The following is a 72089-nucleotide window of genomic DNA, read 5'->3' as shown; positions in this document are numbered from 1 at the left end:
AGGCCCAGTTTACACTAGTGCATTTTCATTTTAAAACACCGTTTAATGAAAACGATACTTTTGCTTTGTTTCAGAAATGATCTCCGTCCGCACTGCACGACCGAATACGCATGTCAGATGACCATTCATGCACACTGGGCATGCGCATACAAGTGTAAACAGGAAGTTGGCTGCCAGTCACCGGCAGGCACAAAAAACCGGTGGCCCATGTAGGGTTTACGCCGCTTGAAATGAGATTTGTTGGCGATTGCTCTAATCATAGCTTGCCTCTTGCGCATATAGACAGCTGCAGTATTATAAAATACAGAATTGAACTGCACAATGGCGGCTAAGAATGACAACAAAGCCAGCAAAGATTGCGTTTCAGTCTCCAGGTTGTCGTGTATACGACCAAGGTAGCGTAATGGTCATATGGTAGAGGCTTGATGAATCAGGGAAGGATACGTAATGATCCAGAAGACCCAGTCAGTGGGCGAATGTGGGCAGCCACGCCTTCATTTTCAAAAGTCTTTGTTTTGGTCTGTTTACATTGAAACATGAGCCTGGAGTTTTCAAACTAAAATGGGGTCTCCGGCGTTTCCAAAAGTCTCCGTTTTCGAGGATCAAAAAAACTGGAGTAGTGTAGATGATAGGCATAACCGTAGCAAAAGTTATGCACTTTAAAATGAAAACACACTAGTGTAAACAGGGCCTAAGCCACTGTGCCCCCCGAGCCTCATTCAATAAATGTTTAATAAATGTATACTTACAGAAAACTTCACCATTTCAGTGTTAATCTACCATTTGAATTATAGCCAGAATTACTGTCAGAGCTGCTGTTATAGAAAATTAACAACATCAACAATTATCAGCATCTTCTGACTCAAGAAGACAACAGTAGTATGGTATAAGGAGGTTTTTTCATCAGTGTTTTTATAATTGTCATATCATATGTATAGTAATATCTGTTTTACGCCACACACTAACCAAAGCACAAATAACCATGTGACATAGTATATTATGACATTAAATCTTATGACAGCAATCATGAGTAATGGTAACATAACATGTCATGTCTTATGACAGCACAGGACATCAGACATCAAAGTGTTACCATTTCTCAATTATTAAAGTTTATTATTTAATTATAAACTTTTATAAAAATTATAAACTTTTAATTATAAAATTTATTGATATTTATTCCTTGGTTAGATTCTCAACTTTTGTAGAACTTAAAATAAGGACATTTAAAGGAACATGTTTAAATGTTGTCCTGGGATTAGCACAGGACAGTCTTTATACTTACAGCAGCAATTCTTCAATAGGACAAATTTACCATATCCAGGTGAGATTATCTACTGAAGCAAGGGCATCAACTGTCAATATTATTATCAAAATTAAAAACAGGTGATTGTGTTTAATTGCTTTTACACTTTTTGCCATTTTCCTTCCAAAAATTCTAATCTAAAATCTATCTATCTATCTATCTATCTATCTATCTGTCTGTCTGTCTGTCTGTCTGTCTATCTATCTCAACTCCTTCACAGAATTTTCTGCTTATGGATAGTAAGGACATAGCTTTTTTTTTTTTTTTGGCATGTGCTTTTGTTTTTTATTTCTGTTCTAGTCCTGTCTCCACCCCTGTCCTCCACCCCTGTCCACTGGTTTGGTACCCAGTTGTGTTCATCTGTTTTATGTTAGATCTTGATAAGCTTGTATTTGTCTGCTGATTCTTTGTTTTATTGTGAAGTCTTATCATGCTTTTTTATCATGTCATAAAGTCCAAGCCTAGTTTTCTGTGTTTTCTGTGTTCAGACCCTTGGCTGTCATACAGTTTATGATTATGGATATTCCTAAGATGAAACCTGTCTGTCTGCATAGTGGCCAGTGCTATGATGTCATTTGCAGGATTGCCCTTAAACACACACGGAGCACCCACTCATGTGCCTTTAGCACAAGTTACAGTTGCAGTGAGTAATGATGAAGTCTGCTAGACTACTGTCTGTTGTTGTGCTTTATTTGCAATTCAGATTGAGCCAAATGGTGTTATCACACCCGCTTCTGGGTTTTTCCTTTTTTTTGTTACATTAAGCAAGCTCATCTGGAAGTAAACTTCATTGGAACCAAATGCAGGTAGGAACTGACAGCTGGGAGATCTGGAGGAAAATCCAGACCATATGACTGGTCAGTTTACTGCAGGCAAAAGGTTTTGTTTTGTGCTGTCCCCGTGAATGTAAAGCCATTTCATTAATCACTAGCTGTGTTTCCATCCAAGGGTTTAAAAAATAAAAAGTTTTAGCATGATGGAATTTTTTTTCCATCAAACTTTAGCAGATAAATTGTCAATATCTGAAATGTTACAAAAAACATGGAGAAGCAGGAAAAAATAAAACATGTATGCATAAATTTGCAGTCTTTGTTCTACATATCTGTCTGAAGATGTGAATATGCAGTGTCATGCACAGTTCCAGGTGTGCTAACACAAATATCTTGAATTTAACACTTGTCATCAATGAATTATTGATGGGCATCCTTTACAGTTGATATAATTTAGTAGCCTTTAGCTGGAGGAAGAACAGGAATATGCTTGCCATGTAGTATGCCATACATGTGTGGTACAAGGTGTGCCAAAGAATTATGGTAAACGATTTAGCTTGCCTATGCAATGTTTGGTAACGTCATATGTCTGCACATCATTCTCTCTGTAATAGCCTTACATACTGCATAAACACAATGGTGGACGGTTGTTTTACTGACACCAAATGTTTCTCATGGTCTCTTGGGTGGGAACTGGAGGACAGTGGTCAAACAGTTGGTCCTATGAATGTGTATAGTACTTCAAAAGTTGGTCTTCTCATTCGAAAATGTTGAAGCCAGACATGTTCAGAGAAATTATTATGGACAATGTGGGTTATTTTTCTATTTTTCCATAATTATGTGATGACACATACACGACTCTGCCATTTAAGATCAATTACGTGTCTGTCCTTTGTTCTGTTTTTGGGTCAAGATGTTTCTGTCCAAGATTATGTTTCTGTTTTTGTGTTTTGTCTTATGTTTTTCTGTTATGTTTTTCTCTTATTAGCCTTGGGTATGTCCTTTGCACGTACACAGTAGTATAAAAACCGGCTGTGTCCAACTTATGCTTAGAGTATAGAGTGCCCAGGTGGTCTTTGTGGCACACAGCCAAGTTATTATCAGTTCCAAAGACGTGCTGGCTATATACCAAGGATATGATAAAAGAGTTTTGTTAAGAACTTCTTTCTATCATGCAGGATTCAATGTGAGTAGTATGTGAGTTAAGACACTGAACTGTTCATCCTGTTTTTACGTTACTTTATCTTAAAGGTACAAAATAAATCTGTGTACCAGAAAAGCATGATGAGACTGCAGGCAAATTTGCTAATCAGCAGTTAGCATCTATTAAACCATCATTCAACTACATTTGAATACCTTTTACTAGAGTACACATTACTCAGCATTAAACTTGTGTGAGGGAAATTACTCATTTTAAGTTTGTTCTTGTTCATGTTCATCTGAGGATAACGCATAAGAAGGCCATGTCATGTCACTGAGATCAGTACAGAATGTTTATCTGCTTACAGAGACACAAACATATTCTTCTGTTCAAGGATCGTCTGTCCAAGACCCTGAAACAAAGCCTGTTTGAACTGCCTCAAACTGCTTCTTATCGGTACACAGAATTATGTAATTCTCTGCATTTCATATATATAGTAGTGGTTTAGTACAAGGGTTTCAGAGTGCTCTCGTTATTCTATCCTGCTTTATTCTATCCTGTATTAACCATCTTTCTGTAATAAACCTTTTTACCTTGAGAGGACGAGTCTGCGAGTGTTGTCTAATTATCTAATTATATATATATATATATATATATATATATATATATATATATATATATATTATTATTATTATTATTATTATTATTATTATTATTATTATCTGCTTGCAGTTTCCAAGGACAAAAACGACAACATTTCATCTTTAAAAGGGACATTGTGTGAAGTAGAAACATTTCGGCAAATAACCTACTTCACACAATGTCCCTGTTACCCCAAATATAGTCAATCTTTTGAGACATGTTTGGTGTCTAAAGTTTGGTCTTCTTTTATCTTGGAACTGTGAGGGAAATTATTAATTTTTTCTTTGTAATAGTTTTGTTCTTGTTCTGTTCATGTTCATCAGAGGATAACGTCAAAGATGGTCATGTCATGTCATTTAGATTAGTACAGAATGTTTATCTGCTTACAGAGACACAAACAGGTTTTGCTGTTAAGGGTTCGACCCTGAAACAAAGCCTGTTTGAACTGTTTCAAACTGCTCCTTATCGGTACATAGAAGTGTATCGGGCTCTGCGCTTCATATATATAGTAGATGTTCAGCTCAAGGGCCTCAGAGCGCTCTCATTATTTTATCCTGCTTTCTTCTATCCTGTATTCATCCTTCTGTAATAAACCTTTTCACCTCAGAGGACGAGTCTGCGAGTGTTGTCTAATTTCTACGACAGAGCTACAAGGCTGATGTAGCTAACAAATAATAAAAATTACATGCATCTTCATCTGCAATCTTCATATAATTGCAATGGTAAATTTCATAGTCTCATTTTTAAATAAAGTCTAATTTTGTAAAATAGACAGGATTGTTTGGCATTACATATTTAAGCTAATAAAAAAGTAAAGAACAAACAGTTGTATTTTTAAATGTATTTTTTATTAAATGTATTTCTTGAGCTAAACCTTAAAAGCACACGATTTCAAATGTACAGTACTGTGTGAGGAATTGCTAGACTGTTCTTAATAGGCTTCAGTAGTTCTCATTCATCTCATTGTTTTGTAATCTGAAATCACCACCATTCCTGTAGTTAACTGCTATGCTAATCAGATCCAGATGGTGGGTTTTGTTGCTGTTGCGCTGCCTCACCTCACCCCACTCTTCTTACAGTAATATAAAACAACAGTTTTGCATTTGCATGCAGTTGTGTTTCTTTTTACGGTGTTGTGGTTTTGAAAATGTAAACAAACCACATGGTGTACATATTTTCACAGTGAGACAATCTCAGTGTAGAAGATCGGGTTCATTTCGCCTAAGTACGAGTCAGTCAGATGGCAGGGGTGTGGCTTATTAAGTCCTGTTTATGTAGGTTATAAAATTACTGTGCGGGTTGCATGGAAGTGCGTCATTCTGATCATCATCTTTTCCGCCGCTGCATTTCCGGCGTGGTGTGCGAGTGCCTGGATGATTTTTGGATGATTTTGTCTACTATTTTCTACATGTGCTACAGAAACGGGCTGGTTTGTTTAACCAGCCATGGCTTATCATTGGACCGTCCGACACTATCACCTGGCTGGGCTGGAACTCCGGCTTGCTGCATGGTAGTTTCCATCTTATGTTTATCAGATGGTATTGATGCAGTGTGCAGACATGTTTGCTTAGCAGTCGCCATCACGGCTCATGCTATGTTTGATTTGTTTGTACTTGGTTTCTTTTTTTCTTGTGTTGTCTTTATTATTGTTTTTTTTTTTTTTTTTTTTTAATATTTTCTTTTCCGCTGTATTTTAGGTGCAATTCCTTTTAGGAGGAATATTTTGGAGAATTTTATGTTAGTGGTTTATACTGTTTGTATTTTTTTTTTTTTTCAGAATTGGGCAACCGGAGTCAGGGAGCTCAGCGCTTTCTCCTTTCCCTCTGGTGGTGATATCCTTCACTGACTGCCGTGCTCGATTTTGGGGTGCTGTGTGTCAGCTGTATGTTCACAGGTGGTTGCAGTGTCCTTTGAGTAGGAGATTAAAGGTGACCCTTGTCCTGGGTGATCGTGAGTGCTGACTTAATTCTGGTGTGGTGTTGTATGTGGGGTTTTTTTTGTGCCTTTTTGTTTTCATTGTCTTCTGTGTGTAGCGAGAACTGGAGATGCTGACAGTTTTTATCTGGCTTCTTAAATAAAAATGCTTTGTACTCTACTCATGTCTCATACCTATTTCTAACTGTAAGGCCCCATTAGCAGGCCCCCGGGGTGGCATAGTCAACATATTGAGGTGTGGGGTTCCTTATTTTTTTTGTTATTTTTCTGGTCCTCTTTGTTTATAGCCTCATGCTGCTACATCTGACATAGTCGGCTGGATCTCAGTTGCTGTTAAAGTTTGAGACAATGGTGAGAAATATTTTTTGTATATTGTTTGTAGTTTGTTTTTTTCGTTCTTTTTTTTTCTTTATAGCAGAGCGGTGGTGACTGTTCAGCAGAGGTGTTGTTTTTCTTCCTGGTAAGCATACTTTGCAATGTTTAAACTATGGAGGAGGAATTGCAAGAAATTAGGGATTTAGCGGCCCAATTAAGGGCAGATAATGAGCGACTACGGCTAGAGTGGGTGCCAATTGGGTTGCTCAATCCTGGCACAGCCTCTCTTAGTGTGGCGTCACTGGTTATACCCCAGTTGGTTGGTACGAGTGTCGGGGTGGCAGAGCGATTTGTGTTTATACCAAGCGACAGGTGCTGTCCTAAATTTCATGGTAGGGCCTGTATCTGTATTAACGAGTGGGTTGAAGAGCCCAGGTGTGTATGCGTGTGCATAATATGTCTCTTGCTGATCAAGCCTTCTTCTTATTTGATCATCTAGAAGGAGAGGCCTGTAATGAGATAAATATCAGCCAGAGGTTGAAAAGAGCGATCTAGATAAGATTGTTTGAGCGCTGCGTGAGTTGTGTATATGATCTGAGTCGTATGTTGCATTGCAAGAAGCGTTTTTCTCTCTGTGCTCGCTGGTTTTCTACATTAGCGCTGGTCAGCGGGTATAACCAAGTCCCTGTCTCTGAAGTTGACTGGCCTAAGACCGCTTTTTGTGCGACGTTTGGACTATTTGAATGGACTTGGATGCCTTTCGGTCTATATAACGTCCCAATTATGTTCGAACATTTGATGGAATGGCTTTTTGGAGACCAGAGGCATCAATCTGTTTTATTATGTCTTGATGATATTATTGTGTTTTCCTCATCTGTGCAGCAACATCTGCAGAGATTGCAGGTGGTGTTGGGTTGCTTGAGAGCCGAGGGCCTTAAAGCTAGAGAAATGTGTGTTTTTTAGGGAAGAGGTAAGGAACCTGGGGCATGTTATCTCCGCACAGGGGGTAGCAACAGACCCCAGTAAGATGGAGGCAGTGGCTCAGTGGCCTCGCCCTACAACGGTGTCTGAATTGCGGACCTTTTTGGGTTTTGTCAGCTATTATAGGTGCTTTGTGGAAGGGTTCACCAAGTTGGCTGCCCTGCTACACAAAGTAGTGGCTGAATTAACTGGATATAGGACCAGTAAGTGTCATCAGGAGTTGACTACTGTTCAGTCGGAACAGTGTGAAGAAGCCTTCCAAGCACTCAAACACAAACTCAACACTGTACCCATTCTGGCATATGCAGATTTTGTGCGCCCCTTTATTTTTTAGGTTGATCTACACAGGATTAGGGGCAGTGCTTTCACAAGAGGTTGATGGACCTGTTTACGCTAGTCATAGCCTTAGGCCGGCTGAGCGCAACTCCGCCACTTATAGTTCTATGCGGCTTGAATTTTTTGCCCTTAAGTGGGCCATGACCGAAAAGTTTTGGGAGTATCTGCTAGGCCATAAGTGTTTTGTCCGGACTGACAACAACCCACTCAGTCATTTGGCCACCGCAAAGCTTGGGGCTACCAGGCAAAGGTGGGCTGCTGAATTAGCTGTGTTTGATTTTGAAATTCAGTATAGGTCGGGTAGATGCAATCGAAATGCAGGTGCGTTTTGTGGCAGAGTTCCGCTGGGCAAGAGAAAGGGGATAGCTGGGCGATAGGTGTGGTAGTACCAGAACTGCTGAATCGAATTGTGGCCGTAGAACCAGTGGTTGCAACTGCATTGAGTGCTATGCAAGCTTTGCTGAGTCACTCTGTGCCTGATGTAGCTGCGTTGCAGGAGGCGGACCCAGTTATTGGGGAAGTCTTGAGATTTTGGCAGCAGAGTCAACATCCAGCAGCGATAGAGTGACAAAGTTTGCCCAAGTTAGCCACGATGCTTCTTTGGCAATGGAACCAGTTGATGTCTGGTTTTGCAGCCGGATGTATTGACACAGCTACACCAACAACATGGACACCAAGGTGTTGAGAGCACCTTAGAGTTGGCGCAGCAGCAGTGCTACTGGCCGGGTATGTCGGCCAATGTTGCTCGTTGGGTTCAATAGTGTGAGCGCTGTCAGCTGGTCAAGGATGCTGCTCCTGTTGCCCAAAGTTATGGGCCATTTGTTGGCTTCATGGCCAAACGAGATCGTAGCTATTGATTTTACCATATTAGAGCCTTCTCTCTCCGGTCAGGAGAACGTATTGGTGATGACTGATGTGTTTAGTAAGTTCATTGTAGCGGTGCTGACCTGAGATCAATGGGCGGGGACTGTGACCCAAGTCTTGGTAGATGAGTGGTTTTTTTAAGTGTGGTGTTCCAGGGTGGATCCATTCCGATCAGGGCCGAAATTTTTAGTCCACCCTGATCCAGCAGCTGTGTGGTCTCTACCAAGTGGCTAAGTCTCGCAGCACCCTATATCACCCAGCCTGTGACAGTTCTTTGTTTCCAGTTTACTCCTGTGTTTTGACCCATGTATGTGTTACTGTTTATGATTATGGATATACCTGAGATTACTCTGTCTGCCTGTAACTTTTCCCCTGCTATGTTTCATAACACTGATTCCTGGATTTCTGTAGAAAATAAAGGACCTAATCCATTTTACATGCATCCTGCCTCTTCCAACTGCACAAGTACAAACTTTGTTATAGATTTTTATTTTATGACTTCTACATTATAAAGTCAGTACAAAAACATTTTAGATTCCCAAACATTAGTTTTCCAGCACAAAATTAAATGTCAGTAAAGAAAGCATATTATGTAATACACCACATTTCAGACAAAAAACAATGAAGGCTGCTGGGTTTATCTGCAAAAATAAGAAGCGAGTGAGAAAGTCCAAATCTCCAGAAGAACTGTGACTGGTTCTACAAGATGCTCAATAAAACTTACAGCTGATTTCCTTATAAAACTGCACTAATTGTACCTGAGACTACTAATAATTTTTTTAAGCAAATGGCTGACACACCAAATATTGACTTTGTTTCATTTATGTCTGTTTACTGCTCTTTATAGTTGTTTTTTTGTTGCTGTTTTTTTAGTGTAGAAACATTTAATTTCATTAAGTTTGAAGGCATCTTTGCTCTACAGCATTTCTTTGCATGTGCCTATTAAGACTTTTTGTCATGTATCAGGAAACTCTGGACTCCAGTTCCCATCAGCCACTGCACTACATGTCACATGACCACCTGCACCTGATTCACGTTTCTGTTAATGAGCACTCTTGATAGCCACTGTCTGCACTGTTTCTCTGTCTTTTGTTGTCTTAGACAACCATGTTCCATGTTTCCGTGTTTTGTTTCATGCCACAGTATTTTGCCTAGTTGTCTTAGTGTCTATGTTTTGTTGTTTGTTTATATAATAAATGTTATATATCTGCGATTGCTTCCGAACCCATCCTTGATTCATGACAGAACGAAAGACCTTCAATCGGAAGCAGCAGTTCGCCAGGATGGACGGCTGGGGCGTCAGGATGCCACCGATGTTAGTGGAGTACTTTGCCACGCTGCGCCAAGAGGTGGAGGAGTACCAAGCTGTGCTACGAAAGCAGCAGGTTGCCAGGAATTACCTGGCCTTCAACTCACCTCCCATGTTCATGAAGGACTACGCCATGCCACGCCAACAGGGGGGGGGGGGGGGAGTCTGTGGTCGGGGCTAATACCATCTCCCACCCTCCCTCCCCTATTATGGATCTCGTTCAGCCTGCTCGCTCTGCTAAGGACGCCGCTCCACTTTCCTGTTCCGCCGAGGACGTCGCTCCGCCGTCCTGCTCGGCTGAGGTCATCTTTCTGCCATCCTGCTTTGCGGAGGACGTCGCTCTGCCTCCATGTTCCGCTGAAGACATCGTTCCTCTTCTTTGCTGCACGCCATATGTCACTCCCCCTTCCTGCTCCACGGAGGACATCGTTCCCCCCTCATGCTCCTCAGAGAGCATCATTCCTCCCTTTTGCCTCGCGGAGAACCTCGCTCCTCTCCCTGGCCTCGCGGAGAACTTTGCTCCCCTCTCCTGTCCTGCGGAGGAAGTTGTCCCGCTGTCCTGCCATGCAGACTTCTCTCTGAGCTCCAGGCCCGCTGGGGGCATTGCACCTTTTTTTGCTCCGCTGAGGAGGCCGCTCAGTCTCCTGGTTCTTCTGGGGACATTTTGCCCAGGGGGCCTGTACCGCCAGATGGAGAGGGTGCATGTTTGGGCGCTCCGGGAGTAGTGCCCTTGGGGGTGGTTCTGTCATGTATCAGGAAACTCTGGACTCCAGTTCCCATCAGCCACTGTCACATGACCACCTGCACCTGATTCACGTTTCTGTTAATGAGCACTCTTGTGTGTGTATATATAGCCATTGTCTGCACTGTTTCTCTGTCTTTCGTTGTCTTAGACTACCATGTTCCGTGTTTCCATGTTTTGTTTCATGCCACAGTATTTTGCCTAGTTGTCTTAGTGTCTATATTTTGTTGTTTGTTTATATTATAAATGTTATATATCTGCGATTGCTTTCGAACCCATCCTTGATTCGTGACACTTTTGCACAGTACTAATATTCTGTACCGGGTCGGGCTCTCTCTCTCTCTCTCTCTCTCTCTCTCTCTCTCTCTCTCTCTCTCTCTCTCTCTCTTTATTCCAGGAAGATGGATTATTAACACCTTCTATGTGTATAACACTACGGGCCATGAGTGTGGTTTCTCTCAATTTTTTTTTTTTTTTTTTTCTTTTTTTTTTTTTTACTACAGGACTGTGTGTGTTTTACTCTTCCTCCATAGCAGCACAGGAAAGTGTGTCATTTGACTCTGAATGACCCCATGTTTTTCAGGATGGCACCTTCAACCCCAAACATATCAAACATATACAGCCACTCCTTTAATTTCCTGCTTCATTATTTTATTGCCCTACTGTTCCACAGAAAACAACCTCATAAACCTACCTCACACATAAGATATTGCTGGAGTGCATGAACACAATCTTTAAATTGCAATGGTTACATGTTAAGGCCTGACTGAAATACTCCACAAGTATACCCGTATCATTAACAGAAATCATATGGATATACCACCAATACTGTTTTGGTAGAAAGATTCTGTAGAAAAACCCACTGTGAAGCAATAAGAGGCTGCTAATCACTCATTTAGTGAATACTCATATGTGTATGCTAACGTTGCAGTTTTTACTCGTATACACAATACAATGTTTACATGGTCATCTGCTGTCTGTTCACAGTTGCCGTCACCGCCAGCCCTCCCAGCATTGCCTCTCTTGTAGGGTCAAAAATCATTCACTGCAACACACACAGCATAGAAATCGATCACAGTTATTATCACACAGGTGTAAACACTTCATTATTACCTGCTCATTCTCTGCAATCCCCCAAATATCACCAGGGTGTCATAATGGTATGGAAACCTGATAGTTGAGAATACTGATACACTGAAGGGAGTATCAGTCTTCCACCTACAGAGAGAATCAACAAACCCATGGGTTAAGGATCAATAGAGACTTTTATTGCATCCAGTTTGGTTGGAGTAAGACCAGCAGTGTTTCTGGTCTGACATAGACAAGGTGTAACCCAGCCATGCAATTATAGAATTATTCTGGAAATTATTTGATTTGACATGTAGGGCAATTATTATGATTACTTTATTATTATTTTTTCTTATTGTATTTTGTTTTATTTGTATTTTTTGTTATTATGGTCTTGACGCTGTTGATTGAGATTTGAGCCAATAGGAAGGCAAGGGGGAGCGGAAGTCCCACCTCCGTGTAATATTTCTTTTGGCAGATGCCTGCTTTTTATTTCTTTTTTCAATTGAGCCACGTAGCTGTTGCAACGTTGGAGAACTATATATTTCTTATATATATCAAACTGAAACTTTGCATTGAAGCTTCCCAGTATATACTGCTGCATAATCTTTTTATTTTGTGTAGCAAGAACGGATTTTGGTGAGTTATCTATTTTGAGTTTTTTTTTTAGAACTTGTAATGTAGTAAGTTCAGCTAGCTAGCATAGTTTCTGCATAGCATTGCTGTTGCAGATAATTGATATGTTTACCTGTCCTAGAAATATTGATAGCACAGAAATTACTTTTGTATTGTATGTACCTTAATTCATATTTGAAGAGAGACATGTTTTGTAAAGGAAGACACGATCCAGTCAAAGTGGCTGGCTGCCTCGTGACATTTTAGTTAATTGAATCTTGGAATGGCGGCGCTCATGTGCTAAGAAAGAACACAAAGAGATATGCGCCATTTTATTTTCCTACTTTATTGTGAAGGATGTTTGCAACACATTATACTAAGAATTGTATGGTATTTTATGTTGTTCAAGGTAATGCAATTAATACCCATTGCAGTTCTTTATACTTTGTGGTTATTACTCAGATTATGGGTAAATGTATTTGTGAAATTGAAATGGTTACTATACAGTTGTACAACATTTAGAAATATAGTCTTTAAAACATGATTAGGCTTAATGATTAAGAATCTATTTTTTGGGAATAATCCTATGTTGATGTTGTTTTTAGTTCTTTAAGAAGAACAGTGTAATGACCAGTATAGTGTTGAGATTAATAGAATGTAAGCAATGTCCTTTTTCTTTTAATAAGTGAACAAGCCAGGTTTTTTGTGTGGATGAACAGTCTACTGCAGAGGATTGACACCAGACAGAAGAAACACCAGCAGAGTTCATGGATCCCCTATTCCTTGAATCACTTTATCAAGATTTCCCCAATCAGGGAATGGCGACCCACCCAAACAATTGCATGTATAAGATTTGAACATCTCCCTCAGGATACCCGCCTATGCGACAGGACTGATACAACTTGTGGGTAGGATTTTAACAGAAAGAACCCTTTTGTAAGAAAACCAGAAAACTGTAAATCCATTTATTTCATTTAATTCATTTCCATTTTATTGTGACTCTGTATTTTACTTTAATTAATATTTCATAAGTAAAGCTGGCAACTTAACTGTACTTACTTTGTCCACTGGTTTCAATCCATTTAGTTAGTTATCAATACACCTCCCTCCGAATCTAGTACTGGTCCTATAATATATATATGTGGTTAACTGGTATCATGCCTGTTACAAATGCAAGCTATATGAATTCTATGGCCATTAACTTATTGTTCACGATTGTCACAGCTCAGTCAGATCAGAACTCAATTTCCCAAGATGCAACACTCACTTCTCATGCACGCATGCGCTCACCATCCCTGGAGTTCTGATCAGACACACCTGGCACCAATCACACACACACACTCTCACCGCTAGTACTTAGGGATGTCATTCACCTAGAGTCAATGCGAATTATACGTTCAGTCAACTCGTTTCTCTGCGTTACCAAGCCTATCTAGTTAGTTAGTCTTCTCGTTATCCTCAACCCTTGTTTCCAGTTTCGACTACGCTCTCTGCCTGACCCCGTTTGTGTTGTTCGTCCGATCGCTTGACCATTGCCTGTCTTACGACTACGTTTCTTGAACTTCCCGATACCATGCTCTACACCTGCCGCCCGCTTCTGCTTCTGTGCCGATTCGAGGTTCGTGACCGAATACTTCGCCTTCCAATGGAAGCAGCGGGAGATCCCCGTTGGCCACAAGCCATCAAGGAACATGGCCAGATGATTAGAGACCATGATCACCGTTTCGCAAGCCTGACTGACCAGGTAGCTCAGCTAAACCAAACCGCGCAGTTTTCTACGGCACCGACGCTTACCTCCCACTCCAGCGCCAGAGAAGTATGATGGAGATCCGGCACGCTGCCGAGGTTTTTTACTCCAGTGCTCCCTGTTTTTTTCAACGTACCCAGACATGACGGAGAATCGGAAAATAATCCACTTCATGGAACTCTTAAATAGGAGAGCCTTGACAAGGCGGACAACGTTCTGATCCCCAGCGTTTACCACGACCTCATTGGAGTATTCAGTAAAAAGAAGGCTAGTGGACTACCTCCTCATCGAGATTACGACTGCTCAATCGATTTGCTTCCAGGCACTACACCACCGCAAGGGAGAGTCTATCCGTTGACAGTAACTGAACAAAATGCCATGGAGGAATACATTCAGGAAGCATTGCACCAAGGTTATATACGACCATCTACTTCTCCAGCATCAGCGGGATTTTTCTTCATAGAGAAGAAGGGAGGAGGTTTACGACCATGCATCGATTATCGAGGACTAAACCGGTGTTGCGTCAAGTACCGTTACCCACTACCTCTATTACCAGCTGCTCTGGAACAACTACGCACTGCCACCATCTTCACGAAACTGGACTTACGCAGTGCATACAACTTGGTCCGGATTCGAAAAGGAGATGAATGGAAGACTGGGTTCAGCACAACTTCAGGTCACTATGAGTATCAGGTCATGCCGTATGGGCTTTCTAACGCTCCTTCGGTCTTCCAATGTCTAATTAACGACATGTTACGTGACATGCTGGGACGCCATGTGATCACCTACATAGATGACATTCTAATATATTCTAACTCTCGGGAGGAACATGTTCACCACGTCCGCCAAGTTCTACAACGACTGCTCCATCATCAGTTATATGTTAAAGCTGAGAAATGCGAATTTCATAGAACCACCATTGCGTTTCTGGGATACATCATCAGCCCCGAAGGGATCTCCATGGACCAAGAAAAGATCCAGGCAGTAGTAAACTGGCCCACACCCACGATGATCAAGGAACTACAGAGGTTTCTGGGGTTTGCAAACTTCTACAGAAGGTTTATTAGGAATTTCAGTGCCATCGCCAACCCCCTAACGTCCCTGCTAAAGGTGAAACCCAAACGTCTGTCATGGAATCCAACCGCCCAAACCGCCTTCGACAAGCTCAAGAAAGCCTTCACTACTGCACCCATCATCAAACATCCGGACCCATCTAGACCGTTTATAGTGGAGGTGGATGCGTCAGAGACCGGGGTAGGAGCCATTTTATCCCAGCGGTACGGATAGAGGCCAAAGTTCCATCCAGTGGCATTCTTCTCACGAAAGCTTTCCCCCTCTGAGAGAAACTACGATGTGGGAAATCGTGAACTCTTGGCAGTTAAGTTAGCGCTGGAGGAGTGGAGACGCTGGTTAGAGGGGGCTACACATCCCTTTGTCATCTTCACAGACCATAAGAACCTGGAGTATCTTCGCACTGCAAAGAGACTCACACCCCGCCATGCCCGATGGGCCCTGTTCTTCACCAGGTTTCACTTCACGTTATCATACAGACCAGGGTCCAAGAACAAAAAGCTGATGCCCTGTCTCGTTCCGACCACACAGAACGTGTCAACGAGCACGAGGAGTATATCATCCATCCTTCATGTATCATCAATGCGCTAGAGTGGGATCTGGACCAGGAACTAGAGGAGATTTCCCAGTCGCAAGTACCTGTAAAATGTCCCCCGAACAAACTATTTGAACCTGAAGAGTACCGTCAAGAGCTCATCATCTGGGCGCACACGGTACTCGGTACAGGGCATCCAGGGGCACAGCGCACACACCATCTCCTAAAAGAGAAGTACTGGTGGTCCAATATGGAGGGAGATATACACAAGGTGGTGGCATCCTGTTCATCTTGCGCACAGAATAAGGTACCTCGGACCCTCCCAGCTGGGAGGCTCAAGCCCTTACCCATACCCGAACGCCCATGGTCACACATATCAGTTGACTTCGTAACGGATTTACCAAGATCCCAAGGAAATACCACAGTTCTAGTCACAGTGGACCGGTTTTCCAAGTCCGTATGTTTTATTCCATTACCCGCTCTCCCCACCGCCTTCGTGACAGCCGAACTTCTATTCCAGCATGTTTTTAGATATTTCGGCATTACGGAGGAGATTATCTGTGACAGGGGCCCGCAGTTTACTTCCAGAGTGTGGCCCAGCTTCATGACTAAGATGGGAGTAACAGTGAATCTCACCTCCGGATATCACCCACAAGCCAACGGACAAGTTGAACGAATCAATCAGGAATTAGGGCAATACCTCCGTACTGTCTGTGCCAATAACCCCGAGGATTGGAGCAAGTTTCTGCCATGGGCCGAGTACGCCCAAAATTCACTACGTCATTCGGCTACCAATTTCATTCCTTTCCAGTGCGTACTAGGTTACCAACCTCCACTGTTCCCATGGAACGCAACTCCCACCGCAGCTCCTGCCATTGACCAATGGTTTGAACGTAGTGAGCGTGTCTGGGCTGACACCCACCGACGCCTGAAAGAGACCACAGACACATACAAACGCAAAGCAGATCGCCACCGCAACGAACACCCTAATTACCAACCAGGCGATAGGGTGTGGTTGTCCACCAAGGACTTAAGACAACCTCATAGCTGTAAAAAACTAACGCCAAGATACACTGGACCATTCAAGATCCTCAAGCGAATCAATGAAGTCACTTACCGTCTGGAACTGCCACGACACAGCCGCATCTCCCCCTCATTCCATGTATCACGTCTCAAACCTGTTGTCAACAGTCCATTAGCTACAGAAGTACCATCTGAAACTCCTCCGACCCCTCTGGAAATTGATGGGCAACCGGCTTACCGCGTCAAGAAAATCATCAAATCTAGACACAGGAGAGGCAAGCTGGAGTACTTGGTCGAGTGGGAGGGTTATGGACCTGAGGATCAATGCTGGGTTCCCAAGCAGGACATACTGGATCCACAGCTTACTAGAGACTTTCACGCAACTTATTCTGATCTCCCAGGTCCACGACCCCGGGGGAGGCCAAGAAAGAACTCGGCTCCCGGAGTGAGCCCTTTGGGGGGGGTTCTGTCACAGCTCAGTCAGATCAGAACTCAATTTCCCAAGATGCAAAACTCACTTCTCATGCACACATGCGCTCACCATCCCCGGAGTTCTGATCAGACACACCTGGCACCAATCACACACACACACTCTCACCGCTAGTACTTAGGGATGTCATTCACCTAGAGTCAATGCGAAGTATACGTTCAGTCAACTCGTTTCTCTGTGTTACCAAGCCTATCTAGTTAGTTAGTCTTCTCATTATCCTCGACCCTTGTTTCCGGTTTCGACTACGCTCTCTGCCTGACCCCGTTTGTGTTGTTCGTCCGATCGCTTGACCATTGCCTGTCTTACGACTACGTTTCTTGAACTTCCCGATACCATGCTCTACACCTGCCACCCACTTCTGCTTCCGTGCCAATTCGAGGTTCGTGACAACAATTCTATAACAGCCCCAGTGTGATGGACTTGTCAATCAGTTTAACCAGAGTATCAAAAAATATCACATGGTTTATTCACAAGATTTCTAGTTACTGGCAAAAGTGAATATAGCCCTTCTTATTTGCAGTACGAGAGGCCCCGCATGCCTTCTTAGGGGTTTTCCCCATTCAAATTTCTGTATGGGCAGGAGGCCCACGACATGTTAGATGTCATCATACTGAGAGGCAGAACCTTCAAAGTTGACAAATTAAATTCAATACTTGAAAGGAAAATTCCACACACTGGCTTTCTTAAAGCTACAAAATGATGGATTTTGGACTCACTGTGATGTAAAACTGTGCTCATTCTATAGGATCATAAACAGTGTTACATGAACAGGTCAACACTCAGCTCTTAGAAGGAGAGACCAAGGGGTTAATGTGTCTTTGAACACTGGCTGGAGCCATCCTGCTGGTGGCCAGGTAGTCTTTATCTCTCTATTCCCCTCCTTGCTCCCTGGAAACTGGGGTTGCTACCCCTGAAACATGCATGCTGTTCCCATTCCCTACCGGTCATTTTCTTTCCTCTTTCTCACCCATACAACCCCTACCCCTGCTCTCATTGGTCTCATGTTTCTAAGAATTGCCTAGCCCTTTGGGTTTTTATTTTTCTTTCGCTCCATTGTTTGTACTAAAACAGAAAACCTTCATGTTTCAGACCACTTCACTGACACCTCCATATTGCATCATCAGCAGTGAGAAGGCAGTGTTGAAATACAACAAGGTGGGTTATTTACTTTATCCTTATCATTAGCATTTTTTGTTGCCAAATGTCTTTGTACAAGAAACTAAAAGTACACATTGCCCAATCAAAGTTTTTTGTGTGTGTGTGTTTTAATGAAAGAGTTACAACTTTTCTGTTTACCATTACTGGTATTCAGAGGAAACACAGCACTGAATCCAGTAGAGCATTACAGACTTGAAATACACACCAATGTATTAATCAGAATAGTGGTGTTTGTTCCTTCAGTGTGTCTCTCCATCTCTACCTTTTTCTTTTTCATTTTCCATTTCTGTCAGACCTTTCTCTCTCTGTCTTTCCTTTCATCTGAACATCACTCGTTTGAGAGAAATGGAGAAATGGAGTTTTAAAAAAGCAGTAAAGAAACAAGTATGGAATTGAGGAAAATCCAGTCCAAAGAAGAAGAAGCATTAAATAAAAAAATTAAACAAATTAAAAAGAAACAAAAATGTTTAGAATTTTGAGAAAAAATGTCAAACAACGCTGAAAATGGAAAAAAAAAAAAAACAGCGAAAGAAATGAAAAGACAAAATGTCATGGAAAAAAGACTGGAATAAAAAAAGGGTTAAATAAAGAAGGAAAGAAAGAATTAGAGAGAAGGAGCATATGTAGTATTAGGAAACAAGGATGTAGATTCAGCAGATTGATAGATGGATAGTGTTGGTTAAAAGCTAATTCTGGTAAGCTAGCAGGTCAGAGAGAGAGTAATGGAGAGACAGAGAGACTGGGAAATAAAAATGGGCAAAGAAGTGGATGAGTGTACAGTGATTGATAGGAGGAAAGTACTAGGTGCTGTAGCTAAACAGGGAGCAATAGTGGTGGTGCAAAGATAAGATGGAGTGATACGAAAAGGAGAAGTAGACCATATAAATGGTGCCTGATGGAGACAGAGGACCGAGAGCAGATGAAGATAAGCAAGGGAAGAGAGAGGATCAGTACTCCTTTATTGCTATTGCTAATAAATTACAGCTTCTAGACATGTTCCAAGCCTTCCAATATTTTTTTACTAGAGCAAATAAATACCATCAGTAGTCTACTATGAATATATCCCAAACCACACATGCTATTTATTTTAGAGTTATCATAATTCCATCCATCCATCCATCCATCTTCTGCCGCTTACTCCTTCTTCAGGGTTGCGGCGGTTATCATAATTCCATTTTGAATAAAAGAGATGAACATAATCTCAATGTAAATAATGAAGATTTCAGTCCTATATAGGCATAACTCCAATCAGAGATGACTGAATATTACACTGATGATAATCTGAGGTTAGCAGTTATTACCATAGCAATGATGGTATGAAAGTGCAAACAAGCAACTAAAATAGTGAAGAAACCAAAACAGGAGATGAAGGTCTAAACATGCCGAACATGAGCAAGACTATGGTTTACTAACACACAAACACAACAACAGCAACAACAACAAAAGCTTGGCACAAAGGTACCAAAAAAAGGAACTTACAGTATATACTAGTGTCTAGTATTACACTAGTATAATCAGGGTGAAAAGTGACATGGTGGTGGGAAACGTGACATGCTGGGGTTCATGGGTAATGTAGTTCAGTGCCGATTTCAGTGTAACCGTGACACATGTACATGGCACCACTGATTTGCTATCAGCGTGATACTAAATTTGATATGTAGTGATGCCCACAAAACTTCATAAAAGAGCATGTTTTTTTAATTATTATTATTATTCAAAATGAATGATCAGAGTAAAGCAGACATGGAAATTATTTTGACTCACTTCTATGCCAATAGAATATTTATTATTATTATTATTATCATTATTATTATTATTATTGTTGTTGTTGTTGTTGTTATTATTATGGTTATTATTATTATCATTAACAACAACAACAACAATAATAATAATAATAATAATAATAATAATAATAATGGGTTTATGTTCGCTTTATTATTATTATTTTTTTATTCTTTAATTAATGCCTATAATATAAAATGACTATTTTTCACAGAATTCTCTTGATGGTTTTCTTAGTTCCTAATTCTTCTATAAGTCACTCTGGATAAATGCTGTAAACAATAAAAATAAGCTATTTAAACTTGACAGAATATTCCGAAAAAGTTGGGACAGTATGGAAAGTGCTAATAAAAACAAAGAGGAGTGATTTGTAAACGTACTTTGACTTGTATTTAAACAAAAAATGTATAAAGGTATTTGATGTTCTACCTGATCAACTGCATAGTTTTTCAAAGATAAACGTTTATTTTGAAATTGATGTATGTGACATGTTCCAAAAAAGTTGGGACAGGGACAATTTAGGACTAATAGCATTGTGACAAGTTGAAATAAGAAGGTGATGTGAAACAGGTGAGGCAATTGTCTAATCATAGTATATAAGGAGCCTCCAGAAAAGGCCTAGTCCTTCAAGAGTAAGGACTGATCGAGGCTCGCCAATCTGCCAACAAATGTGTCAGTGAATAATCCAACACTTTGAGAACCGCGTTCCCCAAAGACAAATTGGTAGGATTTGGGGCATTTCACCTTCTAAATTGCACAACATAATTAAAAGATTCAAGGAATCCGGTCAAATCTCGGTGCATTAAGGGTAAAGGCCGAAAACCACTTCTGAATGTGAGTGATCGCTGATTCCTCAGACATCACTGTCTTAAAAACCGTCATGAGTCAGTAAAGGATATCCTGACATGGGCTCAGGAATACTTTACTAAACCTTTGTCTATCAACACCATTCGCCGCTGCATCCACAGAAGCAAGTTAAGGCTTTACTATAATAATAATGAGTCTTTATTGGTTACCTATACATTATAGCACAGTGAAATTCTTTTCTTGGCATACCCCAGCATGTTAGGAAGGTGGGGTCAGAGCACAGGGTCAGCCATGCAAAGCCATGCAGAAGCAGAAGCCATACATCAACACTGTCCAGAAGCACCACCGACTTCTCTGGACTCAGTCTCAACTGAGATGGACAGTAGCACAGTGGAATCATATTTTTTGGTCCGAGTCAACATTTTAAATAGTTTTTGGACAAAACAGCCGTCGTGTTCTCCCGGCCAAAGAGGAAAAGGACCATCCAAGCTGTTATCAGCGACAGGTCCAAAAGCCAGCATCTGTCATGGTATGGGGGTGTCTATAGGGGGTATGGGGGTGTGTCAGTGCCCATGGCATGAGTAACATGCACATCTGTGAGGGCATCATTAATGCAGAAAGATATGTACACATTTTGGAGCAACATATGCTGCCATCCAGAGCAGGACAATGCCAAACCACATTCTGCATCACTTCAGGATGTGCAGTTATTAAATGAAAGTAATAAACTTCACAATGGTAACAGTAACTATGCTTAGTGCTGAGTCACACCACTCCATCATTGGCTGAACAGCACACCCCCATGTGTTTTGTTCCCTATTTGATTAATTCTAATTTGAAGTTGAGTTCAGGGATTTTCCTTCCTCTTATTCATTGTCATTTTGTACAATAGAGAGAGAGAGAGAGAGAGAGAGAGAGAGAGAGCAATTCTTCAGAGGATGAAAATATAAAAACAGTGCATGCAATTGTGTCAAATCCACTAATTGCACTCAGCATCTGTTCCTAAAAGACATTGTGCTCATTTTTGAGATCATTAGCTTTCATCATGCTGAGTGCGAATGAATGAAACTGTATTACCCATTCTCCCACTCTTCTTTGTTACCACAGCAGCAAGGTGTGATTTAATAACCCCCCCACCCCCCAGCCAGTCAACCCCCTGCACATGAACCTGATCCATCTCTCTGGAGATAGTTTTCTGCATGTTAATTGTTTAAGTGTCAAAATTTGTAAAGTCGCAAAGTTTTCTGTAAACACCAAGCAAAAATAAGTGCAACCTCCATCCCATAATTTACTCTCCTTTTATCTATTATCGTTTCCTCACATTAAAAACACTGGCTTCTGATCAAAACCTTTCTTCTATCATGAGAACACAATGGTGACAGGCCCTTGAATGTGTGCGTGGACACACATACACACACATACACACACACAGTATCACATAGTACAAACATAAGCACCACTAAAATGAAGAAAAATGCAGAATAATTATCAAAAAACATCCATCTATGTGCATCTCAATCTATAGAAACATCTGGTGCACCCCAATTGCGAGAGAGAGAGAGAGAGAGAGAGAGAGAAAGAGAGTGAATCAGACCCTGAATGAAGTGCTATTAGTTCTCGATAGCCTTGGTGAGTGTGGGTTTCAAAAAAAGATCTCCCATTAATGTAAACTGAAGTTTGAGATGGCAAAATTAAAGGTGTTTAAGAACTATACCACAAACCTACACAAAGAAATGCAAAGGTCTGTAGAGAAAGTGCCTTCATGTCCATTCTCAGAAATGGAGGTACCAACCTGTACATTTTATTCAATTCCATCCATCCATCCATTTTCTATATCGCTTATCCTACAGGGTCATGGGGAACCTGGAGTATATCCAGGTCCAGTATCCAGTAAATCTATCCAGTAAATCTGTAATGGAATGTTCAGGGTGTGATGGGCCAGGTGTCCATCATAATTATGCCATATATTGTACATAATGTAGGTGGAGGTCTGGCTTTTTAGGTGTGCATCAATGTTTCAAATCTCATGATGCATTAATACAGTGGAAGGAACACAGCAGCTGCATGATGAGTGAGACCTTTGGGAGACTGAAAAAAAGGCATGTACCTGTATTCTGGATCAAGGGTCTGATGGTGTGCAGTGGAAGACCAGCAAGGAACAAGTTGCACAGATGACAAGGGACTGAACAAGGATCTGAGGGACCTCTTTGGAGAGATATGGATGGATCTTCCTGACATCATAAAAACATGTATAGAATAAAACCTTGGAAAACTAAAAAGAAAGTATAAGTACAGTAGATGAGCTGCCTAGACAAGTATTGAGCATCAAGTCCAGCTGACTTCCTGTGATGACCAGGTGATTGGAATAACCAGCTATGACTTTCTGGTTCTTCTGCTAAAAGAACTAAACTACAATACCAGGTTTTAGCTCATGTTCTCTTTGCTGAGAAACATTAGGCTGGATACTGTAATTGGACCATCGCCTCAGACTGCAGGCAGCTGGTCAGTGGTGTATGTGGTCGGACTGTGACCCTCAAAAAACCTGACAAGAGAAATTGAATATGGAATACAAGCACTGAGGTCTTACAGGCTAACTAAACAACCAGCATGCTTGACAGATTTCACTGCAGAGCGGCCAGGATATGGATGGAATTTGGAGTGGAGAAACATAATGTGGGACAGACAAGCAGCTGTCTGTTGAATGAAACAATGTTAATGAGAGGACTGTTATTCTAACTGAAGTGAAATTGTAAGCACTAAAGATTAAGCTTGTTAGCAAAATGGTATAGTTTATACCATATGTGCCATTTTTACAAGCCATTAATTTCAATAGTTACAGGACATAGCCACAGGAAGTGGCCAGTTGATATGGTAACGAATAAAATATCACAGCTGAAAAATGCTTAGCTAGCTAGTAGAGACCACATGCTAAGTAGCATATACTATAGGTACTGTCTTGACACACTATTTACTGCAGTCTTCACTGCGGTTTGGTGTTTCTACAGAAAATAATCAGTTGTTATAATAGCCAGGAAAACAATGTGGCTACTATATTGTTAGCTAGCTAGCTAACACCAGTTTTAGTACTTTTTATATGCAGCAGTATAGATGACATTTCGACATTTTGTGTAGTTGCTGTGGTTTGGGACGTAGCCCATGAGTTTTGAAAAAAAAAATCCTGCACATTTGGAGAGAAATCTGACCTAGTTTAACTTCCTGTCTCTTTAGTGTCTGTTCTTCCCCACACAGTGCTGCTGGAGCACAGCTTAATTTCATCAGACACAATAAAAGAACACACACACACACACACACACACACACACACACACACACATACACATGCATCACCAGGGATGTTTTGGCGGCTGGGGCAGATTAAATCAGATTATTTGCACTGCTTTCTCACACCTGGTCCAGTTCAGAGGAGCTAACATTTACACACAGCTGAGAGAAAGGCTGCAGAGCAAAGTGTGTGTGTGTCTGTGTGTGTTAAAATGTGTTAATGTGTAGGATGCCGTCAGTATATGTTGGTGGAGGAGTGTGTGTGTGTGTGTGTGTGTTTCACTGTCACTAGTATAATTTTCAGCCAAATCCTCAAAGCACTCTTTGCTTACTCAAAGGACTCTTCAGAAATGTGAGTCAACTCCCAGTGTTCACCTAAAAGAGTCGACTCATTCGCGAATGACACATCACTTGTAAGCGTAGATGTTTGTGGTTGTGTGCTGGTGTGTGTGTTCCTGTTGAAATGGCTCATCTCTGGTGCAGAATTACGTATGTTAAATCGTGTGTTTATGTACTAGTTCTGGTAATGTGTGCGTATGCTCAAACTGTGTGTTGTGTTGTCTGGTAGAGAAAAGTGTGTTTGTTATGTATTTGTTATTTATTGTCTGGTGCGTGTATTGCAGGAGTGTCTGTGCGGCTCCTCATTGATGTTAGTGTTTACGTGTAATGATAAGATGTGTAGTGCTGTGGCTCAGACGTTGTAATCTACACACAATTACACACTGCGACACAGGAACACACTCCAGACCCGGTGTGACAGGAAGGCCTGTGGAGTATCACTGTTGTTTCAGTGACATCACTGTCTGTGGAAGTGTTTTTATTGGATTTGGGACCTGATTGAATATAGTTTTATTTACAGCAAATGTGGAAAACATGGAAATGGAAATTGTGGTGAACGTTTGAAGGTTTGAGCACTATTGCTAGGCAACTGGGAAATACAAATAAAGTCCCATATTCCGAGTTGGCGACTTACGTTGGTGAATTAAATTCAGAAGTTGTGTGATTAATTTGGTTTAGGTTTACATGGTATTAAGTTGATTTTCTCGGTGCGCCATTCAGATTATGCAAATAACCTTTGTGTAGTTTGTGCCACCAAGGTTGCAAGATTTTTTCTCAATTTTACTTGAACACTAGCACTAACCTGTAAAACTGGGGAAAAAAATTAATCAGGGATAGAAAATGAAATTTGCTCTTGGGTGTAATAAAATGTAACATAAAACTAAGAGATATTTTTTTTATTAAGAAAAGATTAAAAGTCCAATAATTTGCTGCTTGAATAGTTCTAATTTTGTTCATCACTGCAAATTTGATTTAATTTGAACCTATGGCTTATACACTCATTAATCGCTTAAAAAATAGCACTTGATGCAGCACAACCTATTATTTTGCATTGCATTTTATTTTTTAATATTGTGCTCACAGTGAATTGTGCACCAAAGTAATGAACTTCATAGGATACTAAATCATCATGAAATCATAATTGTGTGTGCAGGATGTTAGTTATTTTATCATGCTTTTAGTTTGCTCTTTTATTGTGCACTGAAGTTGTTCTGTTATCTTGTGGTGGGCCAAAACCTTACTAAGACACTTTATGCTTAGCGTTCTGTATGTCTTTGCAAATTATATCTGTATTTCAATGCCTTTATTAACCATTATGGCCTGTGCTTTGGTTCAGTCTCGTGTGGTCCTTTTTAAAACCATCGAGCTACTTCTGTCATTTGTATTAGTGTGCATGTGAGAGAGAGATTAAGAGAGTTGAACAGTGAAGTGTTCTGGCGGTAATGAAGTCGCAGCAGGTACTGATCAATATGCAAAATGCTCTCATTTGACTGGTTTCGAAACGATGATTGTAATTGGATGTTATCCCGAATAAATTTACATCCCATAATAAACCATGAGGAAGCTTACAAGCTCAACTTTACTAGCTTAAAATTCTCATCATGAAGTTATGTTTAGTTGTTGTTATTTTTTCTCCTGTAGAAATCAGCATCATCATTCCACCATAGACGTGTTCCAAATGACACAACATAGATCCCATGAACACCTCTAACGCAAACACCTCATGATTGATAATACATTGCTGGTATTCTGTATTGTGTTGGCACTAACAGACATGACTACAAAATGTAGAACTCGTAAAATAGCGGCATATGTAGTAAATACTATACATACACAGTCCTGATACTCATAATAAACGGTGTGTGTGTGTGTGTGTGTGTGTGTGTGTTTTCTCTGCATGCCTCAGCATGATACTCATAAACTCAGTGGGTACAATTGCAGTTTTTTAGTCTCTAGCATTTACTCAGGATAAACACCTGCTTCTGCACACACACACACACACACACACACACACACAGTCAGTGGTTAAGGTTGTGATGAATAATCTGTGGAATAACCACAAAGTCTTGGCCTGTGTCCCAAACTGCATAATACCACGAGTTCCACCTATGGCATATAAACATAGTTTTTTATTTTTATTTAAAATTCAAGTACAATTTTTGCACCACAATGACGCTTTCACTGGTTACTATGGCAACTGGCATGGCCTGCAGCTACATTCAAAACCAACATACAGTACTGCTGTATTAAATAATGTGATACTGTAGATTACCAAATAAGACAAGCTATTTTGACAAAGTGATATTGTATGGAGGTTTTGGACATGGAGAGAATATAACACACACAAGCTACATCATGATAATTAAGCATTAAAATTCAACTCGTTTTAAAAAAAAAAAAACGACTGTTGGCATCTTCAGACTACATTCATCACTCTTCAAAGTACACACTTTTTCGATTAGCTTTGCTCTAGGCTTTTATTACTGAATTGCTCTTTAACTGAATAACTGAAAACAAAAGTATTTGAGTTTAACGGGTTAAATGATGTTCCTTTCTGAATTATGCAAGTGCACAGTACATGATTTTATGCCATTTTTTTCATCTCACACCAACCGGGGACTAATCACTGAGCGTGCTCATCCTGTAATAGCAGTTTGTTAGGTGTGAGCTGCTCTGTGAGGAAATTGCACTAGTCATTCCCACAGACAGCCAAAAGTACGTTCAAGTACGTTGGAAACTATCAGGAATAATGTTCATTCATGTCAATTATGGCTGTTCCGCTGGGAAAGATCCTCCATGTGGTAATTCTGATTCAGAATTGTAGAAGATTTCTGAGTCTGATTCTGATTCTTCAACTAAACTGCTGTGGCTTTCATTTAAACTGTGAACGTGTACATGCTGTAAAATGGTCAAATAGTTTAGTTTATTGTATAATATGGTATTTATTTATTTATTATATGATGTTGAATTGTAATTGACAAGGGAGACATGGTGGCTTAGTGGTTAGCACATTTGTCCTGCATCACTGGGGTTGGGGGTTTGATAAGGTATGGAAAATGGATGGATGGATGGATGTAATTGACAAATTGTTCCACCTATTTCAGTTTGTTTAAAGCAACAGCATGTATAATGTTGTAATTCTACTCTCTCTGGTTCATCTCGATCTCTCTGTTCTATGTCTATGTCTGATGGCCTTTTCAACATCCCTGTCAACTTTTGAGAATTTTGGTAGCCCAACTCTAATGCTCTGCTTCATCACTTATGAAACCTACATACTGGACTCTCTTGTTCCCCTGTTCCACTTGCTTGCCTCATCACCATGTAGTCAGATTTCTTGTGCGCATGATGTGATGATGTTTGACGTGTCTCGGATGGCTTATGACGAATATGTATAAAACTACAATCAAATCTGCCCTGACAGCTCTGACGTAAGTCTGACTGTGAATTACTATTACCAGATTATGCAGATGACTCACATCAGCTCAGGAACACCATTTTAAAGAGGGTTTTTTTTTTTTTTACTCAATAATGTTTTCTTATTTTTAGCTCAAAATAAAATGGTATACGCACTGTAGCGAACATGAAACATAAATATATGTTAAGGCCATACATGTGCACATTCACATCGGAGATTTTCTACCAAATGACTTAAGTGCAAGAGCAAATATATGGCATGCAGTGAATACAGGCAATGACAAAAGGAAAAAAAAAGAAATTCTCAGGGAAGTGGGCAGGGGGGTGGCAGGGGATGGGCGGGGCGAGGTCCTGATTATTCCAAAGGCTACTCTGTATTCTATTCAAAAGCCTTTCTGGTGTGATATTGGAGCAGTATACATATTTTTTTCTTTTTTCACAGAACAGATTATCATTGCTGTCCTTGTCTTTCCAATTATTCTCTTAGACCACTACAATATCCTGCTCACTGGCTCATTTCTCCCTAAATCTTGCCCGGTGCATCTTTACAGAGAAGAAGACTTTTCTGCCTCTTGGAGGTAGGAACTCACAATCAGTCTGAAACCTAGACAATTGCAAAGCCAGATTGAGCTATATATGCATGTTAAGACTTCGCTGATACTGGCCTCAGAATTAAATTGGACCCACACTGCTGTTACCTTCTCGGTACTGAGCTCGTGAAGAAGTCACACAGATACAGAGGTCAGTGAAAGCTTCTTAGTTTAATGCTGATATAACCGAGTGTATATACAGAAAAGGAGGAAGAGTCTGATCATTGCTTTGACCTAACTAGGAATAGAGAGCTTACTGTGTCAGAACAGGGACAGTGACAGGGACTTCTGTGTAAGAAGATGAGAAGATGTACAGGTTATCAGAGAGAGAGAGAGAGAGAGAGAGAGAGAGAGAGAGCATGCCTACGTGATGTGGAATTTATCATTGCAGCACAAAATAAAATCTCTGTCCAAAAAATGAAAAAGTTCTACTGTTTTTTTCACCTGTCGTTGCAATGGTGACAAGAATGATTATTTGACAGAGATTGTAGGACCCAGCCCTTTGTCCGAGAGCCCTCCTGGTGAAGGATCATGTAAGGAAGGGGTCACAAAGGGCCACGCCACCAACTCCATTTCCCATCCTGCACTGCGGCCTACAAACATGGCCACCTTCATTTTGATCACGCACACCTGCATTCCATTCACAGCACAATCACAGCCACGGTACCGAAGGACGTTCATACCACTCACTCACTGCAAAGTATACGCACCATTCCTTGTGTTTGTGACGATACCAAGCCTGTTTATCTCTCTGCCCGTGTTTTTACGTTATTGACCTCTTTCTGATTAGTGTTTTCTGAGATTGTCCTGCCTTTGATATCCTGTTTGTTGATCGCCCGACCTTTTGCCTGCTTATTGATTCTGATTTTTGCCTACATTTTATATTTGCCTGCCTGGATCTTAATAAAAATCTCTACCAGCATTTGCATCTTTCTGCCCATTTCGCTCATGTGACAGCCGATGTGGCTGCACGTTTTAATTCCAGCCTTTCAGGAGGCACACGTGATAATTGACTGGAGACCACGATGAACTGATTAAACAAGTGAAACCAAATCTGCTTGTTTGGAATGAAATCCTACAGCCATACTGGCCCTTTGTTGATACAACTGAAGACCCCTGATGTAAAGTATGAATAGAGCAGTGATTCTGGGATTTTGAAAGTCAAGTAGTGTGCCCTAGGCATTTGTAATGTTTTAAACAAAAAACTTTGTCTGCTGATTAGGTATATGCCGTGTGAGAGGTCACAGAGTGCAGTGTGTGCATGTATTTGTGTTTTTGGCCCATAGAGTGCTGTAATAGTATGTATTTGTGCAGTAATAACATCCTCATATTGTGTGGAGTGAACCACGCCTAGGGCACACTACATGACTTTCAAAACACACACACAACGCATTTTACACTTGGCCAACGGTGAAAAGTGGATTATTTATAAAGACAATATGCAAAGATTCCTTCTTCTGAACATTTCTGAGCACTAAATTAAATATTAATTTAAAATTAATAAAAAATTGTCATTACCAGTCAGGTCTAGTCCAAATTATTATTTATGAGTTTAATTATTATAATTGTTTGTCAGTCATTTCAAATAAACTGCTCAATAATAAATTTAAATTTTAATTGATCAATATTGTTTTACTCATTCCAACTGTTGCTTTTAAGCAAAATAAATAAATAAATATTACTCTGCTGTTATTTTTTACTGGTCATTTCCAGTCTCATTTCTCTTGTCTCATTCTGGCCCAATAGAATTTTCCATATCATTTGATTATTATATGTTTCCTGATGTTCGTTTTTAATCTGAATAATATTCTGAAAATAAACAGGTATAGGTAGGTATAATGTATTTTTTTATTATGTGTACCATTTAAAAAGTATGTTAGAAAATCTTAGAAAATATTTTTTTAAACATTATCAGCTTAACATACACAACCCAACATCTTTACTGGACTGTATATAGAAAACAATATTATCCAGAACATTTGTTGTTTGCTTTTCCCTATCTGTAGAATTATTTATTACTTGATTGTGGCTCTGTGTGACATTAGCTTTTTTTAAAAAAATAAACCAATTCCCCTAGTTTTTTGTCTCTCCCTCTTCATCTCTCTCTCTCTCTCTCTCTCTCTCTCTCTCTCTCTCTCTCGCTCTGTCTGAGTGTGTGAGGAAGTTGATGGTGATTCTGTGTAAATATTATTCAGCACGCTCGCTGCAGTTCAGACTTTTCCTTTTCATAAATAAACTAAGTGTTAAAATGGGTGGAAAGTTCAGCGTTGTTTCATTGTTGCGCCCAGGAGTACGGGAAATATCACACTCCCCAACTACACACACACACACATATATACATCAGCAAGTGTGTGTTTACTGTGTATTTAGTCACCCTACTCCTACTAAACAATGTGAAAAATAGCAAGGACTTTTTAATTAAAACAAAAAAACATGTTATTCTCATATTCCTAAATCTTTTTCTGGAATTGTTTTAGAAAGATTATTGTACTGCAGAGAATGTTTTTGCGCTGCCTCCTAATTTACCAGACACTTAGAGGTATGCTGTTGTAGGAAAATAAACACATTTACTTTTTTATTATTATTTAATTTATAGTTAAGTAATCATTAGAAAGGGCTGATACTTGAAGACTCCTTCCAAAATGCTAAATAAACATCTCCTCACAAAAGACTTCCATATCAACAGTTACACTCGTTTTTTCAATCGGTTCATGTGGAGCTTCCGTCATACAAGTCCCTGTGTTGTTACTATGGAAACGATAATGTATTAATATAACGCACTGTAGCTAGAAACATTGTTTGAGCTGCTGTGATAGAAAATCAAACATTCAACAACACTTTGGTATAAAGCCATGTTAGAAACACCATTTAAAATTTTAGTGTTCTCCAATGTGACAGTATTTTTCCAATTCAAATCTGTCATGTTCATGTCTACGGTCCATGAATTTCTTCCTCTTACATTAAAAATGGTTTGTTTTCGCTTTCTAGGGTCCACCCTTTTCACTGTGTTAGTTTGTCAGGGTGGTGTCTGTAAAACTTTCACATCCAGTTGTCTATAAATGAACACAGCACACATAACACAGAGCTAGCAGGTTTCTTTTCCTGTCGTGCATGTTTGTATAGAGATATGATCACATTATTTTATCATGCATATGGTATATTACAAAAAAAACTACAAACATGGTCTTGTGGCACATGCTAATAAAAAGTACAATGCTTTAAACCATATAATTGTAGCTACTATTATACTTGCCAATTTACTCAGCCTGCATGGCCATGCTGTTTGGTTTTTCTTTAGTTAGACTCCTGGTGAAGTTTGTTTCTCATGCCTAGAAACTTCCCATCATTCCATGATTACTGGAAATGTTTAAAATGCTGGTGTGATTTTAACCACGGGTTTAAATTGAGACACATTTGATACACTCAAGTTTTGTTTTGTTTTTTTTTGTTTTGTTTTTTTAAATGAACCAGACTCAACAGAAGGGTGAGAAGCAATGTGCAAAGTATTTATTAAAACACAATCCAAAATCTAGAACAAACAAAGGTCATGCACAGTAAAGCACCGATCTTCAAACCAGAGGGCAATCCAAAGAGCAGTCAAGCTGGGAGTAATTTAATTAGCACGTAGACTGAGTTAGAAATGGCAGTGTCCCAGTTAGGAGCTCCTCCAGTTAACAGTGAAATCTTGTTAATGTCTTGATGGTGAACAGAGGGAGAGCTAGTGAAATAGATAGACCATCGCATGAGGAAACTTTGCATTTACCCGGTGAGCCATCATATTAATCAGGTAGCACTACTCGGGGCTTTGATGCATTGACTTAGCAGGTTAGCTTTTTGTACTATGGAATCTAGCATGATGGCCTTGAAACCCAACCGTAAACTTCTGCTGGTGAGGATCCATGTGCAAAGTATTTATCAAAATTCTAAATCCAAACAAGCAAAGGTTAATTGAAACTTAATAATACACCAGTCTTCAAGCAATAGGGGTATCCAAAGTGTGGTGAAACTGGGAATTGCAAATAATCTTGCACAACAAAGAACATACACTACAGAAGGTATTGGCAAGACTTTTTAATGACTATTGGAAAACCATGTGCTTATATAGACCAGAACAGGAAGTAAACAGGTAAAGCCTAGTTCACACTACATGATTTTAAGCCTGATTTGCAAGTCGCCGAGCTCGCCAACAAAAACCCTTTGATCGGAGGCATCGGTGTCACCAGACAGATATTTGCATTGCTAAATATCTGGAGCTGTTGGGCAACTCCACATCCTGTGGTGTGAAAAGTGTCATCACTGGCAGTGATCGCAGCGATAAGCTACAGCCAATGAGAGAGCAAGGCATGGGGTGAGGTCATCGTGAGGAAGGGAAACCTGCAAAACCTATTGCAGAAGCATAAAGGGGAGAAACTGTACAACTTTTTAACATTCAAAGAAGACGGCAATGATTCTCTTTGTAGCACACACAATCCCTGCTGCCCACTTGTGTTTATCCATTCTTTCACCCACTTTCATTGTCTTTTCCTTTTTGGGGTTTCTTCAGCACAAATCATCGCGCAAACATCTCGCATTGCTTGTTTCTGTTCTACGTCCATCTTCAAATAAACAACTCCTGTTTCACATGTGGTTTTCACGTCATATCTCCATGTCACTTGTCGCATGTTTTTTTCATGACAAAATGTAGTTTGGAAACCAGATACTGTCATCGGGTGACAGAGTTGTTGTCGGATCATGTAGTGTGTGACCCTGTGTCGCTGAGCAATTGTGTAGTGTGAACGACATAAAGGCTCCCGATTTTACAAGACAGCAAGTCGTGTAATGTGAACAGCACAGCGATCTGCCAACGTTCAAAGTCATGTAGTGTAACTTAGACTAATGAACTCTGGAGGGGTACTGCTCTGGGCTGTTGTGAGACAAGGTTATGTCCAAGTCCATCCACTATGTTTGCATCCACCTCTCTCCCTTTCTTCCTTGTTTGTAATCATTTTTTTCTGCCACAGGTGATATGATGGGTGGAGCTCCAAGGCCCCCAGTTTAATCCTGAGCTCAAGTTACTGTGGTCTGGCTATGCTAAATTGTGGGAATGAGTGTGTTAATTTGCCCTGTGATGGACAGGTGTCTGATTCAGGGTGTGTCCCAGTCTCCCACCCACCGTATCCATAAAAAGTCACATTGGTGCTTTACTATGTGATATAGGACAAGCTTATCTTGGCAAGCAGAAGAAATGTCATTGTGGTTGCTATCTAACAATACTTGCATACTATGTCTCTGTGCCCACGACTCTACGTGTTAAAAGTAGGCATGAAATGTGTATGGAATAAATGATGGGTGTGTTCAGCTCTCACAAATTGTGTGTGATTGGCTGGTGCTCTTTTATGATGTCACCTCATCTCTCTTCTATACAGTCCCATAATTCCAGCTCCAAATATTCCTGGAGCAGGTATGTTAGGTCATGTCATATTGTTATCTGATGTGGTCATGGCAGTTTATGGCAGCAAAGAGACAAACTTCGACATAAATCAAATTATTCATCATTCAGTTACACAGATAAGAAGAGAGTGACAGAAAAACAAAGGTCAAACTGAGAAAAATGGTGGGAAATCAGAGCAAGTATCAATAACAGAGAAAAAGAAAGCATGAGAGGGAGAGGAGTAATATATTTCTTCAGTTTAGCTGATAAGGTAGTTATCAGTTATCTTTCTGGTGCTGAAAACAATTAAACTACTGTTTTTTTGTTTTTGCAGAATACCTTAGCTACCATGGTAGCAAGCTAACTAATGCTACTGTAACTAGCAAGTAAGTAACCAGCAAAAGTTTTATTTGATTAGGTCGCAACTTTAATGTTGGTGCATTTGATGTTTTGAGGAGAAAATTTGCATTAAGTAAGAGAAAATGGACAAAGCAGGGTTCATTATATGGCATCCCTGACGGGCAAGGCAACTAAAAAGTCCATTTAAAGACAAATTAATTTTAAATATAAAAAATACTCAACTATAATTTAAAAAGAAGTCAACTTAAAGAAGTTAACACTGAAAAAGGAAGTACATTTTAAATAAGCAGCTAACTTTTAATAAAATGTCAACTTTAAATAAAAGAAGTCAACTTTACTTAGTCAACTTTTAATCAAATGAGTCAACTTTCAAAAAAAGAAGTCAACTTTCAAAAAGTTGAATCAATTTTAAATAGACAGAGTCCAATAAAAAAAAGTCAATCATACAATTATGACAAAAGTGAGTATTTCCATGTCCTTGGTTTAAGTCGAAACTGTGATCACTTAAATATAAATTTATTATTAGCAAAAGGCAGTGACCGAAAGCACATAGGTCACAACTGGTATTATTAGTATAATATTATTATACCTAATATTAGGTGTTGTGATGCAGTGTATTTCCTGTTTAACTACGAACCAGTGACCCAGGATTTATGCTTCATTGTGTTAAAGAAGTTTTTTTATGGGAACAACATGCATCAGACATCCTGCTGTGTACCAGAGTATAGAAGATGATCAGAAAACACACACACACACACACACACACACACACACACACACACACACATTTTGCTTTATCAGAAACAGGCAAGGAGTACAAATGACAGGAAGGGAGGGGGAGGAAAGGTGGAAGCATGAGAGTATGTAAGTGTGTGAGATTATGTGTTGGAAAATCAGTTATTTTGAACCAAACACAAGATGCAGCTCTTTTAATTTGTGAAATTTAGTATAGAAAAAACCAAAGATAGATAAATTGTGCTTGTCCAATTAAACTCAAATTTGGGCAGCGATGAAATAAACAACAATTTACAAATCAAATGATTCATTTATTTTTTAAAAATGAGGCATTGATTTGAAGACATACTGTTATTACAGTAAATGTAACAATTTATTAGTTATATAGTTACATGGATATTGTTCTATGAATAAACAGACAAAGTAGGGATGTAGGTGTAATATGAATACATTGTTCAGATTGAACAGATAATGCTAACCGGATATGAATACAGATACGAATAGGAGCCACAATATTCACTAGAGGTGTGCACGGAACAAACAAGTTGCACAAGTGAGGAAGGAGATTTTTTACTTTCATACTTGAAAGGTGCCAGTATGAAGCTTGCTGGACAAAAACATTCAAAGATAAAAAAATATATATATATTTGAACAGCAAATAGGCACACTGTTTTTTAGTCAGTGGTTTGCTTCAGTAGCGCAACCTTACTTCACCACCTTACTTAACTTTGTAATAAAACCATATTCATACCTTATTCATACATATACAAACTACCCTGAAAATAACAAAAGAATTAAGTTGTTTTTTTTCTAATAGACCAGCTGCTCAGCGTAGCCCAGCAGACACTGTACACAGGGGTTTATCAAGAATATTTTTAAAAGTAATGTTTATTAACATTTTTATTAATATTTAAATATTAATTAGTACATTCTTTGTACATGTTTTTGATTATTTTAATGTACATTCCCCATCAATTTTACAATCTTTAGAATGAAATGATGCTTAAACAACCCAAGTTTGACTAGCAGCAGCACTGCACCAAGATACGTAATAGGTAATGATAGCATGTCCAGTGAACTTTTCTGATATCTGATATTACAGTATAAGGTGGCTGTTGTGGTCAACTATAAGCAACAGCTTCCTGATATGGGAAAGACATTTTGAAAGATAGTTATCTAGCTTATTCGGACACATTAGATAGAACGCTTGCCGGAAAGTTCCACAGAGCATCTACCTGAGACCATTTATGAACTTGAGTGAAGTGGGGGAAAAAAACCTTCCAGTCTAGGCTACACCCACTTCCAGCTTAAATCCAAATAGACATATACAGTAGATAATATTTTGTACACTAAAGATCAAGATGCAGACCGTGGTATTGTGTTATACCCCAAACAGAGAGGCTGTTTCTCAAACCTCTTCCCAAGGTCCTAGCTGTTTATTAAATATCACCAACACATCTGATTCACTTTAATAACCCCCTGTTTATGTGAACCAGGTGTGCAAATACATGGGTGTATTGACCACTAGATTCCTTGAAAAAGGCAGATGGATTTGTTTTGACAAGTGAATGTCAACCCAGCACACGGGATTTTCAAGACATGAACTTGAAGAAACCGGAAATGGTGAAGTCAGAATATTGCCAAAACAGTTGGTATTTGATAAACAATACCTGAAGGTCATTTCCTTAAGGGACAGAATGAAATAAAGCTGAACGCCAGCTTGGTGTACTGCACCAAAGTCAACAATGACTGTGAGAAGACCTCTTATGAGAAAATGTTTAAATGGGTTGCCATTAATTAACCATAAAGTTGAACCGGAAAGGTAAAACTTAAGAAACTGCAGTGAGAAATATCATGTGACAATGCTTTATAAAAAAGTGTAAATAGTTATATTTACTGTATGTGTCAGACGCTTTTGTTCCAAAGTGACTTACAATTAAAAAGAGATCTTAGGAATGTGACAGCACATTGCAGTGAGCCACCATATTATACAGGTAGGAGCAGTTATGAAGCATTAAGTTAGGAATAAAAGACTTGGTGATATATTATTATAGGAAAATAATCAACGACAGAGTGGTGTGATGCAAGGCAGAGTCACAAACTAGATATTTTTTCCAAAGATAACATGTCCTAAAGTGTTTTTTTTTTTTGTTTTTTTTTTTGCTTAAACTAATTCAATTTGTACTCAATTTGTATTTTTTTCACATAGCAATAACATTACCACATCATACATTTTCTAAAAAAAAAAATAAAATAAAAAAAAACCTATTATTTATAGTCATCTTTAATTTTGCAGATCATCCTTGAAAAGTTTATCACTTATGTTACTCTACAACAGTTTTAAACTGTTGTTCAAGAGAAAAAAGTGCATAAAACTTAAAGTTATAGGATTACAAAGCACTGAGACTCCTTACATAAATGTTAAATAAACGTCTCCTTACAGAAAACATCACCATATCAACAAATATGCATTGTCTGTTAAATAACAACACATTTTTAATTCAATTATTTTTAGAATTCCCTGTGAATTAGCTGTTACTATACAATGCGTTAATCTATACTACTATAATACTACACTATACATTAATTTAATCCTGTGATTTGAATTATAGCCTGAACTCTTGGTTCTGATCAATCAGTTCAAGTGAAGTTAACTAACCAACATTTTCTACTAAGTTACTTGCTATTAATAATCTCGCTACAGACAGAAAGTCATTGTGGTAATTGGAGAGAAAAAAATAACAGTGGTGAATACAATATAGACACTTCAGTGGGGATCATGACATAGCTGGTGCCCAACATGCTATGTGTGAGTGTTTCTGACATTACTGATTTCCTGGGATTTAGAATTTACACAGAATGGTGCTCAAAACCAAAAAAGACATCCATTGTGTGTCAGGTCTGTGGGTGGAAAAGCCTTGTTGATGAGAGAGGTCACAGGAGAATGGCCAGACTAGTTGTAGCTGTCAGGAAGGATACAGGAACTCAAATAATCCCTCTTTACAACCATGGTGAGCAGAAAAGCATCTCAGAATGCACACCATGACAAATCATGAGGTGGATGGGTTACAACAGCAGAAAACCACATCTGCTCATGTCAGCCAAGAACAAGAATTTTAGATCAGCAGTTTCTAGAATTTAGCCCATCTGTCACCAAAAACCATGCAAGTGTACCGAGATTTGTACCGAGATATCACCTATACCTGTATGATTTTATGCATTGTGCTGCTGCCACATGATTGGATGATTGGATAATTGCATAAGGGGTATGGGTGTTCCTATTAAAGTGGTCGATGAGTGTAATTTTCCAGTTTTCCTGCCAAAGAGGGGAGTAGTGAAAATCTGTGACCTAACACAGAGTTGTGATTTGTGTCATACAAATGAATTGTGCTGCAGCAAAAAGATGCCAAAACATTACAAATATCAGGATGCATATTGAAAAATGTCAGAGTGTGTATAATTTCAAACAAATTATGTGACCCATTCTTGTCTCTCTTGCTCACTCAGTAACGCTTTCCTTGTCATTTAGTGAGTTGGCAGAGGTGGCTGTTAGGTGAACATCAAATATAAGGGTTCTATCCTCTGTAAAAAAAAATAATAATAATAATAATAATAATAATACCATTATTATTGCAGTGTAATTAAATCAGTATACTTCTGTGATGTACCTCTTTACAACAGGTTTAAATAGATTCAACATGTTTGAATCTCAGCTGTAAGATTTCATGAAACACTATCAGACACATTTGGGTAAAGAGGAACAAGCCCTTTTCATAAAATGACAATCTTTGTCAAGGTTAGAAGAAAAAAAATTGCAGTTTGGTACCCGAAATAGCTCTTATTGATGTCTGACTCAATGAAAACAGCTGCTATTCCTATCACTACTGTCAACATATTTTAATAGAATGCACTCCGGTCTGAATCACTGCACTGTTGGCTCCGTAGCTTCCTTTCTTTCTAAAAACCTATTTGAATACCCATTCTCGTTCAATTTTTTTTAACTATGAATGAACTGAACAAAGGAAATCTAAAATAAGAAAAGAATAAAATAAGAGGAGGAATGGATATTACATCATCACTCAGTCGCATCATTGTTTGGAAGGTCTCACATCTTTAATGATACTGATATTCTAGAGTGCTGAGCTTTGGACTCCTTAAAAATATATATAAATTCATTTATGTTTGGAGCAACATTGATTCTCATGCAATATATGACTCTCTGACAGGCAAAAAAAAATTTAGCGTGTCGTGTTACTGAGAAACCTACGTGCAAAGGACTTTCATGTTCCATGTTGGAAAATGTAAAGTCACAGCTTAAAGTTACCTCTGACTGTTAAAAAGAACTGACACTGGAGACTCCTTCCAAAAATGTTAAACAAACATCACTTCACAGAAAGCATATTAACCACATTGACGATTACACACATATTCATCATCCAGTTTTGATGAGCCTGTACCCATGATAGCCTCAGATTCCTGTTCTTGAAGTGGAAGTGGAAGTGGAACCCAATGTGGTCTTCAACTGTTGTAGCTAATCCACCTCAAGATTCGATGTTTTGTGCATGCTGAGATGCTTTTCTGCTCAGCACGGTTGTAAAGATTGATTATTTGAGTTTCTATATCCTTCCTGGAAGCTCGAACCAATCTGGTCATTTTCCTCTTACCTCTCTTATCAACAAACCTGCAGATCCTTCGAACACAGGATGTTCTTGTTTTGTTTTTTACTCCAAATCCCACAGCCGTGCAACACTTTAGAGCCAGCATTAATTCGGCCAGACAAAAAGTTCCTGTGCATGCCCAAGTTTTGTCCGTGCTTGGATTTATTGCTACTGGCTTGTTTCAAAGAGATATAAATGACCAATCTCAACCTACAATAAACAGTATACTCCCTAGTGTGCTAGGGACCCCATTGTGTTTAATTCCTTATGTGTAGCGCCATCCATCCATCTTCAACCGCTTACTCCTTTTCAGGGTCGTGGGGAACCTGGAGCCTATCCCAGGGAGTATCGGGCACAAGGCGGGGTACACCCTGGACAGGGTGCCAATCCATCGCAGGGCACAATCACACACACACTCACACACCCATTCATACAGTACGGACACTTTAGACATGCCAATCAGCCTACCATGCATGTCTTTGGACTGGGGGAGGAAACCGGAATACCCGGAGGAAACCCCCACAGCACGGGGAGAACATGCAAACTCCGCACACACAGAGCCACGGGAATCGAACCCCCGACCCTGGAGGTGTGAGGCAAATGTGCAAACCACTAAGCCACCATGGTGTAGTGCCATATTTATTTGAAATATCTTGAATTACCTCTTGCTCTAGGTTTTCTTCTAACCATTTTTTGCATGACTTTTACATTGGAGAAGTGAGTGAAAAACCTTTCGGCTAAACCCGGGTTCACACTGTGCGATTTTGGCCTCAATTTGGCAACACTGTTGCTAGGCAACTGGCAATAATGGATACCAAGAATAAAGCACTTTAAATGAGTAAGTCTAAAGATGTTGATAGCTACCACGTAGCTATTATGTATTTTATGCAGACAATGTAAAGGCAGAATAACAGCAGAACAAAGATTATACTGTCATTAACATTGACCTTCTGACAATTGTATGTAATTGCACAATGTAGGTATTTTTGTTTTAACATTGCATACACTTTCTCATCTTGAAACCCTGAAACCCTCCATCCTGCCACCACAGTTCTCTCTCTTTCCCCCTTTTCTTAGAACTATCAGACTTTTTAGGAGGAATTATTAACACTAACACACTAGCACAGTGACGCACAAGAGTACAGCACTTACCAACTGTCTTTTCATAGTTCATGCATAAGGATGTGGTCTCATTTGTTCAGATGATTGGAGTCAGCTGTGTGTGTGTGTGAGAGAGAGAGAGAGAGAGAGTGAGAGAACTTTTACGCAACAACTTTAAATCCCCAGCCACTTTAAGTGATGTGATTTACTGTAAAATGTGCGCAGAGGTTAATGTTTACATTATTAGAAACATATGCTCACACACACACACACACACACACACATATTAATACCCTATAAATATATATACAGTGCATCCGGAAAGTATTCACAGCGCTTCACTTTTCCCACATTTTGTTATGTTGCAGCCTTATTCCAAAATGGATTAAATTCATTATTTTCCTCAAAATTCTACAAACAATACCCCATAATGACAATGTGAAAGAAGTTTGTTTGAAATCTTTGCAAATTTATTAAAAATAAAAAACAAAAAAAGGACATGTACAGTATCTCACAAAAGTGAGTACACCCCTCACATTTTTGTAAATATATGATTATATCTTTTAATGTGACAACACTGAAGAAATGACACTTTGCTACAATGTAAAGTAGTGAGTGTACAGCTTGTGTAACAGTGTAAATTTGCTGTCCCCTCAACATAACTCAACACACGGCCATTAATGTCTAAACCACTGGCAACAAAAGTGAGTACACCCCTAAGTGAAAATGTCCAAATTGGGCCCAAAGTGTCAATATTTTGTGTGGCCACCATTATTTTCCAGCACTGCCTTAACCTTCTTGGGCATGGAGTTCACCAGAGCTTCACAGGTTGCCACTGGAGTCCTCTTCCACTCCTCCATGACGACATCACAGAGCTGGTGGATGTTAGAGACCTTGTGCTCCTCCACCTTCCATTTGAGGATGCCCCACAGATGCTCAATAGGGTTTAGACCATCACCTTCACCCTCAGCTTCTTTAGCAAGGCAGTGGTCATCTTGGAGGTGTGTTTAGGGTCGTTATCATGCTGGAATACTGCCCTGTGGCCCAGTCTCCGAAGGGAGGGGATTATGCTCTGCTTCAGTATGTCACAGTATATGTTGGCATTCATGGTTCCCTCAGTGAACTGTAGCTCCCCAGTGCTGGCAGCACTCATGCAGCCCCAGACCATGACACTCCCACCACCATGCTTGACTGTAGGCAAGACACACTTGTCTTTGTACTCCTCACCTGGTTGCCGCCACACACACTTGACACCATCTGAACCAAATAAGTTTATCTTGATCTCATCAGACACCAGGACATGGTTCCAGTAATCCATGTCCTTAGTCTGCTTGTCTTCAGCAAACTATTTGCGGGCTTTCTTGTGCATCATCTTTAGAAGAGGCATTCTTCTGGGACGACAGCCATGCAGACCACTTTGAAGCAACGTGCGGCGTATGGTCTGAGCACTGACAGGCTGACCCCCCACCCTTTCAACCTCTGCAGCAATGCTGGCAGCACTCATACGTCTATTTCCCAAACACAACCTCTGGATATGACGCTGAGCACGTGCACTCAACTTCTTTGGTCGACCATGGCGAGGCCTGTTCTGAGTGGAACCTGTCCTGTTAAACCACTGTATGGTCTTGGCCACCGTGCTGCAGCTCAGTGTCAGGGTCTTGGCAATCTTCTTATAGCCTAGGCCATCTTTATGTAGAGCAACCATTCTTTTTTTCAGATCCTCAGAGAGTTCTTTGCCATGAGGTGCCATGTTGAACTTCCAGTGACCAGTATGAGGGAGTGTGAGAGCGATGACACCAAATTTAACACACCTGCTCCCCATTCACGCCTGAGACCTTGTAACACTAACAAGTCACATGACACCGGGGAGGGAAAATGGCTAATTGGGCTCAGTTTGGACATTTTCACTTAGGGGTGTACTCACTTTTGTTGCCAGCGGTTTAGACATTAATGCCTGTGTGTTGAGTTATTTTGAGGGGACAGCAAATTTACACTGTTATACAAGCTGTACACTCACTACTTTACATTGTAGCAAAGTATCATTTCTTCAGTATTGTCACATTAAAAGATATAATCAAATATTTACAAAAATGTGAGGGGTGTACTCACTTTTGTGAGATACTGTATATAAGTATTCACAGCCTTATCTATGACACTCAAAATTGAGCTCAGGTGCATCCTGTTTCCTCTGATCATCCCTGAGATGTTTCTACAACTTGATTGGAGTCCACCTGTGGTACATTCAGTTGATTGGACATGATTTGGAAAGGCACATACCTGTCTATATAAGGTCCCACAGTTAACAATGCATGTCAGAGCACAAACCAAGCCATGAAGTCCAAGGAATTGTCTGTAGACCTCCGAGACAGGATTGTATCGAGTCACAGGTCTGGGGAAGGGTACAGAAACATTTCTGCAGCATTGAAGGTCCCAGTGAGCACTGTGGCCTCCATCATCCGTATATGGAAGAAGTTTGGAACCACCAGGACTCTTCCTACAGCTGGCTGCCTGGCCAAATTGAGAGATCGGGGGAGAAGGGCCTTAGTCAGGGAGGTGACCAAAAACCAGATGGTCACTCTGACAGAGCTCCAGCGTGTCTCTGTGGAGAGAGGAGAACCTTCCAGAAGAGCAACCATCTCTGCAGCACTCCACCAATCAGGCCTGTATGGTAGAGTGGCCAGATGGTAGCCAAAGCCCGCCTGGAGTTTGCCAAAAGGCACCTGAAGGACTCTCAGACCATGGGAAACAAAATTCTCTGGTCTGATGAAATAAAGATTGAACTCTTTGGCCTGAATGGCAAATGTCATGTCTGGAGGAAACCAGGCACCACTCATCACCTGGCCAATACCATCCCTACAGTGAAGCATGGTGGTGGCAGCATCATGCTGTGGGGATGTTTTTCAGCGGCAGCAACTGGGAGACTAGTCAGGATCGAGGGAAAGATGAATGCAGCAATGTATAGAGACATCCTTGATGAAAACCCACTCCAGAGCGCTCTAGACCTCAGACTGGGGCAAAGGTTCATCTTCCAACAGGTCAACGTCCCTAAGCACACAGCCAAGATCACAAAGGAGTGGCTACAGGACACATCTATGAATGTCCTTGAGTGGCCAAGCCAGATTCCAGACTTGAACCCAATTGAACATCTCTGGAGAGATCTGAAAATGGCTGTGCACTGATGCTCCCCATCCAACCTGATGGAGCTTGAGAGGTCCTGCAAAGAAGAATGGGAGAAACTGCCCAAAAATAGGTGTGCCAAGCTTGTAGCATCATTCTCAAAAAGACTTGAGGCTGTAATTGGTGCCAAAGGTGCTTCAACAAAGTATTGAGCAAAGGCTGTGAATACTTATGTACATGTGCTTTTTTTGTTTTTTATTTTTAATAAATTTGCAAAGATTTCAAACAAACTTCTTTCACGTTGTCATTATGGGGTATTATTTGTAGAATTTTGAGGAAAATAATGAATTTAATCCATTTTGGAATAAGGCTGTAACATACCAAAATGTGGAAAAAGTGAAGCACTGTGAATACTTTCCGGATGCACTGTATATATATAGGGCATTAATATGTGTGCATGTTCTCCCTGTGCTTTGGGGGTTTCCTCTGGGTACTCCACTTTCCTCATACAGTCCAAAGACATACATACAACATACATGTGTATTCTTGTACTGAATGTGAGTATCTCCTTTCTGTCATTCTCCATTAACAGTGTGTGTGTTTTAATTTCTGTCCTCTCTCTGACTTACTCTCTCAGACCAGAATGTTTCTATTAAGTGTGTGTGTGTGTGTGTTTCTGTATCTGTGTGTGAGTGTGTGAAAGCACACTGTAATTGGAAGCACCATATAATCCATTCCTGGTTATTCTGATGTTGATAAATTGACACAACAGTTCAGTAGAACTGATAACAGAGAAATGACTTTGTGACTATAAACACACGTCTCGACTCGCTACACACACCTTGAGAAACTAAACACGATGTGTATGACTTTCACACACTCACAGCAATAATCCTTTCCTGGCCGTCATCTAGCATGCCTTTGTCTTGCACTTTATTCTACTTTTGGCCCCGTCCCAAAATACATACTAAAGATTTAAACGCTCAGCCAAGTGTGTACTAACGTCATGCTTTTTTTCCCTGTGCACATTCTCAAGATGTTTACACAAAGTGGATTCAGATAACAGGTGACTCAACATGCTATCAATGATTTGTATGCTGTTACCATGATAAAATGACAGCAATGTGGTTTGCATGTTGCTATCACCATTCAATTTTCATTCATTTGTTTATATTTAACATTAAATATTGTCACAGAGCAGTTTTACAGAAATACGGAGGTAGATCCCTAAGTAGCAAGCCAGAGGAACATTGGCGAGGAAAAACTCCCTGGGAAGACATGAGGACGAAACCTTGAGAGGAATCAGACTCAAAAGGGACCCATTCTCTTCTTTATAGTATATGGGTGGACATAATGATAGGGATTCAAAAGTGAAGCTATAATGTCTCTGAAGCCCTCTAGTGGCTGGCTGCAGTACAATTTTTAACCACACCCATTCCCATGTTAGTGAATGGGACAGATGGCAGTCTCCCATTTTATGTTACATCTCCACAAATTATTTTTGGGAATAGTGTTCTGTCATTTTTACAAGTTCAGCTGAATTATATCTCCCCCACAAGAGTTATTTGATGATAAACAAAAGGACATGGTTACTGAGGTGAATGACCAGTTTGGACATGGAAGCCAAGTCTCATGAATGCACATGTATTTTCCTTACACTTGAAGCTTTTGACAGTTCTGTAGCAAAGCCATGTCTTGTTTTGATGTTAACTGTTCAAGCAGACCCTCAGCAGTGAGTTCTTTGCAGTTTTTCTGGTATGTTGTACATTTTGATGTCTAAGCTAGCTTGTTGTACTAAAATAACTAGCAAACTAATGTGCCTGAACAATGCAATGGCATAAATCAAGCCTGCTAACACTAGCTAAATTTAATAATAATCTACATTTTACTGTACGACCTTAGCAAACACTTGAAATATTTTGTTAAGGTTAGCCAGTCACTCCTTTTTAAACAAACTGCATTGAAAGAATGAGCAGAGAATAAAATAGAGCACTTCTCCATTCAGATGGATAACTTAGTTATCTTAGGTGTCAGAGCTAAAAATCATTGAGAGCAGTGATTTATTTCCCCTCAAAAAATAGATTGCATTGAGTGTACATGTTGACTGCTGTTTACCAGCATATTCAGTTGGTACCATTAGCTACTTATACTTCTTTACTTTGACTAAAATTATTGATAATGTCAACTAGTTAGCAAGTGGTAGTTCAGTCAGTCATAACTTAAAGCTCTAAAATCTTTTCCTGACAATGTTAAAATCGATATACGTGTGAAAATGACATGCCTACAGTTTAGCATTTTACATATAAAGTAATAACTTGCATCGCTACTTTCAGCTAGCCGTTGCACCACTTAAGTAATCTCAGGTGACAACAACAATAAAAAAACACAACAGATATCAATATGTAGTTGTAGTTTTTTTCCCCCCAAAAAAACAAAAACAATAAGAAACCACATAGGAACAAAATAGTACCTTCCACAATCATTAATAGAGTAATTAGCAAACAGGTGTTACTAATGAAATCCACAAGTTTAGTTAATCATCAAGAAGTTCATCTACCTCTATAAAAGCAGGACTTTGGGCAGTTTGGTGTTCTGGAGCACTCAGGTGTGTGTCTACATCATGGCAAGAAAAAACGGACATCAGCCATGACCGCAGAGAAGCAACTGTTGTTGTGCATCAATCTAGGAAGGGTTATAAGGCCATCTCCAACCAATTTGATATTCACCATTCTACAGTGTGAAGAATTGCTTACAAATGGAGAGCCTTCAAGACAGCTGCCAATCTTCCCAGCAGTGGATGTCCCCAGCCAATTGAGTCCAAGGTCTGACTGTTTAATGCTCAGAGATATAAAGAAAAGCCAATGAGCTACATCCTGTGACCAACAGGTCCCTGTAAGCACATTAAATGTTTATGTTCATAACAGCACTATCAGAAAAAGTCTGAACAAGTATGGATAGCTTTCATGGAAGGGTGACCAGGAAAAAGCTTCTTCTCTCCAAAAAGAATACGGCAGCATGCCTTTGGTTTTCAAAATGGTGTCTGAACAAACGACATTTCCAGACCAATATCCTGTGGACTGATGAGACCAAGGTGGAGATCTTTGGTCATCATGCATAGCACTATGTTTGGCAAAAACAAAACACAGAGTATCACCACAAACACCTCAAACTGATTGTCACATGGTGGTGGAGGGGTGGGTGCTGATTTGGGGTTGTTTTTGCTGCCACAGGACCTGGGAAACTTGCAGTCATTGAGACAACAATGAAATCCACTTTATACCAGAATATTCTTGAGATAAATGTGAGGCCTGATCTGCAGCTTAAGCTGGGCTCAAATTGGGTCATGCAACAGGACGATGATCCATGTACATCAGCGAATTGACATCTGAATAGCTAAAGAAGAAGAAAATCAAGGTGTTGGAATGGCAAAGTCCAAGTCAAAGTCCAGACCTCAAACCCACTGAGATGCTGTGGTGGGATCCTAAGAAATCTGTGCATAAATTAATGCCCTCAAACATCAATGAACTGATGCGATGTTGTAAAGAAGAGTGGGCCAAAATTTATACATAATGATATGGCAGACTCATAAACTCTTATAGAAAATGTTTACTTCAAGTTATTGTTGTTGAAGGGGGTTCTATATAGGGTTTACTTGTTTTTTCCCACCTGGTTTCTGAATGTTGGGGTGCTTTTGGGAAAATTTTTACATATTGAAATCTGCTGTGTTTTTGTTGTCATCTGAGATTATTTGTTTGTTTATACAGTATCTCACAAAAGTGAGTACACCCCTTGTGTGATAATTTGGGGGCTAAAGCATCTGAAAATCAACCACAAAACAGAAAACTGTTACAGTAGAAGAAATGAGTGGGAACATGGGAAAAAATACTCCATGGCAGAACTTTGCTTTGATCAGCTTCACACTCACAAGTAAAAGTAATAACATGTGTTGTCTTGTCTGGCATTACTCATTCCATTAACAAGCTCCAGACAGAAATGTGAAACAGGACAGTCACCTAACCCGGACATCCTACTTGAAAACACAGGCAAGAACCAGCTTGCTGTTCTCAATAAACTAATACACAGTCTAAATTAAATGGAATTATACCTAAGAAAGGGGGGCACAGTGGCTTAGTGGTTAGCATGTTTGCTTCGCAACTCCGGGGTTGGGGGTTCGATTCTCGCCTCTGCTTTGGAGGCTTCCTCAGGGCACTCCAGTTTCCTCCCCCTGTCTTTGGACTGAGTCATTGTGCTGTCATTGGCATTTCCAAATTGTTATTTGTGGGTGTGATTGTGCCCTGTGATGGGTTGGCACCCTGCCTTATGCCCCAAGTTCTCTGAGAAAGGCTCCAGGCAGTAAAGTTTTCTGTACACATTTCAGTAATGATCATGAAATAAATTTGTATTGAGGGGGTCTGTGGAATTTATTTCATGGTTAAAGGGGTCGCAGACTATAAAAAGTTTGACAACTCCTGCCTTACGGTAATAACGAACAATTAAGAAACATATAGTTATTTAACATATAATCATTGATGTGGTGAAGCTTTCTGTAAGGAGACATTTATTTACCATTTATGGAAGGAGTCTCCAGTGACAGTACTTTGTCACAGTCAGTAGGTTTTCAGACAATTCACAGACACAGATTTCACTCTTTACATTTCCTCAGTAACATGACAAGCTGCATTTGTTTCTTATTAACTTCAAGAGAATGAAAAGGTAAGGCTGATAAAGTAAGTGATACTAGGAGCTAACTTGTCTCATGGATGTTCAACAACATTAAATGTAACTATAAATGATTTATTTATTTTTTTACAGTATGATGTGCCGTTGACCAGAATTACTAAGCACATCCCAGATATTTCAATATAAACTCATTTTATGTGTTTCAGAGTGGAGTTTCCCTTTAAAAGTGCATTAGGTAAAATTAATCTTTTTTTTTCCCGAAGATTAGGTATCTGATGGTTAGGTGGGCTCAAGATTTGCATGATTCTCATGTTCATGAAGCTCCGCCTCCAGGAGCTACAGTGGCCTATGGAGTGTCTATAAAATGACTGACAGGAGGCGCATCCAAACACAAACAAGTATTCCTGACTGGATATCATTTTCCAAATGGGTTTTCTCAGCAACTGAAAACACTTTTTCTAAGACAACAGCTTAACAGGTTTTTTTTTATCATGTTTTCCATATCTTCCAGGTTATTTGTAAAATTAAATAATAATAATAAAAAGTAGAGTATTGCAACTTTAAACCCAGAAACAGTAACACAGTGATATTAATGCAAGGATGCTTACTGGGGACTACTTGTCAGTGCGTATTTTTATGCAGGGTGGTGTTTGTACAGTTATCTAAAGAGATATTGTAACAAACGCAACTCGAATTTTGTTTTGTTACTTGGAAGGTTAATGAACAACTTCTTCTCTTCAACAATCTCTTCGATCTGGCAAGGAGCCTTTTGAGAGTCGAAATCATTCAATGACTCAGTCACTGACTCACTGACGCACTAAAAAGCGCCGGATTTCTAGTTTATTCAATTTAGATACAAAGAGAAATCATATCCTCTACCTGCGCTTTAAATCCCGGAAGTAGCCAGGGAGGGGAAATCGCGGACAATTCCCAGAGTGAGCGTGGCCTTGTGGTTGCGCTACAGAAGGGGCGTGTCGGATTGATATAAATGAAAGTCCGTATGGAAGGAGCCGTCGGTCAAAACTTTCATCCAGGACAAGCGAGAGCGATTTATTCGGATCTGACAACCGGACACATGTTTGCGTGTGTGTGTGTGTGTGAGAGTGAGTGAGTGAGTGAGTGTGTGTGTGAGTGAGTGTGTGTGTGTGTGTGTGTGTGTGTGTGTGTGTGAGTGTGTGTTCACGGAAGGGATCTGTCAGCGTGAAGCAATGGTATGTGTGTGTTTGATGTAATCGCGTGAGCATTCCTACACCTCTCCAATCTACAGGTAAGTAACAGCTGCTTGTTCTGTTATTCTTCTATTACTATTACTACTATTATTACTACTACTACTGTTACTACTACTACTACTACTACTACTATTACTATTATTACTACTACTACTACTATTATTACTATTACTACTACTGTTACTACTACTACTACTATTATTACTATTATTACTACTACTATTGTTACTACTACTACTACTACTATTATTACTACTACTATTATTATTATAATTATTGCTACTACTATTATTACTACTACTATTATTACTATTATTACTGCTACTACTGTTACTACTACTACTACTACTACTAATAATAATAATAATAATAATAATAATAATAATAATAATGTCAGAGATTTTTGTTGAGCTTATACATCTTAACATGTATAAATGATTGTGGGTGTGTGAGTGTGCATGTGTGTGTCACACACAGAGAGAGGTTTATAGAACACACACTTTGCATTGTTAATGATCACCCAGTGACGCACACTCACCTGCTGGAAACACTTTTCACTGTGCTTTTGGGTTTTATTAGCAAAACCCTTCTTTAACAAGTAGCTTAATGTACTTTAGCACTATTCATTTATTGATTTATGTTGGTAGATGTTAAATAAAATTAATGAAAATGTTATAGAAATATTAGTTCTTTGATTATTATATGGCTGTAAGAATGTGACAATTAATTTATTTTAAATATTTTAATTGTGATCTCAATCTCAGGCATCTGATAAAATGATAAGGTGCAATCAAATGATTCTGTTCCTAAAATGGCAGCTTGATTGTAATAAACAGTCGTAATAACGGTCATTTATTTGTGTATACACTGTATATAGTAAAGCATTTTGTGTGTTGTCCACCCATAATTCATTTATATCATTTTCTGCTCTGTGTGTGTGTATATCTGTGTATGAGCTCATTTACCACACTCATTTGACTGGACATTGAAAATAACCATGTTGTTTTTGAGAGATCTTTTTAAGTACACACTTGTGACATAATTACAATATTTACCCTGCTTAAAAATGTTTAAGAATTGAAAGTTGTGCTTTCTAAGTATGAGATGTGTAAAGAATAAAAAATAAAATAAAAAAAAAACAGGACTTGCCTTTATAGGGGAAAAAATGACGGCATGGTACGTTGTGGCCGACATAAGAAAGCACATCTAGAAGTTTTTTATCCTCTTATATCACAGTAATTTATTATTTAAAGAACAGCCTCACACTTTTTATCAGTTTATCGACATTGCCGAATGCCCACATAACAAGTTAGTTCCAGTTATTCCTTAGGTTATATAATATAAACAATCAACCTCTCACAAGCCTCTCTTTATCTTACTAGAAGTGAATAGAGAAAAACAGCACAGCTTGTTATTTAAAAAAAAAAAAAAACAGAAATCTTACTAACTGTTACAAAGTGCTGACACAGGAGACTTCTTCCATAAATGCTAAATAAACATCACCTTAGAGAAAGCTTCAACAATTTTCATTCAGCATTTTTCTTTGTTAAATAAGATATTATATGGTGCGTCCGCCATACAAGTTCCCATGAATAAACTGTTACTATAGACAACATATTGGAATAAGAGCAGCTGCAGTACTGTCACAGTTGCTATTATAAATAATTAATTAAGCAGGTTTAAACATGTGACTGATTCTAGACCCGTTTGATTTAATTGGGTCTAAGATGAGTCTGCTGGTCTCTGGTGGCTTTGTGTTTGCAGACTGTGGTTTAATAGAGATTCACTTGTCCCAATGGACTTCTGTGATATTTGTGTATTTTATGATCTAACACAGAATACTGCTGCACAGTATTCTGTGACTATATGCTGTATCTCAGGGTTCTCACATTTGGAAAACACCTTGAATATGAGGAAATGGATCAAATGTTTTCAAAATGCTAGTGAGATTGTGGATTTTAAAAACTAAGTCTAAAAATGGCCTAATGGATAAGAATTCACCCCCTTTCTTTTATCAATCTAAATTAGAACTAATATTTAATTTCCGAGAGCTCACACTGAATATGCTGAACATGGTACACCTGGTCAGATTTTAAATACATTTGTGTTGTATTGTATGCTTGCACAATACATATCTCTGACTTTGGGAGGTCTCACAGCTAAAATGGCCGATCTGATTAGTCCTGCTGTCATGAAGACCGAAGAACTGCCCGTGAAGCTTTGAGATTCAGCTGCTAGGTGGAAAAAAGATGGAGAAGGTTATTAAAACATTTGCAAAGCTTTGAACATTATTAATGAGCATTGTGAAATCCATTATAATCAATTGGAAAAAAAATATGGTACAACCCAGTCACTACCAAGATCAGTTCAGACTGAGTTCTTATTCAAGGAGGGCAATGCCCAAGAGGTCAGCTACGACACTGAAGAAGTTACAGAGCTCCCTGGCTGACATAGGAGAACTTGTGCATTCACCACCAATATCATCAGCTCTATACAGATCTGGCATCAGTTGGAAGCCACTTCTGAGAAAGATCATTTTAGAAAATCTGGGCACTTTTAGAAAAAGATTTTTGGTCTGATGAGACTAAAGGTTGAGATAATTGGTCTAAAGGCAAAGCATAATGCTTGGAACAAACCAAATACAGCCCAACAGCCAGGTTCCTGTGATCAAACAGTGGTGAGAGCATCATGCTCTAGGGTTGCTTTTCAGCAGGAAAAACTGGAAAGATCCCTGCATCACAGGCATCATAGATTGAGCCAAATATAAGCTAGTTGTTGACAGAGCCTGTTCTAGTCAGCCAGATGTCTGCATTTAGGGTAAAAATGTACACTGCCTATCCTAAAAAAAAGTTGCACACTCTAAAATTTCGTTGCACCACCTTTAGCTTTGATTACATTGTGCATTCACCACGGCATTGTTGCACAACATTGTGCAACATGACAATATTTTTTTATATGCAGAGGTGCATTAATTTTTGGTCGAGATCTTGTATCGAGGACACTCTGTATCGAGGACACTCTATAAAGTCTTCTCCAGCACATCCAAAAGACTTTCAATGGGGTTATGGTCAGGACTCTGTGGTCGCTAATTCATGTGTGAAAATGATTCCTCATGCTCCCTGAACCAATGAATCTTGGCATTGTCGTCCTGGATTATGCCTGTGCTGTCAGGGAGAAAAAAATCCATTGATGGGATAATCTGGTCATTCAGTATATTCAGGTACCCAGTTGACTTCATTTTATTGCCGCATAATGTTACTGAGCCTAGACCTGACCGACTGAAGCAACCCCAGACCATAACACTTCCTCCAGAGGATTGTACATTGCATGATGGTGCATTGCTTCATGTGCTTCCCTTCTTACCCTGATGTACCCATCGCTTTGGAATAGGGTAAATCTGGAATCATCAGACCACATGACCTTTTTCCATTGCACCACAGCCCCATCTTTATGCTCACTAGCACACTGAAGTAATTTTATATCTGATTAGCATCACACTGATTAGTCCACAGAACTGTTTAGTCCTAATCTGTATGGTCAAGTCTATCTGTCAAGTTCTGGTCACATTGTGCATGTGGAAATGCTCTTACTTTCACTATGAAACATAGCCATGAGTTCTTCTTTCGATTTTTAATTATATGACTTCACCAAGCATTTTAACAATCTCCAATCACAATCATTCAAGATTTTGAACATTAATTTTTCCAACCACATTTCATCCTCAAAGGTGACAGTTCACCACTCTCCTTCCAGGTTTTAATAATGTGTTGGACAGTTCTTAACCCAATTCCAGGGATTTCAGCAATCTCCTTAGTTGTTTTCTTAGCTTGATGTAGGCCAATAATTTGCCCACAATAACATCTTTTCCACAACCACGAGATATATCTTCTGACATGGTTGAGAAGCTACACACTGCATCAGTTCAGGTTAAAACAATTGTTGCCAGATGAAACATATTAATCACTGCAATAATGAACCAATCATAGGCTCTTAAGTATTTGCTTATTTAAATCTAAACAGTGACCTTTTATTTTAGTCATGTGGTGTATGTTCCAACAGGACAATGAGTCACAGCACACGGCCAAAAGTACAAAGGAATGGCTTGAAAAAAAGAAGATCTGTGTTTTGGAATGGCCAAGTCAAGGCCCAGACTTTTAATCCAATTGAAAATTTGTAGCATGACATGAAAATTTGCTGTCCACCAATGTTCTCCATCTAATTTGACAGATTTGTTCAAAATTTGTTTTGAGTAATGGGAGAAAATGCCCAAATCAAAACATGCAAAGCTGATAGAGACAACTTCTGATCTGAGACAACTTAAAGCTATAATTGCTGCAAAAGGACAGTTCATGCTGAGGGTGTGAATACCAATTAAGCAGGTTTTTTTTATTTGTAAATAATTCTGAGGAGATCCATCCATCTATTTTCTGTACCGCTTATCCTACACAGGGTCGTGGAGAGTCTGGACCCTATCCCAGGGGACTTGGGGTACAGGGCAGGCGGGGTACACCCTAGACAGGGTGTCAACCCATTGCAGGGCACAATCACAAACACACTTATTCACACACTACAGACAATTTAGAGATGCCAATCATCCTACAACGCATATCTTTGGACTGGGGGAGGAAACCGGAGTACCCGGAGGAAACCCCCGAAGCACGGGGAGAACATGCAAACTCCGCGCACACAGGGTAGATGCGGGATTCAAACCCTAACCCAGGAGGTGCAAGGCAAATGTGCTAACCACTAAGCCACTCCTCCTCTGAGGAGATCTAAATGCTTTATTTATTTGATTACTTTAGTCATTTCAAAAGGAGCAAAAATCCCTTTCTGGTATGCTTAAATTTGATGTAATACAGCAAAAAGAGAAATAATCATTTCTAATAGTACTAATAGTACTAGTACAACACTAATAGTGTCATTATATCATTATACTCTATCCTTTAATGCATTGCATACAGTAATTTTACGTGTGTGTGTGTGTGTGTGTGTTTTCTGTGCTAGGTTAGGCAGCTAATCTAAAACTAATTGCACTCTGAATTTAAAACGATGTTAATTGTACACCCATTAGGACCTTTGTATTTCATCTATTTCATGTTTTAATCTGTTATAATGTTTAATCATGTTGCCCTTTGCTGTTTTCCTTGCAGAGATATAAAAGGCACCTCTTGTATGCAGCATGTGTATTCTTCACTGGATGAAGTGATTCACCAAAGACATCTGTTCAGTAGAAAACTGTAGATATCAAATCCGTTCAGATCTCCTTATGGCGGCAGTATTTTTCACCTTGCTCCTCCTCCTCCCCCTTCCTCCATACATTTCTTCTCGTCCATTTGCAAAGACACCAGTGACCATCGGAGTGGACAAGAATGTTGTCCACCAAAATGGTGGCAGCATTACAATCAACCAATCCAGCAACAATGACATTCAAAGCTCAAACACGGTAGGACATAAAGAAAGAGAACTGGACCAGAACACAATTAATGTCCACCCAAACATCCAAAATGGACATGAGGTCTATACATATCCAAGAAAAACTGGCCAAAAAAACCAAAACAACAGTGGAACAGAGCAAACCAGCAGTGAAATCAGCCAAAACAATGGAAAACTTGCACATCATCTGCCGGATATCATTATCATTGGAGTAAGGAAGGGTGGTACAAGAGCATTGCTTGAGATGCTGAGCCTTCACGACACCATCGCTACTGCTCAAAGCGAGGTCCACTTCTTCGACTTGGATGCTCATTACCAGCAGGGACTCGAGTGGTACACATCACAGATGCCACTGGCTCGACCTGATCAGTTGACGGTAGAAAAGACTCCGGCATACTTCACCTCTGTTGACGCTCCGGAGCGAATTCTTCACATGAACCCTTCCATCCGGCTCTTGCTGATTGTCCGAGATCCTGTGGATCGTGTTCTGTCAGATTATACACAAGTTCTTTACAATCAGCTTCAAAAACACAAAGTTCCACAGCCCATCGAGGACCTGCTGCTCCGAGATGGCGAGCTTAACCTCAACTATAAAGCTGTGAATCGAAGTGTGTATCACCCGCATATGCAGCGATGGTTACGGGTTTTCCCACGTGACAGCTTTCATATAGTGGACGGCGACACGCTCATCAGAGACCCGTTAGCAGAAATGAAAAAAGTTGAACATTTTTTGCACCTCAAGCCACAGATAACCGAAGAAAACTTTTACTTTAATCGGACGAAAGGCTTTTACTGTTTGAAGGAACAAGGTCACGAACGCTGCCTACATGAATCGAAGGGACGAACACATCCAAATGTAGCCCCAGAGATCCTGCAGAAATTATGCGAATACTTTCAGGAACCAAACAGGAAGTTCTTTGAACTGGTAGGAAGAACGTTTGATTGGAAGTGAGAACTGTTTAAAGAATGGACAAGGGAAAATGTTTGCGATTTTGTTACAGAAGCTCATTCATATGCAAATGCAAACAGTTATTTAAACTTATGGGAAGAACATTTGGGAAATACTGTGAAAACTACACCGACAGTTTCACCAAAAAAAGAGCTGGGTGCAATTGCATACCAGACTGTTTGAATTGGTGGAAAACAGTGAAATATTTTGAAAACTGAGATTTTCACGAAACAAACAGGAAGTTCTTTGAGTGTGTGGGAAGAACATTTGACTGAAAGTGAGAAGTCAGTGAAATCCATGCTAGTATTATTCACTAGTCAAACAGAAATTGTTTGACATCATAACAAAGGATTATGCAAAATCCTGCAAAAAGCTCATTACAGTCCTCTGCTAGTTATTGAAGGAAGTTGGAGAAATTCAGCAAATAAAAACTGCACAAATAGTATTGTGAAAAACTGCTTTCATAAACCGGAGGGAAATTTTGTCAGAGCAGGGTAGTAGTCGAAAAATATTAGATGAACATTATATATTTAACCTTGGCTTAATAATATAGCACAACATTATACATCATTACCACAAAACCCATTCACCTCGACCTGACTGACTGAAAACCTACACACACACACACACACACACACACACACACACCTGGCTAAACTGAAACTAAAAACAGGAGGTTATTTAAACTTGAGAGGAAATTAATTCAGTTGAATTTGGGCCTTAAAATCAGAAGGAGGAAAAAATGCAAGCACACACACAAACCTCATAAATAGGATTAAAATACAGTGTGTGAAATTCAGTGTTATATAAAACATGCTGGAAACTTAACACACGTTTGTAAACTTGTTCTTATTATTATGTGTTATAGTGATTTTTTTTTTAGGATAAATGTTTTAGGACTCATCAGCTCTAAATGTGAGTTTGCACCATGTCAAAATTTACAATGTTTAAGGAAACACAACAATATATACATTAACAATGTTGTTGTTGTTGTTGTTTTAAGAATGCCAAAATATTACCTCATGACACTGTGCTTTTTTGTATTTTTTGAAGGTATTAAGGAACAAAAACAGCAAACATTTACACACATGGACAACAACACATGGGTAGCCAACAACAATATAATAATAATAATAATAATAATAATAATAATAATAATAATAATAATGCCAAAACCAAATTTTTCCATTTTGTACATAAAATGCAAAACTATGTTATGCTATTTACTGTGATGTCTATACCAGACTGTCTATACCAAATGATAGGAAATGTTTTACTGATATGTATTAACCAGAAGCAGCTGCATTTTATGTCTTTTTCAGTTATGTTTGTCTTTGATATGATTTCACAGTAAGAAAATTCTCAGCCCATAATTCCGACACGATGACCTGAAGGCATTAGTTACACAATGATATGACCGTAATGACATAATCAGCTCTCAGGTGGAATGCTTTCGTGTATTTTGAGGGAAAGGCTTCTAAAATATTGAATATCAAGGTACAGTGCTGTGAAAATGTATTTGCATCCATCCTGATTTCTTCTGTTTTTGTGTATATCTTATCCTAAATTGTTTCAGAAGTGAAAACAAAATGTAATATAAAACAAAGGCAACCTAAGTAAGCACAAAATACAGTTTTTAAATGACAGTTAATTATTGAAACAAAAAAGTTATCTAATACCAACTGGGCCTGTGTGAAAATGTATTTGCCCCCGTAGTTACTAATTCCCCAAATCTATGAAACTGCTTTCATAATGGTGTTCAGCTGGACTAGACACAACTAGGCCTGATTACTGCAAACCCTGTTCAATCAAATCAACACTTAAATAGAACTTTTCCAGCAGCATGAAGTTGGTTAAAAGGTCTTACCCAGTAACACACTATGGCAAAATTGAAATAAATTCCAGAAATGATGAGGAAGAAGGTGTTTGAAATACATCAGTCTGGGAAGGGTTACAAAGCTATTTCAAAGTCTCTGGGACTCCAAAGAACCATTATATCCAAATGGAAAAACTCAGCACACCCAAAAACCATACACTGAATTCCACAAAGAGCATCAAACCTATGGTCAAGCATGGTGGTGGAAGTGTGATGTTGTGAGGATGCTTTGCTGCTTCAGGGGCTAGGCAACTTACAATAATTGAGGGAAACATTAATTCTGCTCTCTAACCAGAAAATCCTAAAGGAGAGTGTCTGGTTTTCAGTCCGTAAATTGAAAATCAATCACAACTGGATTATGCAGTAAGACTATGATCCAAAGCATAGGAGTAAGTCCTAGTCCTAGAAGTAAGTGTAAGGTGGCACAACCAGATTTTAAGTTTAAAGGGGCAATTAGTTTTTCACATGGGTGATAAGAGTTGAATAACTTTTTTTTTTTGCTTCAATAAAAAAAAAAATTTTAATAAAAAATGTGTTGTGTGTTTACTCAGGTTGCCTTTGTTTTATGTTGTATTTCGTTTGAAGATCTAAAACTATTTAGTATGAGATATACACAGAAACAGAAGAAATACTTTTTCACAGCACTGTATCAGGTCCAAATACAAATCCACAGTGCACCTCTCCTTGAAATGTGAAGGTTAAGTGACACAGATAATGAGACAGAGTCATATTCTGACATACTCGCTGTACAAAACAGGATAATGCACAAACTAGCATTATAAGAAAGCTAGAATATAAATCTGTATTATAGTAAACAGTTTAACTTAAACTAGCATTACAGTAAATTGACTAACCCATAACCTAGAATAGCTAATTACAACCATCATACCACACAAGCTCTATATGTTTATTAGCACTTTTAAAGCTGTTTTAACTTTTTGAATTAATTAACTGGCAAATGTATTTGGGACTACAATCACAGCTCAATTGTTTCATAAACTAGCATGAAATTAGCTAAACAATCAGTATTCTTGCTAGCTGGCTACTTGCTAGTTGTTGATGAAACTGAATGCTGCATACTGCTTTTGATCATTATTTATTCTCCATTTTCAACATTGTAAATTGTTGGCTTTTACTGTTATACTGAGTCAGTGACTGTGCTAAAATATGTATATGCTACAGTGTATAAGCTACATTTATATTTGTATTTTTATACAGCAGTCGATTTTTTTATTTTTCATATTTTAAAAAAATATTTCTACAGTAATGAGCATCAAAAACATTTTTTTTATTTCCATTAAATAAATAGATTTTGTTTTATTTTATCTATGCAAATGTGTTATGCCAGATGTTTCATGTTTGCAGTCCTTTAAGCTTTTAAATATTATAAATGTTTTTGTTTTTTTAAAGCTACCTATGTGAATATACGAATAATAAATATTGACTTATCCAGTTTAATAATTGTGGCTTTTTCTTAATAAAAATATAGTTTACTAAAGAATTTATTATTATAGAATTATTAAAGTAGGCGTCATCCAAGTAAACTGGATAGCACAGTCAATATTTATTGTACTATATGAATATTAAGGTTACATTATTATACAATATTATTTTTTTATATTACTATTAAATTATATGAATGTGAGAAAACCATATTTGATTAATTGTCCTGAGTATGTTTTCACATTTTGTTTTACATGGTATAAATGTAAAAAATAAATAAGTAAATATATTATTTATATGAATATATATATATATATATATGTACATATACATATATATGTGTGTGTGTGTGTATATATATATATATATAACATTTTTACATATAAGGAATGTAAAATAAATATACTATTTCACTCTCATTTAAGTTCTAAACAGCTTTATTATAGTGTCAGGGAACAAAGTGTTATGGCCCTCATATATTTAACTATAGAGACAGTACATAATGTATAAATCTCTCTCTCTCTCTCCTTGCCTCCCTCTCTCTCTCTCTCTCTCTCTCTCTCTCACTCTCTCTCTCTCGCTCTCTGAATGTCATGTGTAATAGAATAACCTGTGTTTTTTCCCCGATGATACGAGATGTTATCACTTCTTCCCTATTTATCTCTTTAATCTCTCTCTCTTTCTCTCTCTCGCTCTCTCTCTCTCTCTCTCTCCCTCTCTCTCTCATTCCTAGCGCCAATTCTCACACACTGTACCATGTGTATAAACCTAAAACGTGTATATAAATAAGCCGATAGCCTACAACCGTATAATTCAGGATTATTATTATTATAATTCCCTGATTTCCATAGAAACGTGTTTGAGACACACACACTGAAGGGTGTATGATGACAGCAGGAGTTTTCTCAGCCCAGAAGGGGAACAAGAGAGTGTAAGTATGATAGGGTGTGTGTGTTAGTGCTGTCTCTTTTAGTGTCACACACAGACACACACAGGCTCAACTGTGAATAGAGATCAGTTTACTGAACAGATAATGTCAATCAAAAACTGATAGTTATCAGACACTTTGCTCGTGGAGGGGTGGACAGGTGGAGGGTGGGTGATTTCAAGGACCCAGAGTAGACCCTACAGAACAAAAATTTTTCAAAACAATTAGCGAACGGCTCAAAATTCCATCACGTGTGCATGATTAAGTAATAAAACAATGACTTAGTTCCCATTACCACTTTTGTTATTGCACCTATAAACAGTCATTCCCTCACCAGCATCTCATTTTTTATTTAATAAGACACAGATTGAAGGAAAGTCATCAGGAAGAAAGTCATTGTGGTTTCTGAGTAACAAGCTGAATCAAGCTGCATGGCTTGTCTTATTAACTTCAAGAGTGAGAAAAAAACAGGCAGGTGAGGGAATGACTGTTTATATGTGTACTGCGTATATGTGAACACAGTACAATAAAATTGGAATGTGTGGTCAAATAGTTCACATAAAAATATTACGCTTCTCATCAAAACTTATGATAAACCTAATTTAAATAAGTTTCTAATTACAAGATAATGTAAAATATAAAGTGTGCGTGATCGAGTCTCGTAGTACAGGTACAATAACTATAGTGTTTAAGTTAATGAGTCTTGTATGTGTGCTAGGATAATGCAGTGGTAATATGTAGGTTCACTATACCAGTGAATGGGGTTTGGGTCTCAGCTCAAATAACTGTTTATTAAATGAGCAGGGAGTTTTTTTCACTGTGGAAAGGGGAGATCCACACGTCAATAAGTAACTGGCAAAAAAGTTGCAGGATTCATCTTCTTCAAAAACACAAAGAATTTTTTTGTTGCTGAACCCAGTCCTACGGAAACTCTAAGCGACCATGCTATTGTTTTAGCTAAGGCATTTTCACACCTTCCTTTTCACACCTCCAACAAGTAGGTAGGTTGGTCGGGTAGAGCTGAACCCTCATAGAACAGCTGTTCAGTGGCGATAAAGACGTAGTAGTGGAAAGTAGAAGTAATAATAATTACTTGAGTAAGAGTAATAAAGTATACAATGAGAAGCCTACCCAAGTTACTAGTTACTTCGGATCTGAATCTGATTAAAATCAAGGAAAATCCTGAATTTCACACTGTGTGTGTGTGTGTGTGTGTGTGTGTGTGTGTGTGTTGACATGCTCGCTTCTTCCCCCTCTCCAGGAATCTAAAAACGTGAGCGGTTGTTGTGTCAGACCAGTGCAGCGCATCGCGAGGCTCAAAACATTTGATCTACGTCTGTAAGTCTCCGGGGTAAAAGTAATATTTAGGACATGGGGAGGCTCTATTTATTTCATGGCTGCCAAGAACATGAGGAACAGAACTGTTAACTGCGTGTTTTAATAAATGAATATCTTACACTGATATCATGGAAATGTGATTAAAAATATTTCATTGCACATGTTTCTGTTCCAAGGATTTCATCCAAAAACTAGTTAGTTAGGTTATTGGTCAAACTTTAGATGTTTACTATTCCTTATATGTCAGTTTGAGCATAAGACTCATGCTGAAACAAGTCATTCAATCATCTACATATTTGTCCTGGTCAGAGTCACGGTAGTCTCACAAGTCAGACCTTTAGATAAACCATTAAGTGGCATGTTTTCAAGAGGTGGGAGAAAACTGGAGAACCTGTAGGAAACCCACACAGGCCCAGGAGGAACCGTGAAACTCTGCAAAAGTAACCACAGCATCAAACCAACAACCCTTGGAACATGAAGTAATAACACTAGCCATTACGCCAACTCACCACTGTAGCTGGAGTTTAACTAGCTTACCATGTGGATTAATTAATCAAGCAATGTTTATCTAATTTACTAATACATAGAAGTCTTTAAATAAATCAGTAAAATATGTAGAAATACTAAACAATAAGTATGCTAAATAAGTATGTTTTTAAAAAAGGTTGTACACAAACTAAATATAGACACAAAGTTTATATGCATATGTAAAAAATGAGTATGTATACTAAAATTTTAGAGGTGGGAGAAAACTAGAGAACCTGTAGGAAATCCACACAAGCCCAGGAAGAACTGTGAAACACTACTGAAGTGACCACAGTTCAGCATTGAACCTACAACACTTGGAACATGAGGTAATAACACTACCCATTATGCCAACTCACCACTGCAGTCATTCATCAAGCTGTAGGTTTTTATTATTCCTTATATGTCAGTTTGAGCATCTGAATCGTGCTGAAACACTTAATTCATCCAATTTATTCATCCTGGTCAGACTCCCAGGAGCCAGCTAAAGTTTAACTAGCTTACCCTATGGAATAATTTACTAAGCAACGTTTACCGAATTTACTGATACATAGAAGTCTTTAAGAATTTACATTTAAAAATATGTACAAACAATTACTAAACAATAAGTATGCAAAATATGTATGCTTTTTTAAAAGTTGGACGCAAAGTTTATATGTGTCCTTGAAAAATAAGTATGCATACTAGAATTTTAAGTATGCATGCCATAATTTAAATATACATACTTGATTTGTGGTACTTCCACAACATAAAACATAACTCTAAATGAGTAAATGTATGAATGTTTTGCTTATTGGTAAATGAAAATTTTAAATCATTTGTGGGTTGTTGTTGTTGTTGTTGTTTTTTGTTTGTTTTTTTTGCTGTGATATAAGAGGAATAAAACACTTTGGAGTGTACTGTGATAGGAACAGTCTGCCCACATAACACCACCCCATCGTCAACTCATTTCCTTTGACAGCACCCCACCTAAGTGTTTTATTCCTAACTGCTTCAAAAGTACTCGATTTAAGATGTAGTGGAAACTATCATGGGATGCACAGTAGCTTAGTGGTTAGCATGTTTGCCTCACATGTTTGGGGTTGGGGGCTCGATTTCCGCCTCCATCCTGTGTGCACGGAGTTTGCATGTACTCCCCATGCTTCGGGGGTTTCCTCCAGGTACTCCAGTTTCCTCCCCGACTACAAAGACATCCGCTGTAGGCTGAATGGCATCACTAAATTGTCCATAGTGTATGGATGTGTGCATGATTGTGCACTGCGATGGGTTGGCACCCCATCCAGGTTGTCCCCTGCCCAGTGCCCCGAGTTCCCTGGGATAGGATCCAGGCTCCCTGGGACCCTGTGTAGGATAAGCGGTACAGAAAATGGATGGATGGGTGGACACTACCACCTCTCTACCTCGCTAATTTATCAATTTAATACAATGTTAAAATTAATTTATACCGTAGCTCCGTTCAATTCTCAATTGGTTAGCTTGGTCAGAAGGTGTTGATTATGTTGGTAATATGTGGAGGGCATTCTCATAATCTAAGCCTGATATTAATATTAAATTAATACACAGTGTTTGTTTTTTTTACAAAGAAAATTGCAGAATCATTGACATGATGAAACTTTCTATAAGATGTTTATTTCACATTTCTGAAAGGTTTCCAGGATAGACCACTTTACGCTTTCTTACTAACGTGACAAGCTTCTTTTTTATCTTATTAACCTTAAGACAGAGAAAAGAAAGTCTGCTCAGGGAACGGCTGTTTATAGCTACTATAAAGTAAGTGATAAGAGGAATTAACTTGTTTTGCAGATGTAATTGTAATCATTGCTGTGGTAAGAGAAATAAATCACTTGACATGATGTCATAGGAAAATTTCCAATAACAGCATGCCGTGTTGTGTTTTATTTCCTTCATAACAGTCTTTCTCAAATCACCTCTGCCAATGTTGACATGATCACTATTCAGTAATGAACAAAGATTTCTCTTTGAATTGAAACTTTTCTAGCTAGCAAACATTGTTTTGTTTGTTTGCATCAAGTCTTTGTATTTAAGTAGAATCTGGTTAAACATCTAATTAATGGACATAGATGACATTGTAAAGAAAAAAAACCATTGGCTAGCAAACATGTTAGATCCTGACCTCATTCTAGAGTCAAGATATGAGCTGAGTAGCGTGATCACACAGCTGCTGATGCTATAAGTCTCCTCCAAAGTCGAAGCCAAGTCAGTATCTAACACTGAATTTCCCAGCCTCTGGACTTTAATGGGCATGCCAAAAGCTCTGGGGCGTGTCTAAAGTCTATTTCAATTGGCTGAGAGTGCTGTCAGTTACACATACAGGCAGTCTGTAAGTTAAATTGCAATGCTGCAGGGATGACACTCTATACTTTAAAATTATTTACCTTACGTTATACAAATATAACTGACACTACTTTAGATAAAACAATCGTAACGTTGTGCTGTCGCTAAATTTGATCTGTTTTTTTACAAACATCCGCAACTAGCTTGCGACTAGCTTGTAGCCCGTAGCCCGCTAGCATCACCTACCGCTAGCCTTGTTTACGTTTCACATTTCTCATTTACCGCTGTTCTGTTTAAAAAACAAATATGTCTGCTGTCTCTCCGGTTTTGAGTGCAGATGAGTACTCGCTCGAGCTTCACATGGTGCGGCTGGAACTGGAGGATGTGGAGAAGCAGATCCGCAGCCTACTTGACAAGCAGGCCCAGCTGCTGGAGCGACAAACTGCGCTGGAAACATCTTGTGCCTCTGCCCACATATCCAAGGTAAGCACACAGCATGGTATTTCCACTCCCAGCCCCTCTACGCCGTGTGTTTCTCTGTGCAGGGACCGTGTATCTAGGACTTTCCTAGCCGTGGTCTCCGTCACGCCGGCGCCAACACACCTCGGGCCTTGGGTGAACCAGCGGCGGAAGGCGCGGGCTGGACCCTCTCCACCTCCGGTGTTCGAGATTCCAACCAGGAACCGCTTCGCCCCTCTCCGTCAGACCACACCCAACGCTGTGATCATCGGGGACTCCATTGTGCGGAACGTCCGTGTAGCCTCATCTAAAGGTAAGGTGCGCACACACTGTTTTTCTGGTGCTTGTGTCCTTGATGTCGCTGCGCAGGTATCCGGGATCCTGAAGAAGGACGAGCACATTGGAGCGGTTGTGCTGCACGTGGGGACGAACGACACCAGGCTGCGGCAGACGGAGGTTCTGAAGAGGGACTTCTCCAGCCTGATCGAGACGGTACGAGGCAGATCACCCACCGCGAAGATCATCGTCTCTGGACCTCTTCCCACATACAGACGTGGAGCAGAAAAGTTCACTAGACTTCTAGCATTAAATGATTGGTTAGTCTCTTGGTGTAATGAGCAGAATCTGGTGTTTGTCAATAACTGGAATCTGTTCTGGGAGCGTCCTAGGTTGTTTCGTCCTGATGGCCTGCACCCCAGCAGCCTTGGAGCGCTACACTCCAAGTAAGTACATCTTCCAATAATAACAACATTCAGTATAATCAATGTTCAATTAAAAATCCAGCACCAGTAATACATACTATAGAGACTGTGTCTGTTCCCCGAGCTATACAAATATATAGAAAATCTCGGAAAGTCTATCTTCATAACCTAATTAACATAAAATTAAATCATATTGAATGCACAGCCAGCACTTTTGATCTGAGGCTAGGACTATTAAACATTAGATCTCTTGCGTCTAAGGCTCTTATTGTTCACGACATCATTACTGATCAGGAATGTAATTTAATGTGTTTAACAGAAACTTGGATTAAACCAAATGAGTACATAGCATTAAATGAAGCCAGTCCTCCTGGATACAGTTATGTACATCAGCCTCGTTCAACTGGTACAGGAGGAGGTGTTGGTCTCATCCATAGTAAAAATCTAGTCGTCACACAAAAACCTAAGCATAAATTTAATTCTTTTGAAATTCTTCATACCAGTATAAGTTATGTAGCCACAAAAAATAAGTCAATTCCTCTAATTATTATTTACAGACCCACAGGGCCATATACTGAATTTCTTAGTGAATTTGCAGACTTTGTCTCAAACCTGGTTGTGTCTGTAGATAAAGCATTAATCATCGGAGACTTTAATATTCATTTTGATAACCTGGAAGACCCTCTAAGATTAGCGGTTGTGTCCATCTTAGATGCAGTAGGGATTAATCAGAACGTAATCGGGCCTACTCATAATGGTGGTCACACTCTTGACCTCATACTAACATACGGACTAAGTATAGAAAATATTATAATTTTTCCGCAGTCTGAAGTTGTCTCAGACCATTATCTTATCTCGTTCATAATACGTATTGATCATAATATTTCCACCTCGCCTCGCTACCGCGTAAAACGTACCTACACATCAGCTACTGCACCGAGCTTCATAAATAACCTCACAGAAACATCAATTAGATTTGGATCACCGTCAGATCCCATAGAACTCGATCAGGCGACTGAAAGCTTGGAGTCAACACTCCGCTACACGCTAGATAGAGTGGCTCCACTCAAAAGGAAAATAATTAGAGAAAAAAAATTAGCACCCTGGTATAACGATCAAATGCGAACCTTAAAACAAACAACTCGACAATTAGAACGTAAATGGCGTCAAACCAAACTGGTGATATTTCAAACAGCATGGAAGGAGAGCCTACTGAAATATAGGAAATCTCCTGGCGATGCTAGAAAAATCTGTTTCTCCACCTTAATAGGAGACAACAAAAACAATTCTAGATTCCTTTTCAACACAGTAGCAAAATTAACTAGGAATAAAACCACTACAGAGAGAAACACTCAATCATTACATAGCAGTGATTTCATGAAATTTTTCATTGATAAGGTTGAAAATATTAGACGTGAAATACAGGCCATTAAATTAAAACCGGACAGTACTGTAACAAACCCATTACATGACAATGTAGCAATATCAGATCAATGTTTAGAGTGTTTTGCTCCGCTTAGAGAGACCGAACTAGCTACATTAATCTCTTCAGCCAATTCATCAACTTGCATACTAGATCCCGTACCTACATGTTTGTTTAAACAGATTTGTCCAGGAATAATTGAACCACTTTTAAATATAATCAATTCTTCCCTAAGCACTGGCTATGTACCTAAATCACTTAAATTAGCAGTTATTAAACCCTTGATTAAAAAACCTGATCTTGACCCATCTCAATTGTCCAGCTATAGACCAATATCAAATCTCCCCTTCATCTCTAAGATTTTAGAAAAGGTTGTAGCAAAGCAGTTATGCTCGTACTTAGATAGGAATAACATTCATGAAATGTATCAGTCAGGATTTAGACCTCATCATAGCACAGAGACAGCGTTAGTTAAAGTAGTAAACGACCTTCTACAGACCTACGATCAGGGTTGTGTCTCGCTGCTTGTGTTACTCGACCTTAGTGCAGCTTTTGATACTATAGATCACACTATTCTTCTTGATAGATTAGAAAATGTTGTTGGTATTAAGGGAACAGTCCTCTCCTGGCTAAGGTCTAATCTGACCGATCGTTATCAGTTCGTAGATGTAAATGGTGATTTCTCCATGCGTACTGAGGTTACTTTTGGAGTTCCACAGGGTTCTGTTTTAAGCCCACTGCTCTTTACTTTATATATGCTACCCCTAGGTCAAATTATTCGTAAACATGGAATTAGCTTCCACTGTTATGCTGATGATACACAGTTGTATGTTTCAGCAAAGCCAGAGGACAGACAGAAGCTTAGTAAAGTTGAGGATTGTGTAAAGGACATTAGACATTGGATGTTAACTAACTTCCTTCTACTTAATTCTGATAAAACAGAAATACTTTTATTAGGCCCACGTGTAGCTAGAAGTAATCTTTCTGATCACATGGTTACTCTGGATGGTCTTTCTGTTTCATCATGTACAGCAGTTAAAGACCTTGGAGTGATTATTGACTCCAGCCTATCATTTGATGCTCATGTAGATAATATTACTAGGATAGCTTTCTTTCATCTCAGAAATATTTCTAAAATAAGAAACATATTGTCACTACATGATGCGGAAATACTAGTTCATGCATTCGTCACCTCTAGATTAGATTACTGTAATGCCTTACTGTCTGGATGTTCCAGTAGGAATATAAATAAGCTCCAGTTAGTCCAGAATGCAGCTGCTAGAGTCCTAACTAGAACTAGAAGATACGACCATATCACACCGATATTATGAATACTGCATTGGCTCCCAGTAAAATCTCGCATTAACTATAAAATACTTTTGTTAACCTATAAAGCACTAAACGGTCTTGCGCCACAATATCTAAGCGACCTTTTGGTTTTATATGATCGCCACGCCTACTTAGATCAAAAGATGCAGGCTATTTGACGGTACCTCGAATAGTGAAGGCTACAGCAGGGGGAAGAGCCTTCGCTTATAGAGCCCCACAGTTATGGAACGGTCTTCCTATTAGTGTTCGGGACTCAGACATAGTCTCAGTGTTTAAGTCTAGGCTTAAAATGTATTTGTTTACTCAAGCCTACCCTGACTAGATTCTGTTCTACTACTTTGCAGTCATAATAATCTTTTTTCTCCCTCTCTCCTTTCGTTGAGCCCCACACGAATTTATGGAGATACTAGAGATCCAGATCCTTTCTGCCTCTGGATGGAGCTCAAATCTTCTCTAATTCCAGACTGCTGGGACTACGGCTGCTCCTAAGGCCATACAGACTTCATATAAATCCATAATGAACTTTTTCACACTAACTGTTGTTACCCAGATGAGGATGGGTTCCCTTCTGAGTCGGGTTCCTCTCAAGGTTTTTTCCTCTTAAAACATCTTAGGGAGTTTTTCCTTGCCACCGTCGCCACGCAGTGGCTTGCTCAGTTGGGATAAATTCACACCTTTAATATCTGTAAACCGTGTTGATATTTCTGTAAAGCTGCTTTGAGACAATGTCTATTGTAAAAAGCGCTATACAAATAAAATTGAATTGAATTGAATTGAATGACATATTTTTAGGCCAACCTGGAAATTAGCATCATCATGGTTCCTTTGACAAAAATAACTTTTGGATTTTTGTGGAAAATACGCTCTGTGACCAACACAAGTTTATGATACTTATACGTTTTGTTCCTCAAGATAATCTTCACAAATGAACATAACTTTTATGGATTTTGAACCCTAAATACAATCGACAGAAATATAATGCTAAAGTTAGGATATAAACGAACTACACCACGGTAGCATGACTTCAACGTCACCACTACCATACTTCCGATAGAATTTATAGCATTACAATTCGAAAAATCTCTACAATTGGAAAATACTATAAACTGATAAAATCTATAAGTAGGAAAGTTTGAGTTGGAATAGTTTGCAAGAGCACGAGTATAAACACAACCAGGCTTTAGTAGATGAGTTTTCCTGTTTGGCGTGATGATGTTTAATGTCCCCGATAACCTCCGTAGTCGCATTTGGCAACTGTATTTTTCAAGACACGTAAAAGCTTTAAAAAATCACAAGTCGGGTATTACTGATGTATTTTATGTTGTAGGATAAAACGTGAAAATATTTTGAGCTTGTGTTAATGACAGCCATTATTTCAGGCTTTTAACCAAAACTTCCATATTTTTCGTGTCTAAGAAGAATGATGTATCTGTATGGTTAACGCTGTATGGTTAAAGCTCATTCACAGCGAGAACCTCTTTCCACTAATAAGAGAACCCTTTCGACAAACGCATTACTCCGACCTGCAGAGACCCATACATGGACCTAAAGCCAATACTGCTATAAAGTAATTTAAAAATAGAGGAGGGGAACTTTACACTGTTCACAGTGTGAGCGGCCATGATGATTAGATGTCACTCTGTAAACAGGGAAGCTAGTCACTGTTAGTCATGAAGATTAGCCCAAGATGACAAGTTCAAATTTCACATTGAGGAAACATTTTCAGTGATTTTTACCGGTTATAGGTGGGGAATTACAAGTTGCATCTTCAACTTGAACGCAGCATATGCACAGTAAGAGCATAATGAACATTCTGTGTCCTTTCAACACTTCTAGTACTGTTTGTGTTTACTCTGCATACTACAAGACAATGGATTTGTGTCTGGTTCCTCATTTTGTCACAGTTTTTCTTGCCATTGTCACCTCTGACTCGCTCATTAGCAAAATCTACATTTGTGACGCTGCATCCTGTGAAGCTGCTTTGTGACACTGTGAGTACTGTTAAAAATATTTTGCTATACAAATACTGTAGAAATGAATTTGTAATGTAACTCCCCTCTTGAAAGTTTACATGTTTTGTGTTGCAGGACCATTTTCTGATCTTGTCAAACTCGCACTGATATCCTCACTCCATCACACTCTTTCACACTCCATCACACTCCTGCCACAGGAGTCCTCCATTCCTTTCATTTGCTGAGACTGTTTCTCCCGTGATTAATTAACATAGCTTATGCTTTTCAGGAGGTCATTTGCCATGAAACACATGACTGACTACAGTCAGCAAGTGAACAAATATTCTTACTCATCTCAGCCAGAAAAACAGAACATTCAGTACTAATTATTTGAAAACTGGGAGGCTATAAGGATAATTTCCTTCGGCAATAGTGAGATAATATTGGAAAAAAGAAAAAAACTCACACAGTCAGTGACAGCTGGTATGGATATTGAATGAGAGGGTTAAAAAACTATTTTCCATCAAGAACTCAGTGTTACAGTTAAAACACCAATACGTATATTTATTTATTTATTTATTTATTTATTCATTCATTCATATATGTGCAAAAAAAAAAAATCCTCCCCCATTTAACTGCTTTTATTTCTGGCAAATTTCTTAACATGTGTAAATATTTGTATTGACATAAAAGCATTCAACAGTTTTCAAGTTTCACAGACATTTGATGAACAGAAATGGAATAATGAGTCCCTGAACAAAGGGGGGGGGGGGGATCAATATAAAATGTAACAGTCAGTATCTGGTGGCCACCAGCTGCTTTAAGTACTACAGTGCATCTCATCCTCATGGACTGCACCAGATTGGTCAGTTCTTGCTGTGAGATGTTACCCCACTCTTCCACCAAGGCATTTGCAAGTTCTTGATCACGTCTGGGGACATACATAGTTACACGTGGTTTGACACTGGAAGGATGATCAGCTGTCCTTCCTGTCTCCCTGTAGCACTGTCTTAGACATCTTACATTACAGACATTGCAGTTTATTTCTCTGGCCACATCTGCAGTCCTCATGCCTCCCTGCAGCAGGACTATGGTATGTTCACGCAGGTGAGCAGGAACCCTAGACATCTTTCTTCTGGTGTTTTTCAGATTCAGTAGAAAGGTTTCTTTAATGACCCAAGTTATTGTAACTGTGACCGTTATTGCCTACTGCCTGTAAACTGTTCGTCTCTTAAGGACTGTTCCACAGGTGCATGTTAATAATTGTTAATGGTACATTGAACAAGCATGAAAAACATTGTTTAAACCCTTTCCGATAAAGTGTAAGAGCTGGTGCTGAAAGGAAGTTGGACACGCTTATCTCTCCAGTATTCTTTTTCTCACTCGATGATTGACCTTCTGCCCTGCACATCTGCTCAGTATATACACTCAGATAAATACTGATCACATGGCACCGAATGTACCAGGCACAGAATCACACACAGTAGTGCTTGTGTTCCAGTCTGCAAAACACTGTGAAGATAGTAAATGAGACCTTGTGTGTACATTCGGAATGGCTAAGGTTACAGGTGTATTTATATCAGATATACATTAGATATACATTGCTGTCATTACTGTGCAGGATTAATATGAACATTGCAAGTCACTGCCGCACTCAGGAAACACAGCCTTTTCACCACAGTGCTAGACCAGGAAGACCATATTACGCTGTGATAATGAGGAACATCAGAACAGAGACACAGATGACTGTCTTGTTATAGTTTTGCTTACAGTAAAAATGTAAAAATGGGATATGATACACAAAAGGCTAACAGGTCAATCAATTACATAAACACCCGCATCAGGGTTAGGGTAAAGATCTACACCTAATTACATTACACTGGCTCA

The 72089-nt window shown here is 39.1% G+C and overlaps 1 protein-coding gene across 1 annotated transcript; it reads left to right on the top strand.

The window, feature by feature from the left end:
• Nucleotides 1-49222: 49222 nt before the first annotated feature.
• Nucleotides 49223-59487, top strand: hs3st1 (heparan sulfate (glucosamine) 3-O-sulfotransferase 1). The gene is made up of 2 exons (XM_053649714.1): nt 49223-49589; nt 54702-59487. The coding sequence occupies exon 2, from the start codon at nt 54818-54820 to the stop codon at nt 55934-55936; it is 1119 nt and encodes a 372-aa protein (XP_053505689.1). The 5' UTR covers nt 49223-49589; nt 54702-54817; the 3' UTR covers nt 55937-59487.
• Nucleotides 59488-72089: the final 12602 nt, after the last annotated feature.

This window comes from Ictalurus furcatus, chromosome 2 (genome assembly GCF_023375685.1).
Source record: "Ictalurus furcatus strain D&B chromosome 2, Billie_1.0, whole genome shotgun sequence".
Taxonomy (NCBI): Eukaryota; Metazoa; Chordata; class Actinopteri; order Siluriformes; family Ictaluridae; genus Ictalurus; species Ictalurus furcatus.
Note: the sequence above shows the minus strand (reverse complement) of the source record. Positions and strands in the feature narration are given on the sequence as shown.

Bases quoted from the DNA above. Each gene is read 5' to 3' on its own strand.
- hs3st1 (XM_053649714.1), top strand. From the start codon at position 54,818: ATGGCGGCAGTATTTTTCACCTTGCTCCTCCTCCTCCCCCTTCCTCCA.